The sequence below is a fragment of the Pocillopora damicornis genome, chromosome 9 (genome assembly GCF_964200805.1).
Source record: "Pocillopora damicornis chromosome 9, jaPocDami1.2, whole genome shotgun sequence".
NCBI lineage: Eukaryota > Metazoa > Cnidaria > Anthozoa > Scleractinia > Pocilloporidae > Pocillopora > Pocillopora damicornis.
In genome coordinates, this window is record NC_142678.1 from 1,699,169 (window position 1) to 1,755,218 (window position 56,050).

The 56,050-nt window shown below is 39.6% G+C and overlaps 4 protein-coding genes across 9 annotated transcripts in view; 2 read left to right on the plus strand and 2 right to left on the minus strand.

The window, feature by feature from the left end:
- Positions 1 to 4,880, minus strand: part of LOC113681015 (SCO-spondin) — a 24,976-nt gene extending 20,096 nt beyond the window's left edge. For all 4 annotated transcript variants that reach the window (XM_089181684.1, XM_089181683.1, XM_089181682.1 and 1 more), the window contains exons 1-3: positions 4,656 to 4,880; positions 2,047 to 2,205; positions 977 to 1,320 (exon numbers count right to left, since the gene is read on the minus strand). In XM_089181684.1, coding sequence (XP_089037810.1) covers positions 977 to 1,320; positions 2,047 to 2,205; positions 4,656 to 4,734 — 582 coding nt within the window. In that variant the 5' untranslated portion in view covers positions 4,735 to 4,880. The remainder of the gene's footprint in view (positions 1 to 976; positions 1,321 to 2,046; positions 2,206 to 4,655) is intronic.
- A 4,547-nt stretch (positions 4,881 to 9,427) lies between these two features.
- On the minus strand, positions 9,428 to 44,842 carry LOC113680952 (uncharacterized). Of its 3 annotated transcripts, none has more exons than XR_016179555.1 (71): positions 44,626 to 44,842; positions 43,035 to 43,381; positions 42,228 to 42,468; positions 41,785 to 41,873; positions 41,532 to 41,570; positions 41,097 to 41,150; positions 39,998 to 40,132; positions 39,260 to 39,316; positions 38,551 to 38,595; positions 38,229 to 38,282; positions 37,791 to 37,844; positions 37,608 to 37,661; positions 37,019 to 37,072; positions 36,325 to 36,378; positions 35,589 to 35,633; positions 35,434 to 35,487; positions 35,110 to 35,154; positions 34,291 to 34,488; positions 33,664 to 33,717; positions 33,222 to 33,266; positions 32,786 to 32,839; positions 31,976 to 32,029; positions 31,491 to 31,544; positions 30,998 to 31,051; positions 30,518 to 30,571; positions 30,323 to 30,367; positions 30,076 to 30,129; positions 29,299 to 29,343; positions 29,112 to 29,165; positions 28,901 to 28,954; positions 28,324 to 28,377; positions 27,913 to 27,966; positions 27,744 to 27,797; positions 27,050 to 27,094; positions 26,859 to 26,903; positions 26,392 to 26,445; positions 25,750 to 25,803; positions 25,294 to 25,347; positions 25,141 to 25,194; positions 24,142 to 24,195; positions 23,944 to 24,051; positions 23,382 to 23,435; positions 23,090 to 23,143; positions 22,295 to 22,348; positions 21,984 to 22,037; positions 21,452 to 21,505; positions 20,977 to 21,030; positions 20,506 to 20,559; positions 19,737 to 19,790; positions 19,337 to 19,390; positions 18,780 to 18,833; positions 18,363 to 18,416; positions 17,807 to 17,860; positions 17,618 to 17,725; positions 16,724 to 16,777; positions 16,007 to 16,060; positions 15,705 to 15,758; positions 15,209 to 15,262; positions 14,923 to 14,976; positions 14,446 to 14,481; positions 13,969 to 13,986; positions 13,483 to 13,500; positions 13,322 to 13,357; positions 12,970 to 13,002; positions 12,149 to 12,217; positions 11,503 to 11,550; positions 11,277 to 11,412; positions 11,045 to 11,144; positions 10,736 to 10,798; positions 10,288 to 10,479; positions 9,428 to 9,794 (listed from the first exon to the last, which is right to left on the minus strand). XR_016179555.1 is itself a non-coding variant. In XM_089181678.1 (71 exons), exons 1-71 carry the CDS (start codon positions 44,690 to 44,692, stop codon positions 9,645 to 9,647), a joined length of 4,866 nt encoding a protein of 1,621 aa, XP_089037804.1. In that variant the 5' UTR covers positions 44,693 to 44,842; the 3' UTR covers positions 9,428 to 9,644. The 3 variants fall into 3 exon arrangements, 1 of the variants encoding a protein (XP_089037804.1); XM_089181678.1 differs by having other exon boundaries at positions 11,045 to 11,148; XR_016179556.1 differs by lacking the exons at positions 9,428 to 9,794; positions 10,288 to 10,479; positions 10,736 to 10,798; ... (1 more) ...; positions 11,277 to 11,412; positions 11,503 to 11,550 and having other exon boundaries at positions 12,181 to 12,217; positions 15,196 to 15,262.
- A 1,285-nt stretch (positions 44,843 to 46,127) lies between these two features.
- On the plus strand, positions 46,128 to 48,942 carry LOC113680941 (uncharacterized). Its single transcript, XM_027197997.2, has 3 exons — positions 46,128 to 46,494; positions 47,116 to 47,484; positions 48,189 to 48,942. The coding sequence occupies exons 1-3, from the start codon at positions 46,306 to 46,308 to the stop codon at positions 48,525 to 48,527; spliced, it is 897 nt and encodes a 298-aa protein (XP_027053798.2). The 5' UTR covers positions 46,128 to 46,305; the 3' UTR covers positions 48,528 to 48,942.
- Positions 48,943 to 51,846: 2,904 nt separating this feature from the next.
- On the plus strand, positions 51,847 to 55,078 carry LOC149039573 (E3 ubiquitin-protein ligase MARCHF3-like). Its single transcript, XM_089183138.1, has 4 exons — positions 51,847 to 51,971; positions 53,481 to 53,669; positions 54,203 to 54,400; positions 54,899 to 55,078. Exons 1-4 carry the CDS (start codon positions 51,963 to 51,965, stop codon positions 55,076 to 55,078), a joined length of 576 nt encoding a protein of 191 aa, XP_089039264.1. The 5' UTR covers positions 51,847 to 51,962.
- The last annotated feature ends 972 nt before the right edge of the window (positions 55,079 to 56,050 follow it).

The following is a 56,050-nucleotide window of genomic DNA, read 5'->3' on the forward strand; positions in this document are numbered from 1 at the left end:
CGCCAATAATTCGTAGTTATGTCAACAAGCCCGTTATTAGATTCAAATCATTTTTTAATACCTCGTATACAAATAGGTAAAATTCAGAAAGACTTTCTTTCTTTTGCGCTTTTGAGGAATAAAGGTTTTGTTGCCCTACTCGTCGACTTCATTTCGGCCATTTTATGGCGGTTGGGGCTCGATACAGTGTTTGGTGATTTTCTAGAAAATAAAAACAGCTCTGAACAAAAACATTATACCACGTTTATAGACTTACCCTAAGGTATCTCTGAGCGAAATATGAGGATAGTGATTTTTCCGATCATGTGCCACCTCCCACGCGGTGATAAAAAAAATTCGCTCTTAAAAATTTTAAAGATATAGCACTTGTATGCCGCTGGAAAAACGACCCTTTCTTTTCAAATAACCCAACCGCGCCGGGAAACGTTCAAATAATCCACCCTTCCAGGCACGGACGACAGTCAGGGAAAGAAATATTATAAGAATTGACGGTAAGGTGAATTACGAATGAAATCTTGGAGGGCCGGTTCATTAAACAAACTTTACCCCTTGTTTAACGTTCTAAAATATTTTGAATTTAGGTGAATCTTTTATCTGAACATTTATTTTTGTTACCTGTGTCAAAAGGGCCGAAAGCTAGCAGTGCAAGGACATTTATTTAGTGAAAACATCCCTCTTATAGAGAAGACGTGCGTCCCACTGCTTGCGTAAAACCGCGGTTGGGGTTAAACCTCCTGTAAATGTCCGGCCTTTAGGGTCTAAACCTATTTTAAGGAAGGAAAAATTTCCCCTTTTGGTCATGATTCTCATGACTTTCAATCAACTTTACCTTGATTCTTTCCGGCGACAGCCCTTTAGTGATAAACTTTCATGTTCTCAACTCCGATTACGCTTGGAGCAGTGAAATCCAAATCAAAACCGGTCATTAATTTTTAAGTACAAAAAAACTACCCAGCAGTCCTCTTCCTTTTCTTACCTTTGTAACATTTGGTCTCATTCCACCTTTTACAGAAAACACCTCCGTGTTTGTCAAATGCAGACCCTTATCTATGTAGGTATATCCACGCTGATGGGGAAGCTTACGGGCTTGTCGTTTTAGATTAACTGCATTCAGCTGGACTCCGGTGAAACTATTAAATTTTAACACGACAGACGCTGTACTGCTGTATTCTACTATAGCAACATGGGTTCCTTCTTCTGATATGTCGAAACCATCGATCATCTGCTCGATGAACTCTCTCTGCCTTACGAAGTTCCGTCTACTGATGCTGCCGGAAGTATCAACCACGAAAGCGAAGTCTAAGGGTTCGGGGCAGCCCTCTGCATTGAAATATTGAATCAATCTTTAGCAAAGGGTTTCAGTAAGAACTGAATCATCTGGTGAAATTGGAGACTGACAACAGAATTACTGAAGTTGCCAGTAGCTCAGAGGCAAAGTTGTTAAGGACAATAAACCAAGAAGGCTGTTACGGAAATATGTATTGTTGTTTCCGTGTGATTTTCGGAACAAATTTATTACTTACTTTTCCAATGTTTTAGCCTCTCAAAATTCGTAATTTCTCTCAATCACCAACTAGTGATAATCGCCATTTTTTAGTACAACTGTACATCGGTGCTTTTTTTTCCACTATCCATGTGTCAACGTGCAGGTCATGAAACGCAACTTACTGATAGCTTTTCAATCTTTTTAAAATATTCAATTTAAAGGAGCTCAAACGAATCGCGAGCCTCTTAAATGGAGACAAAGTAAGGAGTATACATGTTCCAAAAAACAAACACGGAAAAATCATTAAATATTTTCGTTATGAGGTCGACAACTGGTCTTCAAAGGTTCTCACAAGAATTGGCCTCACTCCCAACCTGCTCGCACGCTTCGTACAAATACAAGAACACTTCAAATACTGGGCAGACACGAAAATTTATCGGGACGAGCTAAGAAGTGGACCTCGTATTATTTTCTTTTTGATCAGGTGTAGTTTGCTGTATTCCTTAACAATTATACCGACATACAGTCCCCCTAACAATCCGTGTTGGATCTTCACTTACCGAGTTCTCGTGGTTTAATACACCGAAGAGAGCAGCCATAATCTCTAGAAGATGGACAACATTTCAGTCCATTTGAGCAAGCTTCGTCTGACGAGCAGCGATTGTAAACTCTTTTGCAATCGTTGTTTACAATCGAAACTGCAGGGCACGTTGACCTTGCTTCAAGAAAGAAATAAAAGAACACAAGTAAGATAAGACAAAATCACCCATCACGTCAGTTTGACTTACATTAGCCTTGTGCCAAATCACTTCATCAGAATTTTCTTGCCCATCAACCACAGTTACGCTATGGACTAGGAATGCCACCAAACTCCCCAAACAATCACTTAACTCCATAAAAATCGCCAATTGGCGAAGAAGGGTATAAACACGCTACTAAATGAAAGTAAATTTTACCATTGTCTCCCTGAGAATTGGTACTCAAACTACCCTTTTAATTTTTTTTCGAACGACTTCTTATGGTTGCAATCAACGAGAAGAAGGAAAAATAGGAAAAACGAAACTGTCATTGTTACGGAATAGTTCCTTTCTATAAAGGCTCAATCTCATCGTGATCTCTTTTGAAGAAACACAGTGGCTCCGTAGTATCTAAGAATTTAGATTTGACATTTTGTTATTTTAAAGATTCCGATGTTTTTTCAGTGACTTTTTTTGGGGGTCACAGAGCAAACGATAAAACTACTCACAAAAATAATATCCACATGTTTGTTTGTTGTTGTTGTTTTTTGTTCGTTCGTTTGTTTTTGCCGTTTTCTTTACCAAACTTCAACTAAATTGAGTTAGGCCTATCTAATCACCCACATCCGTAAATTTTTTATGTATCGCCTTTCAACCTCTCCAACCGCTCAACATCCGGTGGTCTTCAAAGAAAACCAAATATGCTTTCGCCGTTTGATTTTCAGCTGCATTGCTTTAGATAATCGGTAATACTTTCGATGTGTGGTTGGCGTGTTTGACCGAGCACGCCCCTTGGCTCTCATTGTTATTCCTGAATGTCCCATAATAAACGCGAAGCAGTTTGATATCTTTTTCCTTTAAAAGTTAAATTTGGAGATTAACGACATCGCCTGTTTAAATCAGTGAATTACTTTTGTTTTATTTTATCTTAACAACGAAACTGCATTTAGGGTGAGAACATATCACATGATTCCAATCTGTGATAGTTGTGAGTCACATGATGTAATAGCAATTCTATGAAAAGTAATCAGGTGTAAAGAAAGTTAACAAACCCTTTCGGCAGACGGCATATTTAAGAAACGTTAATGATTAGACTTTTGCAATCAGGTGACCTCTCGCGCGTGATATCACGTAGTGATCTCAAGGTCTCACACAAATGGCAATTCAGAGCTATTTTCGGCTAACTTTCAATCCGCCCCAGAACAAGTTGTTCGAACTATTTCCGCTATTGTGACGATCTGAAAAAGTCTTTAGTTCAAATGTTGAGCGCTGTGCAAGCAAGGCAAAACGTGTGCGCCTTAAGATCCTACAATTGTGTAGCTTCTCATTCGTAGGGGGTCTGGTTACTGCGCGCGTAATGTAAAATTCTCACAGTAAAAGCGGCATATAACTGTCTAGACCCACTAGACATTTATTACTTCTATTTTTACTAACAAAAAAAAATCATGCGGCGGTTTCCTTTTTATAACAAAACAGCACGTACTTTTCCACTTATGAAGCCAAAAAAGGAAATTCACAAATTTTTTTTTGATAGAACGCATTCCAGGGTAAGCACCTCTCCAAATTCGAATGTTTTAAGTCTTTCAAGCCGCGACTTGATTTCTCATCCCGAGTTTGGAATATTTGGTTATCTCCGTATCAAAGTTCTACATTTTTTTGGATAAAATGGTGTTATTTCTAGCCTTATGACTCTAGAAGAGTATTTATCTTAGCACTAAGACATCTTAGCCTTATCATTCGGTCTCTTCTTAAGCGTCTTTCAACTGTTAAGTTCAAACATTCCTCACGTAATACTTCTTCCCCTGCTGGAGAGAAGATTGGCAAGAACTCTGACTCTGGGTGAAGATGATAACAATTTTCTCACTGATGAAATTTGTTCCAAATAAGAATAAAAGAAAAAATGTATAATTGAAGGTTTTCATGTCACTCCAGACTATGGCCTTTACAGAGTCGAATACCCAGGCCACTTAGTTCTAAATTAGCAAAGAAGTTGATCTTCACTTTTAACGTAAATAATGATAACCATGTAGCAACTTTAACATTCAGATGTCCGATTCAACAAACGCCTCACAAATGAATTTCACGGAGTTGGAAGCGTTTTTCTCCAACAACAAAAAAAGAGAAAAAAAAGGAACAAAAAGAACCTGTTAAAAAACTACTCTTATCACAATTACGGGTAAGTCGCCAGCCTCAGGCCTTCGATATTCAGTTTTAGTGTCGGAGGACATGTACAGCATAAACTTCATCAATATTATCAACGTAAATTATGGCACTTTTTTAGAAACAACGGATCAGTATAAACACTGGGTTATAACGTAGGTCTTTTAAGATCTCTTAGTTTGACCTGGCACGTAAACAAGCTACGATTACACGGATATTTTCAAATCTTGTTTCTAAAAAAATTTAAGGTTCAGTCAACCACGGATACTTACAATATCCAACGGTGGCTCGTGCCTCGAGCAAGATAAACAGGACGGAACAAACTCCAAAAATCTCCTTTAAAAGTGCCATGTTTCCCTCTGCTTCGTCGTAGGCCTACCTTTGGCCACGAAAATATTGCTTCCCTGAAGATTAGAAGGTATTATATAGATATCAGCATGCAAGATCGTGAAATGTCAGCATCGACAGTGACGGAAACGCCCACTGAACTTGGTGTTTGTGTAACCGATTAATTAGAAAACAACTTACTTGACTGCGTAAGAGGTCATTTGTCAGCCTCTTTTCGTGATCTTCTCGTTAACTTGTGATTAATTTAATGATCTTATCTTTTTTTGCATTTCTTTGGACAAACGATACTGACGAGTCACCTCCTGAAGCTTTGATCTAAAATAACCCAACTAGAAAGTTCCATTAAAATTAAATGTGAGACCCTTCACCATGATAGAAGGGCATCTTCCCCGTAATGAGATCATCGTGACATGTTGACAACAAAGGCCCTTTTCCTTGGATGAATCGTTTACACTATGCTTAAAATGAATATGTTGTAAGGGATGTATACTTGCGACATATTATTATCAGATCTAATGGTCAGACTCTTTCGAGGTTAGCCAGCCATCAGAGAGACAATCGTAGAGATGTTACCCGCTGTGACTCGACGGTTTTTTTTTATGATATAATCCATATGGACACATCCAGGAGTACTGGCGACTAAATCGATACTTTTCTCTAAAAGTTTACAATCACTTTAGTACTACTAGCAATGGTCATGGTCTACATACGTTTAATAGGAATGTAATTTTGCGTAGCCTGCATGATAAATGCATACGACATGCACTTCAAGGTTTACACAGTGCCGCAAACTCTCCATGATTTTTCTGAGCAAGCAAATATGTACTTGATCGACAGAATCTTCTTTATGATCACAGCCATTTATAATATGATCGATCCAGCCTTGTGTTGTAGTGTGACTCGAGTTTGAATGTTTTTTACTTTTTGGCTCTTTTTTTTGTACCTGTGATGAGCATTTAAAGCGTTTTATGGTTTAACGAGGGCTCTTGAATTTCAAGGGTGCATCCAATAATGTGATCGACTTGCTTATTGACAGATTTATAATGAAAAACATCAAAGAAAATGTAACTTGTAGAAAATTCTGCATACCTGACCTGGGCCTGACGCCAGTCGGAAGTGTGGGTTACCCTCGATGTTACAATCATAACTAAATGGACAATTCTTGGCCAACAGACAAAGGCGGTTTTTGGTGCCTAATTTGTGGTTAGTCACTCTCTGGACCAGAGGCAACAACAAATCCTTAAAAATCTGGGCTGTTACAAGTACGAAAAAGGCTTTTCAAGTCACTGATCACGAAATAACTACGATTTTTATGGAACATCTTTAATTAACCTCCTGAACACATTATTGCGTGCAGCGCCAATTCTGGATCGAGCACATCTTTTTAAGGATTAGAACGAAGCCGACAAACTGTTTCAATTTTGTTGCTGTTGATTGGCTTGGCTCGTTGACGAGGGTCGATTAAGCAGAGTTTCCTAATTACAGATATTAACTTAAATAGTTCCTTACACGCGGGAGACATGGCAATGTGCTTCACGATAAGTCTTTTCAAGAGTCTCCACTAAACTGCACAGGCTCAGTTTCAGTTATCTCACCCAAACCAAGTTAGGATTAAGATATTTTTCACCGAGATCTCAGAAAGTGTGATGGGAAATTTTTTATAAGAAGAGCCTCGTTCTGTTACCCAGACGTAGCTTAAAATCCCCGCCTTATTCATCTCGTAACCAGCAGAAAAATCCCATTACGAACAGAAGACAAATTTCATATGATCACGTCCTAATTTCTTGAACTCTCAGTTAAATCTTACTTCGATCATGAGTCATGTTTGAGCTTACGCACGCCTTCCGCTGGATTTCGCGCCCCGTTCCTTGAAGGAAATCATCAAGGACCCACGTCCTCTATTAAATTGTTTACTTTATCATTTATTTTGCATGACTGAACCATTTGCTCCAGGCTCCGACAAATTTAAATTGGTTTGGGAACAATGCTCTACCTCATATCAAGTGGAGGAAATTGCTTTATCAGCCTATTATTAATTGAAGGACTAACCACGTGTATGATGCACACGCGTTTTCGGCAAAGGGGATACCATGAGTTTTCACAACATCGATCCTTCGCGCGTCAACTATTCTTGGATATTAGATTATCATTCCACCTCAGTGACCTGACTTTGGGAGACCATCGAAATAACTTAACCAAGTATTATATCAAAAGAGTGACCTGCACATTCCCTGTAGCATCTGAATTGACAAAACTATTGTCAACTCATCAGTTGTTCCTAATCTTAATTATTTTCAAGGGCTTTGAGATATTTATTCGTTAAAGCTGTTAACATTTCCTATCACTTAATAGGCTTGTCATTTTACACCTCCCAGACGACAATTGCGTTTTTTGTGAGCAACCATACTGTTCGACTCTATTTTGTTCCATGCAGTGTACTTTCAAAATAGCTGATAAATCAAGCAAAGTGAACAAGGTTACTTCCATTCAAGTCATATTTCATTGACTTCCAACCATCGACCAATGATCTTTCTTGATCTTTGCATATTTTTCATTCTAAAGAAGAAACCAATTAGGCTAACTGACGCCATTTTCCCGACAGTGCGTTCCGTGACCTTACCCAGTTTTACGTTTAAGTAATTTTAAGCTTATATAAAAAAAACAAACGACTGTCAGAATTCTTTATATACATAGATATAAAACTGTTAGTCCTTGTAATCTTTTCATGACAGCGCCCATTCTTTAGCGCTGGAGCTCTACAATTAACTTATCTGGATCCACTTCGTGGCAGAATCGCCAACACACGCGAGGTAACATTCAGGTGAGCTCTCAAAGACGTTCCGGGCTCATTAAAGTACTGTGGAGTATTATCCACCGACCCCGCCATTTCAACATAATATTTTTCTTGGCTGACATAGTATGACCCACCCAAAGGAAGCTCAACTGAGATGCATCTGATCTTAAGCTGCACAAACACCGGAAATATTGTCCAAATTGTAAACTGTTTGTGGTAATCCACTCTTGTCACAGCACGGAAACCATATTCAAGGAAGACTATTTATAAACTTTTGCGAATGAAATACTTAATCAATCCGTTCAGCAAGCGGAAGAGCTCATGTTTTGGAGATTTCAAACGCCGCATATAGCTCACGATGGGCTCATATGTGATGTTTAAAGTCCTTGAAGAGGAAAAACTATCGTAACAGTGTTTCAAGCAGTAAGAGGAATCGAGCAAAAGGCAAGCAAAAACCTTAAGTAAATGTTGGAGAAAGTTTACAGACATGTCAAATTTCCAAAATAATTTGAGCTTCTTTGGGTTAAAACAACACTTACTTTAGATGAGGATTATGAGGGCATCATGGCATTCCACGCCCTCTAATTCTCCCGCTGTCTTCCGTCCGCAAGTTCAGTGACATCATAGGGGCAAACCGTTCATTTCATTCCAGCCATTTTTTGACGTAAAAAGGGGAGTGTAAGACATCCAGGAAATTAAAGCAAAACCCTGAGCACGTTCATAAAATCAATCTTAAAAGGTTCCAAGGGTATATTAACCCTTTTACCCCTAAGAGAGATTAGCACCTAATTTCTCCTTACAATATCATCCCCGAATCACACATTTGGGTAACGAGAATAAATGAAATGATCAGCAGCTTAAGAAGCTCGTGATTGTTAAACAAATTCTCCTTGTCAGCACCCTAAGAAATGTATAGAGCATAGTGTGGAGAGTTTGCATACTGATGTTAGGGTGTAAAGGGTTAATTAGATTGCTGCACCACCATCCTGGCACACTTAGCGCAGAGTAAGATTCAAGTTTGCCAACAAATTTACATTTGATACATTCTCGAAACTTGGCCAGAGCAAGAGTTTTTTGGTCGATAACATATCCTTGAGAACAAATTAATTAATTCTCAGGTCCAACCCTTTACTTCCACGAGTGACAGAAAAGAAACTGCTCTTTCCAATATCAACCCAGCTGCAAATGTGACGATAACGAAAAAAAAGGTAATAATGGCTCAGGGACATATTTTGATTTCACCCAAATAAGGAATGCTTGTCAAAAAATGCAGAGTATGGATGATTAGACCTTGGTAGTGAGACGATTGACATATAAATATGTTTGTCTCAAGATAATTTGGCTTATTGAGCATCCACATCTAGGCAAATATAATCCTTTTGTCCTTTAGAGCGATTCACATAAAGCTGATAAGTTGCGCGCGACTGAGACTACAATAACCATGATTAAAACGTGTCAGGCACGACTATTTCCAGTTTTCACTAACCCATCCTTATCTGTTTTTGTTTGCTTTTACTAGGAATGTATATTATTTATCATCTTAATTACTTTTCACTAAACAAATCTCTATTTTGACAGAAAATAGGGTAGGATGATTTTTCCAAAGGAAAACATGAAAACGAGATCTTCGATGTGACCTTCCTCAAAATCCGCTGAATTCATAGGCTTCAAGTTTAGTAAAGAGGTATGCTCTATAAACCAAAATACTTTTATATCCACCATTAAAAGTAAACATGGAATTTAAGCACAGTTGCTCTTAGTTACTGTAAAAGGCAGCGTGCCATAATTTAAGGGAAACGTCTTAGTGGCGGATATGAAAATAATAAAGTTTATGAGACATACCACTCCTTTGAAATGAGAGAATAAGGGAAGGTTCAGATGAAAGGTAAAGGACTACAAGAGGATTTTTTACTCCACTATAATTTAAATAATAAAGCGTATGATTAGTACAACACAAAGATTTCCGTTAAAAATTCAGTCTTTAGATTACAACGTACTATACTAAGATGATGACATCGAATTAGGAAATGTTTTTAAAAAGCTACTAGGGTGATAGCCCAGCTGTTATGTCTTTGACTTAAGAGAAGTAAAATACTAGAGGGAGTCCAGATCCATAACTTTAATACATAAAACACACGGGTCCAATCTCAAGACGGAAAGGCCCTGTTGATTCACTGACGTAAGTTCGGGCAAAGTCCACTATTGGTAAAGCACCTGTGCGTTTTGTATTGATTTCCATAACTGCTTGACGACCCGAGAGCTCGTTCTCCTAAACAAACAAACGAATAAATAATAATAAATAAATCGAAAAGTATAGGATGTAAGAAAAAAGGAAGGCAAAGGGGACAAAGGCACGAAGAAACAAGGGAATGAAGAAACGAGGTAAAAAGGAACGAATGAACTAAGCACCGGCGCAAAGAAGCACCGAAACATCGAAGGAACGAAGGAACGAAGGAACGAAGGAACGAAGGAACGAAGGAACGAAGGAACGAAGGAACGAAGGAGCGAAAGAACGAAGGAACGAAGGAAGGAAGGAAAAAAGGAACGAGAGAACGAAAGAACGAAGGAACGAAAAACGAAAAAACGACGGAAAGAAGGAGCGAAGGCACAGTGGTACCATGGCACGAAGGAGAGACGAAACGAAGGAATGGAGGGACAAAGGGTCGAAGCTTCGAGGCCACAAACGCACGAAGGCGAGAGAAGACAAATAAACATGGACGAAGAGAAACGAAGGAATGGAAAAACTGATGATTCATCCAAACCTTGGAATCTGTGGAAACAAAGCTGGGCTTAGTTCGCTCTGATGATCTGAATTCCATTTCATTTTCTCCTTGAAGTTCAATGGTGCAGTCGTTATCATTTTCTCTGAAGCACGAATACGTTATGTTCTGATACACTCCTTTGCTCAAGAGTCTTAGAAAATTAATTTGGCCAGTCGTTGCCTTGTATTCAAACTGTGGAGAAAAAAAACAGAATTAACGCAGTTTTAAGAAACCATATCTCCAATCATTCATTTCATTTTCCCACCACCGGTATCCCGACAAAGAAATATTGCAAGCACAGTGTGGTCAGGCAGAGGGGATTTCATATTCCGTACCTTCTCTAGGGAATTCGTTCCTTGCATTGCCTGAAATCAAAACGTACTTATCTAACCTGAGCTGATTCCTCGATGAACCCAGAGTCCTGTTCACATTTGGCAAATCAACTTACCGTTTCTGTTTGAAGGTTGACTTCGCTTATCCACTGATTGGCAGAGAGGGTCGGAATCGTGATCTAAGAGAGAGAAGAAGTGTGATAATTTACAAACCTGAAAACGAGTGTCGATAATACTGAGCATTTCACACATATTGCAAACATTTCAAAGAGCAGTTTCAGTTCTTTCACTCCACCCAAAGATGGGAAGGTGTTTGATCTCGTGCGACATCGTCCATAAAGAGAGTTAGTTGTAACATTTTCATGAAAATAATCTAGAGAGACCAAACAATAAAGAGGCGTTCAAAGTATAGGAAGAGTTCCAACCTTATGGTTTCTGGGCTCTATGCAGTTGACTTGCTCCTCAAAGTCGCAATAAACCTGAACCGCATCATCGATACAACCCTCGTTTGGATCAATCCAGTATCTTCCTAGAATAGAGACATTAGTCAGATCCCAAGCCCTTTCAAAATGTTTCCATTGAGGAAGTTTTGTTGATGACAAAGTTGGACTTGTGTGAGAGAAAACTAAATATGATATCAGGTCAATTTTTACATACCACTTAGATACTCGGGATAATCAAGATGAAGCTCTCGACATGAACGTGCAGGGTATCGCCTGGTGCCGTTTTGTGTTCTGAAATTCTCGACGGCATAGCTAAGAGCAGTCAGGTAGTAATCTATTGCTTGTGACATCTAAAAAAAACTATGATCATTAATTTTGAAAAAAGCATGATTTTAAGTGCAAATATTAAAAGTATAATTTTGGGTAAGAAAGTCACCCACGTCTAACTGCAGTTGATCGTCAGCGGTGTTGGTTTCTTTGTCTCTCCCCTTTACAGAGAAAAACGGGAAAAAAACAGATACAATCATTTCCTTTATGTTAGTCACAATAAGTGCTCGCAAATTATAGGTAACAAATTATCTTTCTTGATAGACTGAACAGAAAGAGGGTAACTAAAAAGTAGGGAGGAAGGGAGGGGGGGAGGGAGGGGGGGAGGTTGAAGTGGTGTGGCACATGTAACCCCTCTTCCCACAACTCATCATCATAGAACAGCCTGACCAGTTATGCCAACGAGATACAAGAGTTGGACTCTCAAGGAAAATTCTAGCTACAATCTTCAATTGCCAAAGTAGCATCTGCTCTGACATGCCTATCGTAAAAGATCAGCTGTTTCATATTATACAAGTCTGGAAGTCGACCAAATTACAGTGGATCTTCCTTGAAGGGGCCATCGATATCCACGGAACTAGAGAAACTCCCCACTGATTAGGTTTTTCCCCCTACGTAAATGTAACGGATACAAAGCTAGCGGGACAACTATTTTGGGTAGAGACTTCTTTTTACCTAATTTTTTTATAGATGTGTCCAAAAAGTTAAGCTCCACTTTATTTGAATCAAGCAAACAAAACAATTGACTTATTAAATTACCTGGTTACTCGAGTAGAGCCGACGATTGGAGAATGGACCCTTCTTGTTCACTCCGGTGGAAATACCAGGCTGGAATATATTGGAAACGAAAGTTTCGAGAAGGGAGGTAAGTCCATATTACGAGATCCAGTTTGACAAATAACCGTAAAATGCGATGATTTTTAAAACGCGGCAGATTTTTTTGCCTCACACGTATTAAATGGCTTTTTGAACCTGACCGTTAATAACGTTCTGGAAGCCCCCATCAATGCCTGCAGCTTCCTTGCTTTTTAGTTTAAATCTGAATGATTTCATAAACGATTCAAAGATTCAAAAGTGAATTTTAACTGTCAGTCATACATCCTTTCTTTTCACCCTTGTAAGACCATCAATGAACACGCGCCACGTTAGATAAAACTAGTTCAATGAAATATCACGTGATGCGGTGTAGGTTTGCACCGCGTGCGGAGTGACGGATACTACAATCCTGATGTGAGCAAATATACCACCGATTTTAAGATAGACTTGCTTTATCTAAGTGAATACTCTCTCGGAAAAGGCTTAATGGAAACAACGAAAAGACCACAATTAGGGGGTTTATCGATTGCATGTTTACACGTTTCTCCATCGTTTCCAATAGCGTTCCTACTTCCATTGCAGTAATTTCGTCCCCTTTCTAAACTCTATAGCTTTCGACTGTAACAGTTCTTGTTCTCTACAAAATTTCGAATAGAAGTTGACCTGCTGGATTCCTGATAGTTTTAAGTTCGATTCGTTACTCAACAAGAAGCGAGCGGCATTACGAGCCAAAACGACGGTTGTGGAAGACAATATTAACATACCGGCTGCGGGTAGATATATTGCCCTGGAGGCCCCTGCGGATTTAGAAGACAAGGTATTAAAACAATGTCACTGTCGTTCATATTTGATAGCATTATCACTATGTGCTGTAGTGTTAACTACCCTACTCTGGTCTGATTCAGTGGATGATAAAATGCCTCCTTGCGAAAACACTCTCGCTGCCTGACAGATAAAACAGGAGGGATGGATGCAGAGAGGGTGACACGGTTGCCGAACGGTTACAGCGCTGAACTGTGGGTAGTGAGGACCAGGTTACTCTCACAACACCTCTTTCCACCCAGGAGTATAAATGAGCACAGACAAACTGTCAATGTGTCAGTACATATTACATACCTTCTCGCCTGGCGGACCAGGAGGGCCTGGGTCACCCTGTGTACGACAATAAGTGATTTCATGAATCAGAGAGAGCGCATAAACAACAACAACAAAAAGACTTAATAGAGTGTAAAGAAAATACCACTTAAAAAAACAATAAATAGTAGAATATAACATACCGGTACTCCGTCATACCCCTAGAAAGTTAGAAAAAGCAAAATGAAAATAATGGTCTTATCGCGTATTACTTGACACGAATAACTTGAAAATATATTTTTATACAAAAAAAAATTAAAAAACATCGAGGGGTGAATAGTTTAAAGAACAAACGACCGATGAGGCGAATTAGTTCAAGAAAGCAAAATAGATCGATTGAAGGGTGGACAGGGAAAGGATGAAGAAACACGTGACAAAAAATGTCAAGTTCAAATGGACACAGTTTTGGATGTATCAATTTTATCAATTTTACAAAACCAAAAGAAAATATTCACTTTCAGTGATAACGTTAACAGCTTAGAATAGAGACCGAAAAAGTAATTGGAAGCAGTAAAAGTCACAATACAAAAGCATGATGTGAAGTCTCAAGACCATCATCATATAGCTATTATCAAAAACGATCAAGGCCTCGATCTCTGCGTCCTATTTATTATGAATGGCGCACTTACGGGAGGTCCTCTTGGTCCCTGAAGAAGAACACAGAAAAGATATGATCACTGTGTTGTATAAACAAATCTACGCAGTTACTAAAACAAAGCATGCTATTCTCTCGATGTTTTTCTTGTTGATTAATGATTAACCTCGAGCCGCGAAGTAGATGTACCCATTGGATGGTAGATACCGTTAGGCATCAACATTGTGCACGAGTTTTACATCGAAGATTCGCCAGATTTTGCATTTTGTGGAAACAAAGTTTGTGGCACTAGATGAGCGAAATTTGTGATGAGAACCATTTTCGTTCTCAATTTTAGGAAAAGCATTTCCTGCTGACCGTTAAATTAAAAAAGGAATAAATGTCACAGTTTGCGGGTTTTAAAGGAAAAAGTTGCGTAGAAATGTGCTGAGTGACAAATGATTCTGATATGGATAATTCAAGTCATTCCGATTCTATGTAAACTGGGTAAAACAACAGTTTAAACACCTACCGGCTCACCATATTCACCCTCAGGCCCAAGTCGCCCCTAGATTTTAATTCACAAAGCATAAGTATGATACAAATTCTGTACAGTAATGTGTTTGAGAAGACTCAGCCTTTAAGATCAGTGCAGTAGTATAACATTATCTAACAAACTGGTTTGTATTGGTGATACAATTGGACTGATTTTATGAGCCTCACTCGAACGAACACGGGCCCGTTCCACGGAAATCCAAGTAACTTCACGCGTCCGAAAACCCTCTTAAAATCCCAATCTAAGGAACAGTGGCTCCAAGATCAATACAGCTTATATCATTTCTTAGTTATTTCATCGCTTGAGTTTCAAATCTCCATCATGTTTATTGCCATGTCCAACAAAAATCAACTTTTTCGAATCGGTCGTTATCAGGAAAATCAGAAAACGAACCCCCCAGCTTCTCCCTGAGGGACAACAGGTGCGATTTAGTATCTGTTATTATCATCTTACCTCCATACCGCCATAACCGGGAGGGCCTGGTGGTCCTTGAGGCCCCATCACGCCCTTAAGTAGAAAGACAGCTATGGATAAGTACGACCTCTTTCCCAAGCGAAATGAGAGAGAGACGAGAACGAAGTTGAGATGAGTGATAACGAAAAGACACAGAAAGAGTGAATATTCCCGAATCCCCACGTCTAATATCGAATGGCAGGGAAATCTTTATACCAGTCTTGTAGGTTTTAAATGTGATTTACTTTGACCAACCAATCAAAAGCCTCTTACCAGCGTCACTCACCTTGGGTCCGGTAGGGCCGGTTGATCCTTGGCTACCAGGCTCCCCTGTCCTCCCCTGTAAAATAGATACTTTTCTTTTTAGAACAAGTTGGTAAACTTTGCATCAATATAAAATTTACATATTAAACCCATGAAGTTATTAAAATAAACGAAATTTCATAACAAAGTTGATTTCCTGCCCTGTGTACTTGGTATTGGAGATGTGAATCGGTTTTTAAGTAATGCTTGGGTTATCAAGGGTTGTAAACCCTTAAAGATTATAGTAAAAAAAATTGATCTGATCACCAATTAGCATGAACATAATCATGGGTGAAGGGTACCGTCAACTTTGTGCATACGTAAAGCAAGTGCAACATGTTTTCTTCGTGAACATAATTCCAAAGTAACATTGCGATATGAATACTAATCACGTACTGCCCCCCTACACTTAAGCACTAAAACATCCACATCCAATATCCCAAAGATAAGTTTTCTACTAGTAGAAAATTAAACATTACCTCTTCTCCAGGTGGACCAGGGATTCCCGGAAGTCCTAATAATCCTGGATCACCCTAGGCATGTAAAACAAAAATTAGACTTGAAAGGTTTTCGATATTGTTAGTTATGCACATAGGAATACAAATCATCATACAAAATTGATATGTAAATCTTAAACGATGACATCTGTTCACAAAAATGTACTAATGTATTAAGAAATAGTACTGGTAATTACAATTATAAACAATAAATGTTAATCGATAAATCAATGAACCAGTTGGGTCCGAAGGCTGACCAACTCAGCACTAAAAAGTAAACTTACTTGCCGACCTGCTCGCCCAGTCTCTCCTTCATCACCTTGTATTCCCATAGGACCCTGAATGCGGGGGAAGGAAAATATTAAGACTGTTCTCAAGCAAAACAGAGGGTACGGTACAGATTTGAAGGTGGTTGTGATAAAAATTGGGTGTGGTTTTTGAAAGTGCCACCTGAGCATATGAACGTATTTATGTGTTGAACCCTAACAAAACAAACAAACACACAAACAAACCGAAAGTAAGCACAATATAACAGAGAGTGGAATTATGGGTGAATTTGACCAAATCCTGACTCCAGTGCTGATGGAACAGACTAGTCACAACTTTCAGAAGCCACAATCGGCGACACGTTTAATTTATATGTGACTTTATTGTGACATGTAGCTCTGAAAAAGGGTTTCGATCTCAGAGACCAGGTCTGATATAGGATCAGAATTTGGTGAAAGGAGGGCTTCACCGCTACTGCATTTCCAAGGAGCACCACTTGAGTTCTCGTGCTCGGGCTGGGCTTTAGCAGAGCCGGCTTATCAAAGGCAAGCCGCGTGACCCGATGAATTGTCCATTTATTAACGCTTTAAAGCCCTTGGTTCCTCAGATTTCTGATACCGGAGCTTTGCAGGCACACGTTGTTTTTTCTAGGAGCCTAGCTTCGCAGTACATTTCATCAGGATGAAAAGATGAGAGGTTACATTCATTTTTTTTAACGAAGCAGGATAACTTACAGGTTGTCCTTTGTGTCCGAATACCCCTTCATCTCCGTCGGAACCCAAATCACCCTTGATGACAAAAAAAAACAAGCAAGAACGAAAATTACTCGCCTGGTATTAGAATCTGGCTAGAATAACACGGCTTTTGGTTAATTAATAATTATGCATTAAGCATAAATCGCGGCAAACGTGTAAGGTCTATAAAAGCGCGAAAGGACAAAAAAAGTGGTGATCAGTAAAGTCCAAATGAACGTCGTATTTGTAAAATTTCTCTCGGAACGTTCAGCTGTAACGCAAGGAAGAATATGAAGATGGTCGCATACACTTAACAACTTTTTCCTCTGCAGTAAAGAGGTTCATAAATGAAATTCTTAGGGTTTTAGCGACCCTTCAACATAAAACCACTTATTCAAGTTAATTAAATAGCAACACTTAAGAGCACGTTTACAAGAATTCTAAACTTGCCTGAAATTTAATGGTTGGAGAGGCAAGAGGAGGTCTTTTTGGATCTTTCAATTGGAGTTTTTTTTCGAGAGGGGCTGCGCACGTGTTCAGCAAGAAACACTTTCTCCAACTAGCTATTTCTCATAACAGTGCGAATCTGCTCAGAAGGTGCCGAAAATATCTCTGCCACATTGTGCAAACACAAATTTATATTATAGCGCAGCTATATCGCATTATGCCAAAAGCTTTAGGGAATTCTATCACCGAGCACAATTCTTCCCTCGAAAATCATATCTTGCGCATGGCATAGCGCTTATCTGTTTCCACATCACACTTCGTACTTCACACGTCACAGCTCAAATTTTACGCTTCACGGTTCGCGCCCCACGTTTCAAACTTCACATGTAACATATCAAATTTCAAGGTTTACTATTCGCACTTCACGATTCATACTAAAGGTCTTACCGGTTCACCTGAGAACCCTGGAATGCCTTTATCCCCAGCTTCCCCCATTCTTCCCATTTCACCGGGAGGTCCTATAGCTCCATCAGTCCCATTGTTTCCGACATCTCCCTGAAAGTAAGCAACAAACTTAACCGTAAATGCTGACTCATTTAAAAATAAGCATTTAAAATAAGTTCGTAAATAAAGTACCCGTTCTCCTAAGGCGCCATTCTCTCCGGGTGTTCCGTCTAAACCAGGTAGACCCTGTAAAAAATTGTAGTAGTAATTAACAATTATTTACCGAAGTGGAGGTAAATAGTGGAGGATATTTACCGAACTGCGAAGCAGCAAGGTAAAATATCCACCACTTTCACCGACACTGAGGTGATTAATTGAAAATAAAAAAGCATAGTTTGTTTCAATATACCAAAAAAAAGTCCGAAATTAAACTCTTGACGCGCGATTTTTCTTCCCCTTGGGCTGTTCGGATGTAAATAGTATCTCGCCCCGTTCAGGACCTGACAAAGATCTGACAAGTAAGGCTTAAACTGGAAGGCGCCCGAATGCAATTCGCCAAGTCACACATGCAGAGTTTTCTCTTTAGGGATATTGTTCAAAGTAGCTTCCACCTGTAACCTTTATGGGGCACAACTAAAAGATTCCCAATCTTCGAAATTAAATTTTCTCCGTCCAACCGATGAACAAGTAAGTCAATAAAACCAACCAAAGAACGAAACAAATGATAAAATTTGAACTACAAACTCACATCTCTCCCTAGGCGGCCGTCTGCTCCTTGATCTCCAGTTTTGCCAGGATATCCCTACAACAGACGAGATAAAAACTTAGAACGTAAGGGCGAGAAAGGTGTAGAATGCGACCCCCGCGACGCCACGAATGAGAGCCGTACACGAAACACGACGAGGTGAGCAGGTTTGGAAAAGTCTTCCGACCATTCGAGATGCAAGCTGAAGGAAGAAAGGAAGAGAGAGAAAAGAAGAAATAGTGCTTATTGATTGAGTTTGGTCGGGCTGGAGGGCAAAGCAATTGGCTCTCGGTCCTCTCTACGCTCGTTCTCTACGTCATGACCTCGAGCCAAATATTTTCCGCTAGGGTCCATTAAAGAAATAAGGACATGGAGGTGAAGCCATAAGAACCAAAAGCATGTTCAAACAGATCAACTCACTGCTAAACCAGGTTCTCCAGGTATACCACCAGCTCCCTTTGGACCTTGATCGCCCTTAAAAATAGGAAAAGATTTCATAAATCAAGCCTTTGTTTACCCGATATGATGGGAGACGCAGTTGCTGGACTCTGGGTCGAGAGGTCCGAATTTGAGACTTAGCCGGGCCACTGTGTCGTGTTCTTGGGCAAAAAACTTTACCTTCATCTCCACCCCGGAATATAAGTAGATACCGGCCATTTGTAAGGGAAGCCTAATGAGATGCTGGGGAGAGGGGGGGAGGGGGTAACTGGATGGACTGGTATCCTATCCTGGGGGGAGTACTAATTCTCCTAATCGCTTCATGCTGAGGAAAGCGGGATAAGTCACGGCTGGATGGGCCACTCGCCTAGAGTACAAACTCTACCTTAACCCGAAATGATCCTGACCGAAACGTAAAATTGGAAGTTTAAAACACCCCCATCTTGAGCTTAAAACACCCTCACTCTTGAAACTCATCAACCATTGAGGATCGTCTAAAGAACACAAACACCCCAACTGAATAAAAAATAACACTCTACCGATTCACCGTCTTCTCCTCGTGCTCCACCTCTTCCTGCAAAACCATTGAAGCCCTATAAAAAGGTTGAGAGTATTAAGTATAATTAGGATAATCCTATGGAAAGTATTAAATATTAAATTTTGGCCTTGTTAGCAGTTATGTTCCAACTTGTATCCACGTTGACGTGGAAACTTTAGCTTTGGAAAATCTTTACGTTGGCTAATTTACATACTCAATTTAAAAAAAACAAAACAAGTTATCATGTACGTCGCGATAAAATTAAGAGTAGTCTTCCTACTGTGGTAATTCCGTATATGTCAGTCGTTGAATAAAGTTAATCTTAACATTTTAAGCGCCAGGGATGGGGCTAGGCATTCTAGGAAGCCATTATGTAAACTTAGGGTTTAAAACGTACGTACATTAAGTCCGACATGTCCTTTGGGACCCATCGGCCCAGTGGGTCCCGGAAAACCCTGAAAAAGACAATTTGAAACTACTTTACGAGCCATTAAGATAATTTTTCCCTTTTTGCTGCCAAAGCGCAAACCCGACAACAGTTTTCTTCGAGCTTCGCTATCGGAATATGTTCGGCGTAGATAATGTCCGCGAACAAATATCCATGTATATTCAGACCTGGTTTGATGCTACTCTAGTTTATAGATTTAATGAATGTAATGGAAGAAGTTACAATTCATAGACCCAACGTTTCGACACTCCTGTCTAGTGCCTTCATCAGGGGTGATCTTTAATATTATTTAATCCATGTATGCTTTTATCTCTAAAGCACGTATGTGGAAAGTGCCCTTCGCACGCGCTGGCTGGCTAGCTCAACGGTTTGTACTAAACTAAACGAGCCAGGGTTAACAAAGTAGAAATAAATAGTTTCCGATAAACGATGACATGGATCTATAGCTCGGCCTTGGTGAAGAACTATTAAATACATATTCGAAATTCAGCTCCAAAAGAGAAATCTACGTTCTCTACTTTGGAATATTACATTTCAGATCTTTGCAACCTTAGGGCTAGAGGAGGGAACTTAAAGGGTTTTTTTTTTTGTTTCAATTTTTTTAGACAAATTATTTTTGTTTCCTCAATTTCCTTAGCTCTTGTTATTTTAATTTTAAATTGAGGTGACGAGCTACAGGAAAGTACAAACGGTTCCTTCCGTCAAAGCTGAAATATACTCACAACTGAGCCGTCTTGTCCGGGGGGGCCGGATATGCCATCTTGACCACTCATTCCCTTCAAGGGAACACAAGAAAATGAAAACAAGATTGCGGGGCTGTCAACAATTTAGAAAGTAAAAGGCTGCAGGGAAATACTGGGCCGCCAGGTTGTAGTGGACGCTATTCAGTTTCGCAAATTACATGCAAAACATTAAATGTGGTAGGCGTTCTGAGCGGAGAATCGGTTTAGACATGCAAACCTGTTACTATAAAAAAAATTATGATTTAATTCCACTTTAAACTGGGAAATGGCTGGGATACTAATATCTTCAATGGTATTTCAATAAATTTATGATGTTTGGGGGCGCTGTTCTTGCCGTAATTTTATAACAATTACATTGTTTCAAAAAAGTGTTTGTGTGAAAGCGAGATCCATCTTTTTACGATATGTGAAATACTAGCGGTATGCATGAATCATGCCGTTACAACTGACCGGAGGACCGGGTAGACCAGGTTTCCCTGATTTTCCATATCTTCCTCGAGCTCCCTGAAAGATTACAAAGTTTCAAACATTTATTCCGCAAGCGTGTTGAATATGAGATGATAGATAGCCAATGAGGCCCTTAGAGAGTGGAGCGCGAGTGGAATAATTGTTTTTATTAAAAACACCCCAAGCTATGGATAAATCTTCCCGACTTTATTTTGTTAGAACAAACGGAATGTTAGAAAGTACAATAGCACTTCTGGTTTAACTCGTTTTCATTCGCGCACGTGTTATAATGACTCATAAGCCATGAAGGCTTAAGTCGATGAAAACTCTTGAATTTCATTATCCGATGATCCAGACTTAGCTTTGACTAATAAAATGAACTCTGGTCGAATATCTAGACCAGGAACCATAACTGAAGAAAATTTAATCATCACTTTAAAAACAAAAGAACAAGGTATCAGTTGTACACGTCACTTACTTTCGTTCCAGGAATTCCAGGATTACCTTCAAGGCCTGTTTCACCTTCTCGACCCTTGAGTGCAGATGACAAAGAAAACGATGAAAAGATCTTAACAACTACCCAGGCTTGTTATCGGGAAGTTAATCCAAATAATAAAAACGGACCTCCGCAACACGTAACATAGTGCTTACGGCCTTCCTAAAGGAAAGGCCCAGAGGGCACAGAAATGCTTACGGTTCAATTACACAAGCATGATACGTACACTGTGGATGAAGATAACCATTCATGTTCGTTAATTAAGTTATAGTTTGATGATTCATTGTCAAACAAGGGTTTGTAGTAAGGGGGCGAGTGAATCCGTAAGGGGTTCGATTGATTTAATATGAAGCACTAGAGTTTGAGCTAGAGAGACGCTTTTACACGAAGTACCTTCAGTGACGTTTTACTGAGAAATCCTTGAAGCAGCACACATACGTATATTGAGAAGAAAAATTGAGTGGTTGCGTAGATTGATAAACTAGAGTAATTATGCAGGGAGTGCCGGACTTACTGTTGCTCCTCGTAATCCTGGCTTTCCCGGCATGCCAGGCGCTCCTCGAAGCCCCTATTTCACAAATGAAACAAGTCAATAGATATTTATACCGCAGAAATTATTTTTTCCCAACTAAAAATATAGATGGAATTTAATAATTGTTTCAGTTTCTTCCCCCTCCATTCCACTAATATATATTATATCTCTAACTCTTTTGATTGTCACAATTGCTTTTTCATGCTCTGGTGAGTTGGTTGTAAAGGTAATTATAACTTGAAACTGATTCATACATAAGTTTATACACGAATTTCAATCAATTTATTACGTACCACACCTCCAGGCTTTCCCAGTTCTCCAGGATCACCCTCGGGACCTTGCGATCCCTGTAAAAAAATTTTTCACTCAATTTAAGCATTGAAAATCCGTAAAATTTTACCGAGCGACAACATAATTTGTTATTTAATTTACTCAAAAGTGATAACTGGGAGTGACAACAATGATTAAGGAAAAAAAAATATTGGAGTTGCAAGAAAATAAACCATCTCTTGGGGGGCTACTTCAATAATAATCCACACCAAGTTTCCCCCACTTAGTTTTTCTCACCCTTACTGTGATGATCACCCAGCTTTACTTCCTAAGTGAACTTTCCTATCAACTTTTTGTTGCTAATCTTTTGTCTCAATTTTCTTCCGACGCAGCACGACAGTTCAGGGAACCATAACCTCTGTTTACATTTTACACATCAGTACGTTTTGATACATTTTTAAATGAAAAACAAGCCGGGAATCTGTGGATAACCGCTGGTCGTTTTCCCTTTCTGTCAGTGTTGCAAATTACATGCTGATAGAGGAAAAGCTGAGCCAGCACGCTTGCGGCAGGTTTCCTACTGACCCCAAGGTTACAGCAAAGTTGACCAAGAATACATGTAAAACACCTTTAGCTTAGCCTTCACACTTGGTACACATCAGAAAGAGCTGAAGTGTTGTAAAGAGTTGAACGCTTTAAATACAACAGCTGAGCCTGACTTTTACTGTTTTCAGGCGCTACTGGGGAATCATCGAGGTGAATCATGAAGATGGCAAAACTTGCGCTTTAAAACAATACCAACAAGCAGATTAACTCACCAGACCACCGCTTTCGCCCTTCGATCCTCGCACACCCACGGGTCCTTTTCTTCCCTAAAAGAAAAAAGAAATACTGGTTGATGTTCAAAAGTTTCTTTAATTTTCACCGCATAGGATGCTTTCCACTTTGCTGCTACAAGCACAACGCCAAATGCAATACTTAAAATCATTCTTTTAATAACATTTCATAACTTCATTTCATAATAACATTTCATATCATTTCATAATTTCATAACATTGTTTTAATAACATTTCTTGGAACTACATTAATAGAATTCAACTTGCCGTTCACCTTCATTCCAGGGGATCCTTTGTTTCCATCTGGTCCGGCTGGTCCAGAAGGTCCCTTGGAGCCAATGAAAAACAAAGTAAGTTCAAGTTTTGAAAAGGTGACAAGGAATGTTGAAGCCTTAACTAATAGATTTGTTCCAATAAAACACGCCGTGTCACTAGCGTCCAAAATCAAAAATCGAACAGTGGCATCCACAATAAAAAATCCGACACGAGTTTCCAAAACTAAAAATTGGACTCTAGTGCCCAAACCGAAAAAAAAAAAAGGAAACTAGTGTTTAAAATCAGAAATCGAAAAACTAGCGGGCAAAATTCAAATATCGCACTCTAGTGTTCAAAACGGAAGATACGTAAAAGAGCCAATTATTACGCCTTCCACCCGAACTTCTTTAGGCACCTTATGGAGGATCGTTTAGTAGAGTCCTCGATATTACAAGGAACTTTTTGCAGGGGACTCTTTAAAGTCGAAAGAACTTCGTAAAATTTTCTAACGTTAAGAACTTCTTCGATATTCTTCGCGGAATCAGGTCAAAATCAAAGTTGAAATACAACTCAGCATTTACCGTCGCTCCTCGAGTTCCAGGCAGACCAGAAGAACCTCTTCGCCCGGTTAGACCCATTTCTCCTTCCTTCCCAGGCTTTCCAGGTGCACCATTTACGCCATCCTTCCCCTGTCAATAGAAAACGCTTAAACATTACAGTTGTCTGTTCTAGAAGTTTCTAAGAAGTTCAAATATCATGTCCATTTCAAAACGTGTCACCTTGGCGCCGCGGGGTCCTGGGTATCCTGGGGTTCCTGGTCTTCCATCCATACCCTAAACAAGAAAAAAAATTCAAAAATGGTTTTTGTTCTATAATGAACGGTGGAAACTCTCTTTTGGGATATGTCCGCTAAAGAGGCAATATACCCACAATCAGCGCGTTCTAATTGTGTGTAGGATAACACTCCTGTTTGTATCACATTCTAAATCATTAACAAGAACCCCTCCCCATTCAATGTTGCCCGTATGTAGCTAAAAAATTCATGGAATCACAATACAACATTGTTTTTTTGTTTTTGTTTGGTTTTTTTTTTTTTTGGGGGGGGGAAGGTCGAAGAGGTTAACTTAATAAGGGCAAAAGAGATAATATTAAAGTAAATGGAAGGGGTTGAAAAAGTCAATGTCTCAACAATTTTGTTGCCGATTACAGGTACATTGCAATGCTTAACATAGTCCTTACTATACCAAATCGCTCGTAGAGCTTTTGCATCAGTTATTTCATTGAAGAGACTCCCGTACTCCGAAAAAACGTTTCATACAAAGGACTCCAATTTCGTTCTCATCTGAAATATCTTTCACAATCTTTGTTGGAAACGTGGCGGCCTAATAGTTGTTACTCTGGACGCCGGAACGAGTGGCGCGGGTTCGAGCCCCGGCCTCGTCATTGTGTTGAGTTCTTGAGCAAAACACTTTACTATCACAGTGCCTCCCTCCACCCAGGAATGTGATTGAGTACCGGCGGATTGTCAGGCAAGCCTAATGCAGTACTGGGGAGGGAGGGGAGTGGGGTAACCCGCGAATAAACGGCATTCGGTCGCGAGAGAAAAGCCACACTTCTTGTCACTGCATACTACAGAAAAAGAGATAAGCTCCAACTGGACAGGCCACGGATAAACTAAATTCTAGAAAAAAACACCCTTTGCTGCTACAAATCCACCTTGTAAAATGGATTTAATAAAGCACAATTCAAGCCATTTACATAATATCAACTTTACTAACCGGCTGACCATCTCGTCCGTTGTTTCCGGGAAGTCCCGGATAGCCATTTTCACCCTAAACCAACATGGTGATAAATATTCAATTAATCATTTTAAGAAAAACATAACCAATTGGTCATGCAAAAGCGAGTCTTGAACTTCATGTAATACTCACTGGCTTTCCTTTCGGCCCTTTCCTTCCGGTTCGTCCGCGCATACCTGGCCATCCCTTAGAAAAAGCGAAAAAAAAGACATTACGGTGGCTTTATTTTATCGATAAATTCATCTCGGTTCTATGAGAAATGTTTATCTAATGCAAACACTGTGATAAGGTAATATCCTGCGTCGCGGAAGTATTTTTTAGGATGTGCCCTGTTTGTGAAACACCCTCCAAATGAAACCCTTATTCGTAAAACTGAAACGAGTTCATTTTCTAAGCTACTAGTTCGCCGGAGAACACAAAATATGATTCTTCACTCTCTGTATGTTTGTCAAATAGTTCTTTGGGTGCTATACAGGCTTACTAAACCCTGACCAGGTAACGCATACTGTGGCAAGGAAGCTGCTGTTTTGCTGTTTTTCATTCTTTTAGTAAACTAAACACAAACACAAAACTGTTTGCTTCACTTACTGGTCTACCATCCGAGCCGCGCATTCCTTTGACCCCCTTCTTTCCTTTAGGACCCTGTTGGAAAAAAGTTTAAGTCGGCAAGAGATCTACTGCAGCCACCAATTAACATAATATCGTACATTTGTTCTGGGTAGTTTCGTGTGAGATCGCGTAAATTGGGCTGATTTTTGACATAATTCTTCGTCACTGTGACCCCATGTAGCCAACACAGCGGTCAAACTTCTGCACATGTGCGAACAAAAGTAGGGGTTAAGTGGCGTACCTTCAGGGATTTCAGGCTGTCAAAACCAAGTTTTCTTATAAACAACCACACAAGCGAGTAACTCACGGTGTTTGAAGACCATATAACTTTTTTGGTACCGCTTAAAACACAATGGAAAATAAGCAGGGAAACCGTAATTACAAAATCTTTGTGTTAGAATAGTCATGAGATTTCCTCTTCCCTACTATTCTGAATTAGAGGATAATACGACAAAGTTAATAATTTCATGCTTTCATGACTTCTAAAATAACCAACGATAGCATAGGAATTTTTTGCGGTATTGTGATGCAATTGAGCGTCCTTTATTTCAGTCAGTTACCCGAAAGAGAAACAGTTCCTACATTTCTACATTTTCAAGTCTTTAAAGAATCCGTACTCACAGGAGCCCCTGACAAGCCATTAAATCCATATTCACCGATGCGTCCCGGCATACCCTTCGGCACAAAACAGAATTGGAATTGAATGAAAATAAGAATAGATTTCAGTTAAATAGTTAAAAATGCCAAACAATTACAAAGACACGAAGAAGCAATAATGCAAAAAGGAAAAATACAGGAGACGAAAGAAAAAAGTAAATAAATCGGAAAAAATACCTATTGAATAAAGAGCAGGACAACATTCCTTACACAATTATATTTACCGAACAAAATCGAAACAAAAACAAATAAAATAACAACAAAAAAACACAAATGAAGAATTTTAGAGGTAACATTATTTAAGACCTGTTGTTTCTAAGCATACAAAACTATGTTTAAAATTTGTACATAGGGCTGGCCGATCCCTAACTAAAAAAAATTGATATTTGTATGTCATGAATCTAGTTTTTGACTGCGCATGCCCTGTTTACCGGAGAACCAGATAGTCCTATTGGTCCAGGAGATCCACGGGGTCCCTAAGGAATAAACGGAAGACGCATTCAGTTGAAAACAACCAAATTCCTGAGTTACCCAAAGAATGAGAAAAGAACAGGTCCTAGGTGGTACAGCTATATAGAATAAGCTAGCAAGCTGAGTTACAAGTGACTCAAACCAAACGAACCATATCTCCGGCCTTTCCATCTTTGCCGTTAGTTCCGCGGATTCCCTTTGGAATAGAAATAGTATAAAGATAATGTTTGAATTATTATCAACATTTTATTTTTATTTGAGAGTAATTAAGTTCTAACCGAGAGGCACTATCAGCTTAAAGTTTGCTGAAACCTTTTGACCCTTAAGAGTGATTAACATCTAATTTCTCCTTATAATATCACCACTGAATCACCTTTTAAGGTCACGAGAATAAAGGAATTGATCCTGAACTAAAGAAGTTCTTGATTGTTGAACAAATTCTCCTTGTCAGCTCCTCAGGACATTGTAGGGAACATGTGGAGAATATGCATACTGATCTTGGGAATAAATGGTTAAAGCCACTGATTTCACTTCTTTCAAAGCGATCTTTGATTTCAAATTTGGACTGCGTTGCACTTTGAAGACCGCATAATTCTGTTTCCTCTTAAAGGCTTTAAGTCTACCACAATGCAGCAAATAGCGCTCAAAAGCTTCGGTTAAAATATCACATCAATGAAGGGTTGCTCAAATGAAATACGGTAAGCATACACGCGTTACTATTTTTTTTTTTTGTTACTTTTACTACTTGTCCAAGTCATATTTTCTTTCACATTTGCAAATAAATCCGCTGCTATCAAGACTGTGAATAAGTATGTTCACAAATTTTCCAAAAAGAAAAACCTCACCTTACGCCCTACGCGGCCGGGATAGCCTGGGGCTCCTTGAGGTCCCGATAGACCCTATAAAAAATCGTATTCACATCATGTATATGACATCCCGCGCACAGTTAAACGCATGCGTAGAAGAGTTTAAAAGTTAGCATTGCAGGGTCCAAACAAGAAGTATGTTAAATACCTTTAATCCAAGACTTCCTCGAAATCCAGGCCCTCCCATCCTACCTCGACGACCCTGTCAAAGAAAACTCAAATTAATTGACGAAATTAAGATACACCCCTTGGAGCACTAAGCAAAGTAATTATTACCTTGTTTTGTTGGTAGGATGCATTTTTTGCCGATTTAAGACTAGGGTGTCTTTGGCCCTTTGTAGAAGATTTTGACCATGTAATATATTTTGGAATTTACCTCAAAATGCAGGAAAATGCGACTGCAAGACCCACCTGCCGTTCTAAACTACACATTTGTACCCATTTTAGGGAAACCACTGACTATCCTTTGACGAGTCCGTCAAGGACACACTCTCTTTCCCAACTCCCCTAAAAGATTTCCAAAGAAAGCCTTTTATACAGATGGTCCTTGTCTACTCACACGCCTTCCAGATCTCCCAGGTCTTCCTGTGGCCCCCTTGCGACCACGGTCACCCTTTAAGATGGCGAAAAGAAGGCATTGAATACCAATAGAATAAAAACACACCCCTTCATCACCCTCTTGAGTTAAAAGCTATCAAATAGATATCCTCCTAGCTTAAAAAATAAACATCTACCTAATGTCTCTTGATACAGACTCCCCAAAATAGTTTCTAACATTATTTCAACGTCCCCTTACGGACGACCTTTTCGCTACAGACTGCTAAGACTGACTAAAAACTCCTCAGTAGACTCTGAGGAAGATTTCCTTTTGCGTATTTGAAACCTCAGGCAACGTCAACGTCAACGTTAACGTCAATAAACCTTTTCGAACTTTCCTCACCCGGACAATTAGAATGAAGGTCAGTTATTAGTTTTGTCACGAGAGTGCAACAGTGCAACAGATAAAAAAAGAAAAAATCTAAGTGCCAAGAGGAATCGAACCCCAGGCCTTCGGATTTCGCGCTCGATCATTATGTAAATATGGTGTTAAATGATATCCAACTTATTTTATTATCACATATCTACAATGTCTGCACCTTTACTCCTCGAGGTCCTGTGCGTCCATTGGCACCAGGGCGTCCATCCACACCCTGTTTACAAATAATATCGTGATATTAAATCGCTTCTGAAATACTGTTCACAAATGTGTAATCACACGACAAATATCCCGTTTGTTACTTTAAAATACATTTCACATAAACTGTTTACATTTTCACAAAAAAATAAACTTAAATTCTCAAGTCCTACCCGCTCTCCTCTTGCACCGTTAAAGCCTCGCATTCCCATCATTCCACGAGAGCCCTGCATAAAACAAAACAACGGACATTGATGCATACCGAACGCAAACGCTACTTTGACTCAAAATCCAACATTTCTGCCGTCGGTAGAAGAACGTAAAATTCTATCGATCCTTTTTCTATTTCATTTTGCTTACTTCTCTTCCAGGTCTTCCCGGACGACCGTCATCGCCAGGCATTCCCTAAATTTCATAGAAAGTCAAAGAGAGTTAAAGCCTTGATACAACCACCCAATACGATGTTTGAAGACTTTCAATACGTCTACAAGCACTGTAAAAGAAGCAAAGTGTACCCAGAACTTTCCTGCGTTAGAAAAAAATAGGGCTTACAAAGGCCACACCTCTTAGCCTTGGAACTCAGAACAGCGTCATGATTTTAATCTTACTGTTAATTCTAACTCGATTTTGTGAGCAATTTATCTTTTCTATCGAGGTGTTAGCCAGTTTGGTCAACTTGCTCAGAAAGAATGTCGGCATTGCTTGCACGGCAGCAAATCAAATGATTGGGACAGAAGGAAGGCTGCACTCGAGCCAGGTGGCCCCATTCTGCCGCAACTCATCCCAGTGTCTGTAGCATGACGTGACTGGGGGTATTGCTACTCCCCTGGGTGGGATGCCAGTTCATCGCGATGTTACCATCGACATGTCGCCAGGATTCCCTAACAGCACGAGAGGATGTCTGTTTTCCAAGACATCCCCATAAAGTTTAATCTTCCGCTTGGTTTTTGAAGATAAATAACAATTCAAAAAAAGGGAAAGGGTCTTTCTTGAGCAAAAGTTCATAAAGAGAATGTCAATCTGTTTGCGAATAAAACTAAACATAATTTAGGAGGAACCGATATATCTCGGCCAACACTCTGACTGCCTGTCGGGTTCCTCCAGTATCACTTGATGGTAGCAAAAAGTACTCCTCACCGGCTTTCCTGATTCTCCATCGCGTCCTGCTTTTCCCCTCGGTCCACGAGCTCCCTGTTTAGGAACAAAGCGCAGCGTCGAAAATGAAATATGCGTTAAGGTAAACAAAGGCCTTAAAAGTCTGCGGAACGGACTGGAAGACACGCACGAAGACAACGATCTTAAAATATCTTACTGAGATAGCAATTTTTTTGCAAAGCTAAAGCAAGCCACCTGTTATTAAGCTATCGTCTATGACGTTACGTACCTGTATTCCCCTTGGTCCTGGCTGCCCAAGATCCCCAGGTTCTCCCTAAATAAAACAAGCAAACAAACAAACAACAATAGAAATGAACCAGAAAATGATTTGACCTATAGTTTAAATTTTCATCACAGTTTCCTGAGTAAAACTGATAAAATACTGATTGTTTAGGGAGGCATGTATTTCGTCTATGATTCTTACCACGTCTCCCTTAACTCCTGGAGTTCCGGGCATTCCTGGAGTACCAGAATCGCCCTGCGATGAGATAAAGAGCATTGTCACTTTGTGATTTTAAAAGTACTAAAAAATTTAAAAGATTCGAGTCAGTTCAGTTGATTTTGCAGTTCCTATAATCTTCGTCAGTCGGTAGTTGTTTTTTTAATAGCCAGAAATTGTGAAAATAACCCTTCAACCCCTTGACTGTATCACCCCTGAAACAAATTTTTACGTAATACCAATATAGGAAAAGATCACCAATGATTGTTCAATAAATATTTCTGGTCAATAACATGGGAGACATGTAAAGAACAGGTTGGAGATTATCCATACTGATGTTGAATTGTAAAGGATTGAGATACGCATGTTCGAGTTTGGACTCGCTCATCGGTAGTACTAATTTTGTAATGTTGAGATTTAAATTTACAAATATGATATTTTAGACCAGAATTCATCACCGCTCACCTTGTTTCCGTTTCTTCCGGCTGCACCTGGGTATCCGACAGCTCCTCTTTTACCCTGAGGAAGATTATGTAACCATTACATAAATCAAGAGACCGACAGAAATAAGACGGATGGACAGAAAGACAAAACTTAACGGCTGCTTTCGCAGTGGCGGATCCAGTGGAAGAGACCGTAGTGTCCGGATCCCTTCCCATCAGACCTGTAGGGGTTTTATTTCGATACCTTTTGTCTCACTCCAAAGCTTTTTCACCGGTCGTAAGTTTCTACACAATGTGAAGGATATAAAAGTTACTTATCTAGCGATATTTCTTGAATTATTTGGGTTCGAAGATTGTCAAAACTGTCGAAACTATAAATTCCTGGATACCATTTTTCTGATCCTTTAGTCAAGTAATTATTTCAGTTCGACAGAGATTTTTAACTGAATATGGTCCTCGGTTTCAGTTTATCCCATTTTATATATTTATAGTCTTACGCGTTTACGAAATCTTACCATTCCCCCAGGCTCCCCAGCTGTTCCAACCGGTCCCGGAGCTCCTTGACTGCCCTGGCAAGAAACAACGCAAACGAATTTGACACGGACTAAACGTTTCAGGAAATTCTTTTCACTAACGGTTTAAAATACAAACTGTCAATTTTAAAAAGGGAAGTCAAACAAGGAAAGAAATTAAGAACTGTTTATTTTTACAACACGAAACTGATGAGAATCTCAATAAGTTGATGGCTTTTACTGCTAACGGTTAATTTACGGCTAACGGTGAATATCTTTCCATTGTCGTCACCAGAAATGTTTTCTATGATTAACATTTTTTACGACTAACAGTTAAGATTTGTCAATTTTCACGCTTAACGACTAATTGTTATGGTTGTTTTACGGTTATCGGTTAACCGCGTGTAGACCCTCTTAGATATCTCAACCCATGCAAAGATATTCTGTGTGGAGCCTATGAGACAGATATTAAAATATACACTACTTACTCGTTTTCCCGCGATACCATGGGGCCCAGGTCTTCCCATCTGTCCTTTCCTACCCTTTGGAAAATAATAATATCAGTTCTTACAATTCAGTTACTTTTATAAAACCACAGTGATGGACAAAAGTGCCAGTTAGTCCAGGGTTGAGGTAAGGAGGTTGAAACAATTTAAAAAGACCCCCCTAGATCCTAATATTGGTCATCATTAGTAAGGATTACCGAGATCTGGGGTGGGTTTAGAGAGGGTAATGTTTTCCACTTCTCTCTAGAACCTTATCGACCCCGCTCCCTTCCATCTTGACCCCATCTTTCGAAGGGGTAAGGTGTGATCACCCGAAGAATCTTTGTTCCTATGGACGTTTTACTTTCCCTTGTTCGCATATATTTTTGTGCCATTTTCCAAAAGCGAGAACGAATGATGCTCATTCTGATGTTATATTCCCAACGAAAAAGTCGTCTTGAACAAAGATAGTATTTTACTCGAACAAAAAGTAAAACAGATAGTATTAAAAGCGAATTCAGGCCACCACCCTCACTGACCAATAGCAATACGATCGTAAAGCCGACAGGACACTTTCGGTCCCATACTGAGCGGCTAAAGAAACTGTAGGCATGCATATGAAAGTGGTAAATTCCGACAGAGTTGCCCTGAACACCAACGTGGCATCCAATCAAAGGTTTGGTCACTGCTGAGATTGGCCTCCGTGATGTCATGCGAAAACGATCTACTCGTCAGGGATGACATGGAATATTAGGATTTGAATAGGTAACTTCTATTAACAAAATGAAAATACATATTCACGCAAATTCCCACCTGACCACCTTTTGATCCAGTTGCTCCTCTTAAGCCAGGAAATCCAGATTTACCCTGATTGGAAACACGACAATAAAATGATGGAAGACCCCGTCATTTACAGAGTGCATTTTGATTGCCTGCTCAAGATTAAGGCCAAGGTTATCGCAACGGCCAATCTGAACCATAGAAAAATATCACAAGGAATCACTAAGAATTAAATCCAAGTAAAAAGTATGCGAACAGCATTTGGCGCGACAGAAAATGAGTGACTACATAGTAATTGGTTACAATTTTGCATCTGATTGGTTGTTGGAGCGGCTCGCATTTTTTAGTCGATCATCGAGCCACGTAAATCAAAACCAATGCAATTCTGGATAAAATTCGACATTCAATTGGAAATTGCACAATCATAGCAATATTGATGCTTAAAAATGCAAGTGCGATAGATACTTACCCTGTCCCCAGGCTCACCATCATGCCCTGGCTGCCCAGGTATACCCTTGAATAAAAGGAAAGTAGATACCAAATATTTTAGACGGTAAAATAAAGCAATGTTCAAGTAACTAACTTGATCTCTTCTCCTCATTAGACGTAAAACTTCCGTCAAGGGAGTTTTGCATCTTGAACACACAACCTTCTCTTTCTATCCAATTTTTCCTTATAGCAAGTACACTTATTTTGGATCGTTAAGACCCAGTTTGAACCCTGGGATTGGTTCACATGAGTAGAAATAAACTTCATTTGATCTTCTTTTTGTCAGTTGCTGCTGGCGCGTTGAGAAATTTGGAGGAAAAAGAACATCGTTTATCCATGGATCTAAGCAGCACGCAGATGTCACCAAATTAACGTTCTGATTTCTGAGCAACTTGAAGATTTAACAAAGGTATTTTACTTACATCTATTCCTGGAGAGCCTTGTGTCCCTTGAGGCCCCATCAGGCCCATTGAGCCCTAGAAAAAAGGGGCAGAGATTGTTAGGCCCTTTTGGTAACCCTCAGTTAAGCACACAAGCTTAACAGGTCTCCTCCAAAAGGTGTGATAGAATATCACTGTTACTAACTAATAAACTGCACAAGAACTTTATACCAACACACAAATTGGCAAACAGTGTGTCACCTCTTCAGTACAATTTTGGACAGGATTGCATATAACTGACAATTTTCTCTTAATTTTTCTTGATCTCAACATCTATTTTTACGACATCTATATAATCACATCTGTTCAACTTAAAGATACATCCTTTACGAGTAGGGTTCACGTGCACTGTGAAAGTTTAGATTGATAAAATAGCGTGTTTCATCTAAATGAGGGAATTATCAAGATAGGGGCTTTGGTTGAACGATTTCTGTGTTCAAACCCCCCCTCCCCTCACCCCTGCTTCAAAACTTTCTAGATCCGTTAAAGATATACAACTTTCACGATTCCTTCGCTCCAAAATACTTCACACAAGATATAAGATTCTCATAAGAAAATCTAGAGTTAAATTCGTCCTTAAGAACAGGGCCTTACTAACGAATCACCTACCATGTTACCCTTGGGCCCAGGTTCTCCCTCCTCACCTGGGAGGCCGGGGTTCCCTGGATCTCCGACTCGTCCTTCCTCTCCGTCTGGACCAGGCTCTCCGTTGGTACCTCTAGATCCTGGACGCCCCTGAGGTCCATTATTCCCTTTAGGCCCGGGAACCCCTCCTAAGCCTGGTTCACCCATCTCCCCAGGTGCACCCTGCAGCAATAAAAGCACGTTTACACTTTACTCCTAAATGGAGGTAGATACACTATCTTTTCTTCCAGCCTAATTGGCCCTCTTCCCCTCGTTTCAAGCTGAAATTTCTTGGTCGCGATCAAGGCAAAAAGGTTTAATCATCGGTAAATAAGGAAATATATAAACATTCATTTGGAGTTAGTTCCACATGTATAAGCTAAGAACATTTTAACTGGCCTTAACTAAAAGCCTAAAGCCAACTTCTTTGAACATTAATTTAACATTCATCATAAAAACCCTTTTTTAGCGACACGACACCGTATTAGCCTCCATAGCTGCATAGCACTGTGTGCGCCTTTACGTTAGGACCAGCGAAGTTGTAGGATATATATCGCTATCTTTCGTCCCAAGCCTCCGCGGCTTCGCCGTTCGTTTTCACAGTTTTTATTTTCCCTCGCCTGACGCTTCAAAGCGCAAATAAAACTGCCAGCTAAAAAGCCTACACAACACAACTATTGATGATTCCCTCCTGCTTTACCCTGACGTTCAGCCTCGATTGTCTACTCTTTAATAACAAGCAAACAAACACAAAGGACAAACAGCTAGCAAATTATTTCATCATTATTTTCATTTATTTCATACCGGAGAACCCTCTCGACCAGACTTCCCACGAGAACCGACTTTGCCCTATGATAAAAAAAAAACAAACAAACACGCATCAAGCTTGAATGGGAACTTTATGGTATAGGCAAAAAATCAGCAACTTCAAAAAGAAAGATAATAGGCTGCATGAGAAATATAACAGACTGGATATCAAAATTATTTACCTACATTACAACAAACAAACATGTACAGTAAAGATAACTGCAGGTCCATTGATTGTCTAAACTGTAGCATGAGTAAATAATAATTTATTTCGTTTACACAGCCGAATCTTCCATTTTTCCCTAATTTTATTTGGCTTACCTGTCGGCCCACTGCTCCTGGGATGCCAGGCCTTCCTTGTGGACCTTGCATACCCTGGACACAAAGACACCCAATGAATTTAGAGAAACGTAAACTTGACATCACATGTAAGAGGGAACACGTTTTCTACATAATACAGCCTGTATATAACTTACGGATCTTCCATCACGACCAGAACTTCCTGGTTTGCCTGTGTCTCCCTAAAAACACAGAGCGAAGAAATTCAAGGAAAAAATATACACAATGGCACAGCTATGTCCATTTATAATATACTGCGTAAAACGCAGAAAAAGACTAAGTGTATTTTTAAACGCAAGAGGTACATCTGCCGTAACTGATGCATTCTTCCGACAAAGGAGATGAGTTGACAATCGCACATTGTTGTGATTATAAATTGTTCAATATGTCAAACAAGTTAGTTAATTCAGTTACAAGTTAAGCAAAGTGTTGCGGTTTTCTTTGCTAGAAAAACCACAAGAATTAACAAGTTGACACGGAGTACATTTGGAAATAAAAGACAACGATGCAAGGACTGACAACATGGAAAAGACACTTGCAAACGCTCTGCAACATATAACACGAAGGACTAAAAGTAGTCGGAATTGAAGCGTCAGCGGTGTCGAACTTGAGAAGCTTAAAACACGAAAGACGAAATCAACGGTCGACTTCTACAAATTGTCCAAGAGAAAGCAAAATTATGCGGGAAAATCTGACATAATATGAATTGCGGTTAGCGAAAAGAATGCGAAAGCAATAGATAAGAATGGACCACAATCGCAACAAAGAACGCAGGACAAATAACTAGCTGGAATGCGGCGACAACACAAATACCTTCGTTTAGTTGCCAGCGGAAGTAGCTCATCCACGCACACTGTTGAAACATTATCATACCTGTGCACCCTGCCTTCCTTGGCCTCCTGGTTCTCCTGCAGGTCCTTGTTCTCCCTAAGAGTTATCACCTCAATTTAGTTTTTCTTTTCTTTTTATTAAAGATAAACCTTGATTTTCATCGTACACACAATCACGAAAGACACAATAGCTTTGAGTTTAGAGCGCAGAATTCCGCAATGAAATGTCCAGGTTCTTGCCCTAACTGGTTCATTTGTGAGGCTATCGAGTACACCCTCTACCCTCACAGAGCCTCTCTTAACTCGAGGTTACACAGCGGTCTTAGCAAACTTTTAGGGAGGGAAAGTAGGGTGGGGGTTGGGGTTGGTACTTAGAATGGACTACCAAAAGGAAAAGCAATGCTTACGATACCATTCGCTCGAAGAAGCCTGAGTAAGCTCTGATTTCAACTGCTCTATCAGTCGAGAAAGAGTTTCATGGTTAAGAGCTGTTCGACGTGATATAATATTTTAGGAGACCAATGTCGGAGAAACTAGCGATAACCAGTGAGGAACACTTTATCACATCAAGATTGCAATATGCCAATGTCTACCATTTCTCTCAAAAAACTTAAGTATTAAATAAGGGGGAAAACAGGAGGTGTAATTATTTTGGCCGTTTTTCCTTGAACATGTTAATAATGTTTAACCACGATGTGTTGACGAACACTTTTCTACAACACAACACAACTGCATACCCTATCTCCCTTGACACCTTGCAATCCTGGCAGACCAGACGCTCCACGAGGACCCTAAAGAAAAAAAGTAAACTTTTCAAGACCAGTCACCATGACTGATGCTCAGCCAAAAAATCCTTACATGGAAAAATAAATGAGCACTAAAATACTATGAAGACAAAAACTGCGCGTTTTGGCCACCGCGCAGCGTTTCGCATTTCCACAAAATTAGATTGGTTTGGTTAGACAGAAAAACCAAAAAGACGCGATAATAAAGAACCAAGGCCCTATAACAGTAAAAAAAGGAAAGGATTACAGCAGGTTGCAAAACAACAAACCCTCCGTATGCACAAACCTTCACCTGTTTATTTAAACCCTCACAGTGTTACCTTTTCCTCTTTCGGCTCTTACAGCAAAGTAAATCCCAAGAAAAACAGAAAAACCTAGTGTAAACCCTGTGAAATCCGGAGTTCCAGCCATCAGGTTTACCTTTCCTCAATCGTGACATCGGTGAGCACGCTATTACCTCGATACCAGTTGTCTTGTTATCGTGCGCATCATTTAACCCCAAAGTTAGAATTACAGTCACACGTGACAAAGAACAACTCACCGATGCGCCTGACGGACCTGGCTCTCCAACATCCCCAGGGCGACCTGGACTTCCCTTAAAAGAAGACGATAAACTTCAATTTCAGTTACCGTTGAGGCCAAGAGCACTAACGAGAATTCCTCTAGATTAGGAAGTAGGGAGCAAAAAGGTTAGAAAATAACCAAAACGAATAAAGGACCATACGTCTTCTCCATGGCGTCCTCTTTGACCAGGGGGACCGTTAAGTCCAGGTGGTCCCTACGGGTGATAAAGATAAAATTTATATCAATTTATGTCACTGATTATCAATTAGACTAGATGTGGATATAACAACGCGGCCAGCTCTGTTCATTCATTAATTCATTCATTTTCCATACCTAGACACACAGAGTGGGTGAGTGACTTACCGACTGACTGACTGAATGATAGACCGACCAACCGACCGACCAACTGACTGACCGACTGTTAGACTGACTGACCGACTGACCGACCGACTGACTAACTAACTAACAGACCAACCGACTGACCGACTGACCATTGACTGACTGACTGATTGACCAACCGGCTGACTGACTGACGGACCGTTTGACTAACTTACTAGTTTACTTGTTTGTTTTTTAAGCGAATAACAGATATACCTACCGGTGTGCCTGGGCTTCCATCTAAGCCCGGTGGCCCCGGTTTTCCGTGTTCCCCCTAAAAGAGATCTTCAGATGATAAATCTGAACAAAAAATCTAATCTGCTAAGTAAAACTAAATAATTTTTTTATTTATTTTGCCAGGCATATGTTAGTCTTCCTCACAGGCTTTTATTTTTTTGGTAGTTTCTCTTAAACAACAAAAGAATGCATCGAGATAAAATTGCTGCTACCAAAGGAGACTATAATAATGTTCACATTTTGAACTAAATGCACAAACATGAACTTAAAAAATCAGATAAAGAAGCTAAAAAGCTTGCACATACATCAACCCCTCTCCTTCCAGGAACGCCCATTGAGCCAGCGTCACCCTAAAAATTATATAATTTATATAATTTATATAATTGTTAACAGAAAGAAACATGTTAATATTTAAAAATCAAATAAACTACGTTACGAGGCTACTTAGTCATTTCTACGAGCATGGCAGAGCGTAACTTTTGGTGCAATTTCAAAATGAGTATCGAAAGAAATGGGGCATTAAATTGGTTTTGCATTGCTTCGCTCTATGATTGGTCAGTAAGGCTCGTGCCACCATCTCAACCAATCAAATGCAAAACTAAAACCACTCGCAACTAGGACTTCCGCGCTTTCCCGCGCTTCAAGTCTTTCTCATGTCTTGGAGATCTCAATGGCCTCTTGTAATATTCTCCTCTGTTTTGATTGGCCACCAACTCAGTTTTATCCAATAGGCCATTTTACAGTTGTGTACTTAGTTGCCAAGCCTTTGAATTGGAGTGAGGCTGAAGGTGACCTTGTTGTGATAGAGACCAGTATCTAGTTAGCATGATAACAAAGTAATTTGCATTTGAAAAGCAGAAAGGTTTGTATCATAACAAGGTCACCCTTAGCCTCATTCCTGTTTAAAGGCTTGGCAACCGAGCACACAACTGTAAAATAGACTATTCGGTTACAAATACTCTGAACAGCAAGAAAACTCAAAATAACAGCGACGATTTGTGACATTAGACATACCGGGTCACCACGGTTCCCTCTAACTTCCCTATACCCAACACTTGGTCCTTTGCTGCCCTACAAGATAACAGAACAAGGTCACAAAATTCCATTTCAATAAAATAACAATTAATTAGGGTAACATTGATCTAAAGGCTTGAATGAAATTGAGCGAGGCGTTTGAACAGTTTGATTTGTCACAAGCCTGGAACAAACGTAGAGAAATGGACTCCATCCATGGGGAAAGTTTTTGGTAGGATCAGATGCCAAAATCGAGACCCAGCTTTTTTGTGGAATGACCTCAACAAACTGTGAAAAGATTTCACCGGAAACGAAGTGTCCTTGGATCTCTTCTATAACACACAAATAAGCCTATTGCCCTCGCTTTTGAGGGAAATTTATACTGTTTTCATTGTACAAATTGTGGTGTTTCACAAGGATTAACAGCTCTGAGAAGAGCCGTAACTGCACACGCGTAAAATTCGCGATGACTTTTACGTGTCTTTGATATAACCAGTCATCTGCTGACACTCTGCCCTTCTGCATAATGAATGGCAAAGCGTTCACCATTCTCAATCCAAAATCCCATTTTCTTGTCAATAAAGGCCTACAGTGTTCATGCACTAAACAAAATAATACGTGGTTGCGTGTAGATAAGGAATTTATATTCTCAAGACCAAACAGAGGCCACGATTACGGAGGTTACACAACAACAGACGTGACTGAAAGGAAAAGAAGGCATTTGATTAGTTACTTAACTATAAATATCGGTGGTAGTTGCTCTACGGGTCCACCGTTCGTGATATTGTTAATAATCGGCCCTGGAAGGCCAGGAGGACCGGGAGGGCCTTGAGATCCAGGAGGCCCCTCAGGTCCTTGCGGTCCGGGTATTCCCTAGAGAAACAGAAACACTAATTAGTGGTAACAAGAATTAATGAATTTGGGGTCAGTTTTTTTTCTCCAGAATGAAAAACCCACCGGAAAATAGAGAAGTAAATAAACAATTTATCTTTGCGGGTGAGCTGCAATAAAAGAGATCGCAGAGAAGAATCCTGACTTCTCGTCAACGCCATTATCTTTTCAGGCCTCTTTTCTGCAATTGCTTTACTTGCAGTTGACCTGCTCGAATCGTTCATCCATTCGTAGTTTTCTTTTCTGAGAAAACATTTATTTGTAACTGAGCGTAAATCTTGAACACCGAGATAGATTGGAATAGTGCAAGTTGAAACGTTTCGCATTTGTTTCGTATCGGCATATGGACCACTAACAATGGAGTTTACGCCTAAAAATACCCTTAGCTAACCATTTTACCGCCCGTAATAACTAGATATAGATGAGGGACAGTTAAAAAATGATGACCACTGTTATGAGCAATTGTTGTAAATAAAAGCTTTTAGAAATCTCCAGATTGTTGAGTCATGCTGACTTGCACAACATAGAACTTTCCAGAACATTTCATCAAGTCACGCATTTATTATGTAATACTTCTAAAACAGTTCTTATGTAAGCTTATGGAATGTTCCAGAACACCTTGTGAATATATATATACGTAGAGACTTAGAGTTGTTATTGTCGGAGCAACGACCGTTTTTAAAGCTATACCGAGAGAGAGTTACTGCGGATAATAGCTCATTTCAAGGAACTTTGGAGACAGCAGTGAGATTGTGTCAGTGTTGAGCTAGGATATAGACTGTCGTGGACTTAATTAAGTTGATTAACGTATTGTACTGTTTTTAGGGGGGCTACTCCTTGTTAAGAACATTACTCGCTGTTTAATCAAGTAGATGAGTTCGTGGTATTGTAGAGTTTTTCTGTTGGTTAGATTATACCGTAACACCACGAGCCAATTGATTCTCACCTGAGAACCTCGAAAGCCTTGAGGTCCGGAGGGCCCGGGCGGACCCTGATCTCCCTGGAAAAACAAATATAAAAGATGGTTTAGAACCAACAAATAGGGAATTTATGACTAAAAAAAATTTCAATTGAGGGCCGGAATTAATGCAGTTTTGCGTTACCCTAGGTTTTCAACAATATCAGGCTGGATATGTAAAAAATAGTTTCACCCTCTCGTGTCTTCGTCTGGTCGAATGCTATGATTATGAGTGATAAAAATCCTGGCATGTAGTTGGTGTAGGGCCCTCACCCTCCCCCCCCCCCACTCACCCTCTCCCCCTTCGCGTCCATTGGTGATCAAAAAAATTTACTTCTGAATCTCAAGGAAAAAAGAATGTGTTGCAAATCTTTTAAAGAGGCGATCGTGACCGAGAAGCTCCTATATGACAAAGACACACACCTTGTCTCCTTTTTCTCCTGGATCACCGGGCGGGCCGACCTACACAAAGGAAATCATTTCGAAAATTGTTAAAACATTTATCAAGAAAACTTCGAGATAAGAATGTCTCGAAGCATTCACAATGGTAATTGAACTGATTGGAGTGTAATTTGGTCTGAAATCACACTCCCTCAAAAAAAAAAAAAAAAAAAAAAAACACCAGTAGCGAAATTCATACTTTATCTGAATTTCCCAACAACTCGAGATCACTTACTCGTCGTGGTGGGAGAATCTGTTGTAGCTGAGGGACAGGAGGGGCAGGAGTCACCAGAGGAGTCGTTGTCGGCAGCGAAGTCGTTGACACTGTTTGTTCATGATAAAGATAAAATTCTTAAATCGACTGTGTCTGGTCTAACGTGGCCTAACTTAGATTTACTTGACTTATTGCATTCCTCTCTACGAACAGTCACCTTTACTCTTTGACTACTAAGACTGACCAGCATCTAATTTCTCCTCAAATGACACCCCTAGTCACACATTAAGTTCACAAGAGTAAAAGATAGGATCACCTTATCATCACCTTAGGAAATGTAAGAAAAACAGTATCAAGAATGTGCATACTGATGTTAGGGTAATTTCACGCCAGGCTTCCAAATAATAAGATCGTTCCATGACATCAGCCTGATTTTAGATTCCTAAGGGAATATCAAAACTTACAAGGGCAAAGAGTTTCACTGACTTCCTTCACTTTGGAATCTAGCTGAGAGAAATCGTCCACTTGAAGTACTTCTTGGGCGTTTGAAGCATAATTCCACGGCTCTATAACATCGACTTGGCCAATACCCAATACAATGACGTAGACGCCCCTGTCCTTTAAATCTGTCGACGCGTCAATGGGACCAGCCTCATCTGGCGAAGTTATTGCGGTTTGTTTTCCGTTTGTGATGAGAAGTACCACCTGAAGAGGCAAGATACATACAGTTGTATTTTCATGTTTGGCCGATTTTAAAAAGCGACTTTCTGAACTCGAGCCAACTGGCCCATCCAGCCAGAGCATATCCCAGTTTCCTTAGCATGAAGCGACCAGGAGTATAACTAACCCCCTGTCCCCTCCCCTGGGTGGGATACATCACAAGGTAACCTCCCAGCATTCATCAGGCTTCCCTGACAATTCGCCGGTACCCATTTATACTCCTGGGTAGAGAGAGGCACTGTGAGATTAAAGTGACTTGCCCAAGAACACAGCACAATGACACAGCCAGGTCTCGAACCAGGACCTCTCGACCCAGACTCGACCCAGAGCTCAGTGCACTCTGCATCTCCATAACATGTTTAGGATGGGGCACCAAAGACCCTCCTACCCCTCCCCTCCCCCTTTACTATCTATCACATGAAAAGTCTTCAAAATATTCAAATAACAAATGCAAATACGAACATTCTAGCTTAGGGGATTATATTTGAATTCTTCACAGTTCCTGGCTATTGCCGTGACAAAAAACCTAATAAAAGTTCGCAGCAACCTACCTTTTTAACATCCGGCCTCATTCCAAATTCTTCCTGGAAGACTTGTTCATTAACTTCACGAAGTCCTCTGTTGATGAACCTAGGTGCGCCAGAGGGCGGCTTTCCTATCGACGTAATCTTTCCAAAGACGTTATCTTCTTTGAAAGTTGCAGGATCAAACTCTTCAAAATCGAGAACTTTTTCACCTTGGTCTCCAAATTTGACCAAAGCAATGTGGGAGCCTTCAGGACCGACGTTGATGTTCTTTGACACATCGACAACGAATTTAAGCAGAGTGCCCCAGTCGTCACCAACACTTCCTGAGGCATCTGCCACAAAAGCCAAGTCAATTTTACAGTTCGGGTCCTCTGTGGAAATTTGAAGGAAAAAGAGAACGTTATATGGTTTGCATCGCCAGTGTCTCACTGGAGAGCATTAGTTTGGTAAGGTCGAGGAAAGCCTGGAGCTTAGAGGCGGAAGAATTTGCAAAGAAGCATACTTTTTCATGCAAAAGCACCTTGAGGTATGTCTCGATTATAACGATCCACCGTGACGACATCAAAACCTGATCGGAATCCTGAGCACTCGCTCGCCAGAAAAAAAAATACTATCAAAGCCGTCACAGTTGATCCTTTATTTATTCTTGTTTTTCCGAATATTTCGCGTACTTTTCCCCAGGTTTTCCAGTCTTCCACCCCTTTACAAAAATTAACCATCCAAATCGCAATTTACTTGGAACAGCGGACGAAAATGCCCCCTTCTCTAATATCTTGTGCTAAATATGATTCAATACATAATTGTTCGTCTTTTCCCCTTGCATTCGATTTCCGACAGGTCTAGTTTACGATTTTGGATTGAAATGTTCTTAACTAGAACGTTTGTTAATTGATTTTTGTTTATTGTGAGCGTCTAAGCAGTAAGCCGAGTCAAAGTGCTCTTTTCTGGGATGTCGCGTAACAATTGCGTGACATTTTAACGAAAGTCAAAGCTTTTAGAAAATGCGTGACCATTTCGCAACATGTCATGTTGTCACTGAGTATAGAAACAGATTTACAGGAAAGTCCTTAGTTTAGTTCAAGAACGTGAATGCTGCTTTGAAGTGGAGACGAACAACTGCTATTCTTTCCGTGCTTTATAAAATATTACAATTTCCCCGCTTCGTTGTTTCAACTCCCTCAGAGTCAGATGAAAGGAGCTTTGTGAAAAGAAAGCAACTGTTTAAAGGCAAGAGCGTTCAAGATCCACTGGGCTAATGTAAAATAAAAATAAAAAACAATATAAGCGTTTCAAAGACAAGGAAAGGGTATGTTTGAAAACTGTGAATTAAGCTACAGGAAGTGGTCTCAGATCGAACAATTTTTCCTTGAGATTTCATGACATTAAACCGCAGAAATTATTTCGTGTAATATTAGGTATCAGTTTTGATCAAACGATTTCATTGCTACGTGTTCAGTAAACCAATGGATTTTCTTCCAATATTCGCGATGAAACCATCAAATCGTTCGACGCGAAACAGGGACAACAAGTCATAATACTTTTATGATCACGCAACGATCACTGTTAATGATAATAAACAAAACCAGGCACTGTGTTCTATGCTGAATGTACTCACGCGCTGGAATCCTCGTCCCTTGCAACAAAAGAAAAAGAACAACACTCCAAATTAAGTTCGTCTGCATATTGATGAGTGTTAACTCAACTTGGAAGGGAAGCTATGATAAAGCCAGATCTTACAGATCACTCGAAAGGCCAGCCATTTTGCGAGGATCTGAAGCACGCATGGAGGCTTCAGATAACGTCAATAGGTCTTTGTGGAAAGGAAGTCATGTAACTCGAAACCGTCTACTCACAACAGACACATTCTTTATTCATTCATTATCAGCGATCCATTCAACACTCATTCGTAATATTTACACTGTGGGTCTTTAGCTTTTGAACTAAGCTCTCCGTTCTCACTTATAAAAACAGATTGATGAGACAGTGAAATTTAATCTATTGGATATGGATCCAAGAAAATCAAATCTTCCAAAGGATGGTTTCAATGCCCTTCTAAGGTGTAAATTTCTTTAGTCACAACAAGAAGCTGACACATCAAGTATTTTTAAAAACACTTCTTCTTTGATGTCCTTCTAGTGATTTCCCTAAAATTTCATTAATTCAGCCATATGAAGCTTCATTTCTCTTCACCTAAACTTTTCCCACCGATATTTGTGGTTGGTTAACTACAACACGAGCAAAGAAATTATGAACACCATGACGTGACCAAGATATCGGGTCACCGCTGACCTTCTATGACATCATGGGGAGCAGGAGGTAGATTCATTTTCTCATTGAGGTCTTTTTGGCTTTTTTTTTTTTCTTTTTTTTTTCCATTTGATTTTTTACTTAAACATTCTTTATTCATTTTAGCTTTTTTTTTAATTTGTGGGTTAATCACGAGAAAGATGTACTGACAACAATCAAATTCTCAAATCAGAAAATATTAATTGGTCTTCGTGTAGAAACTTCTCGAAAAATGATTTCATACATCAAACAACATTCTTCCTTGAGAAGACAAAGAACTCTGGAAAACAGATTAGGTAAGTTTTCGAACGGGCACACAGACGCTGCAAAAAAAAATTCACGATTTAAAAAGAGAGAATTATTTGACATTCAGATCAGCCGAGCAAATTCAGAAATGAAAGTGAACTGAGGAAGACATTATATTGCACATTAAAGGGTAGAAATACACGACAACATTACTTAAATCATAAAATTGTAATATTCTTTGGGTATATTGGTTCATCTCCAATGGATCCATTTTCTACCAATTGGATAAGTTAAAGATTTCTGCAGAGATAAGAAGAACAGGAGGCGAACTCAAAATGTAGACTGTATTTCTGACCCAAAAGAAAAAGCTATCAAATTTTCTTCTTGATTTCGATCGGCTCGGTTTGAAAATGAACGAAGAATGGACAACTTATTGTCTGAGTAAAGCATGTAAAGTCTGAGTGAATCATGTAAATTCTGGCCACAAGGGGAATTTAATTGCTGTAAAAATTTAACTATCACCACATTCTACGTCAATTCGTTGGATAAATAATTTATTTCACGAGGCTTGCGCGGTGATAATTTTTTTTTTTTAAGTCTGATAATTCCATCATTTTTGCATGGAGCAATTGCATTCAAGCTATATTGAAACAGCGGGAGAAACTAGTTCGCTTCTCGGAAGAATTTTCCGTTTGATTTCATCTAAGGATTTCACCAGCATTAATTAATCGGTTTGAAGTTCTGGTGAAGTAATATTTATCGAATGGATTCACATAAAACGGAGTCAAGTTGTTCATTATCAACTGAAATGGAACGTAAATCATCAGCCGAAGAACCAGTTTGTGACGAAGGAGTACAATTAGAACGTTTTGACTCAGTGGATAGTTTTCGCACAAGAGCATCGACAGAAAGCCGGACTGTATCAATGGCTTCCACTGAAAGCTACGAAACAGTAAGGTTTTTTTTTGTTTGTTTTGGTTAGAAATCACCTGCCAGCTTTTATATCTTGAGTGTATTTAATAACTCATCACATTTTGGTTTCTGTTGTCTAAACTGAGCTTATCGTAGATGGAGCGTAAGATTTTAAAATGCCTTTTTCCAATGCGGTAGAAGCGAAGTCTAATGGCCTCTCGAAAAATTTTTTTTCAAAGCATAAGTAAACTGAGAAGCCTTAATTGCAAAAGAACTATTATCGCATTGAATTTTATTATAAAGATAAACTACGAGGCTATTTTAAGTCAAAGTTCCACAATTAGTACTTTTTTAGGTTAATTAACACCGTTATCTAACAGTCCAAAGGCTGTTGATTAACAGCAAAAAGTACTGACCGAGTAATGATCTATTTACCTCATAATTTTCCACCGGGTATAAACACTCTAAAAATAAAAATAAAAAATATGAGAAGCTGTGATTTCTAAACAACATGCATAAGTCGGCATTTTCGAGGGGCTTTGCGACATTTGGCTGAAAGCTTAGTCTTCCCTAAAGCACTTGCTTGTTGGGGGGAATAATAAGGTATCAGTGTATTTCTGGAACCGTTTGTCTTTTTCTCTCCTTTTTTATCTTTTGTCAGGCTTCCTCATCTTTCCCAAGCTGGGATAGAAACAGCTGCCAAGGGAACAGAAGATCCTGTTTATTGGGATGGATAAATTCGCTGGAGGAAACTACCAGACGAACACTTTTCATTCATCATCTGCCAGTAGAAATATGCGATCCCGTCAAAGACATGTCGTTGTTTAGTTGTGAAGCGGAGTTTTGTCGTATTTGTCATTGCGGTAAAGAGGATGAAGAGTTAATTGCACCATGCAGATGCTCTGGAAGTGCTAAGTTTGCGCATCAAAGTTGCTTGCTGTCTTGGTTTGAACTGAAAAAGGACAAGACATGCGAACTGTGCCTTTACGAAATTTCTGTCAAAAAGATGGGCTTCAAACCATTCTCACAGGTATTGAAAGCACTATTCAAAGCTTCTTTTCATCGTGGCCATTAACTAAAAGTTTGTGAACGTTTCTCAGCTGTTTGTTGATTTTTTTGCTAACAGTTAGATGCATAACTATTTGTTTGTTTGTTTGTTTGTTTGTGTCTCACACTGAATTGTTGGCCTAGGTTCTTTAAAATGATATTTTTTCAATCAATTTTTAACTTACTACTGATATAAATTAGGGCGAATGAAAAGGGGAAGTGGAAAAAGTATATTAAAAGCATTTTTATACACTATGTCTATCTGTTTGTCTGGCTATCAGTCTATCTATCTGTCTGACCGTCTGTACAGTATTCAACTGTCTGTCTGTCTGTTTGTCTGCCGTCTCCTTATCCAGTACAGTTGTATCATGCTACTGACTCCTTCGTAAATTTGTCTAACTGGCTGTCTGTTGCCCTTCACTCTAACTGTCTATCGGTCTGTCCACCCATCTGTCTATCTACCCATCTGTCTACGTATTTGTCTTACTGTCTGTAAAGTGAAGATCCCTGTGGAATTTTTTTATTATCATTATAAAATCTGTATTATGTATTTTTCACTCTGGTAACCCGTCTAATTGCTTGTTTGTCTGTCTAACAGTCTGTCTGTTGCCTGTCTGCCGGTCTAATTTAACATTTCACTCCTTTACGATTTTTAATTCACGTTCTCTTTGTTTTTTCACCCTTAAGTGGAGACTACCATGGCGTTCGTGCGACATTGTGGCGTACCTTTTCTTGTTCTACTGTCTGGTTCTGGTAGTATTTATAGCCATGGTACTGTGGATCGCCTCTAAGCGTTGCCTCTCTCCCATTTGCATTGTTCTGTACTTCGCGTGCGGTTTGGCAGTGTGTTACTTCACCTATTGCTGCGGTTGCATAGAACATATTCGCTTCTACTGGAGAGCATGGATCGATGTGAACCGTCAGTGGCTCATATTAACTCACAAAGACAGTGTACAGGTTCTCAATAATGCTATAGAAAAGATGAGCAACAACGGATGTGGCAAAGCAAGGGAGGAATTTGTCTAGGTGCTTTGAAACTACCGCTATGTAATTATAACAACAGACCAATATCGAAAGGAAATATAAGGAAAGAAAACAAGGAGAGAATAACATACTCATCTTTATAAAAACAAAAAATATTATGTAGGAGACGTGGTAGTCTGATGGTAAGTGCGTAGGGCTTCGGGTCAAGAGGGCTGGGTTCGGAGCCTAGCCGAGTCATTGCGTTAAATCAGTTTTATTAGTATAGATGCACTCATATAGCGAGCCTGGGCTTCTTGTGAACAACCTTGTAGGCCTTCATATTCCTACAAGACGTAGGTGTTAAACCTCGTGCTGAAATACGGCATTCTCAAGTATTCAACGTAAATTACTTATTAAACAACAGTACAAAAGTGGAGAGCTGAACTATACAATAAATGAACTGTTTGTAAAGAAAAAAGTTTGTTTGGTTTTTAATATTTAACATACAGTTGTTCATGCGATTTGCTAACGGGCAATATACGTAATACTGAGGATTGTTGTTTGCCATACACAGCACGGACAGAAGGGAGAGATTGGTCATTATTCATCAGGGGGGGGTCGATAAAATTTCCTTGTTTCCCCTCCCCCCCCCCCCAATACAGTTGTGTAATTTTCTTGTGAAACCCTCCTAATTGGCAGTTAATTGACCGTCAATCCTCTAATAGTCCCCCCTCAGTATACTTTGTTGGGGACGACTGACTCTCTTCCGTACCCATTGAAAACTATGTGGCTCCCTTTGAAAATTGATCAAACCCCCCCCCCCCTTCCCCCTCCTTCCCTTATAAGAGATGAACTAAGGGACCGGTCATTATTTATCGCCTGGGGGGGGGGGGGTCGGAGTATTTTTGTTGTCACATCGGAGCATTTACCTGATCCCCCCCGTCGAGTATCTAGTTTTTTAGAGATCCCCCCTTATCGGTAGTGGAAAGTTTCATGATCCCCCCCCCCCTTTTCTCCCAGCCACCGCCAAATAACTTTTTGAATATGCAAGTGATATTTTAATAGTGGTACTTACGTCTCATGGACCTTGAACCACAACGGTAAATATTTGCTCGTCAGATACGAACTGAATTGTCGAGGACGTGCCAATCTCAGGCTGTTCATCCAAATCCACGAAAACATAGTCATCGTCGCTCTCTGCCTCTCCACTTTCGGATTCTTCATCCTCGGATTCCACGTCATCTTCATCACTCGACAGTTCTTCTGTTATCACAGTCTCTTTATTCTGTCGGTAATAGTGACATCGAATGGCCTTCACTTTGTCAAGTTTCCGACCCACAGTCGTCAAACCATGCTTGTTGAGATACAGGTCTAGTTCTCTTACCCGCAACTTTTCAACTTTGCCACCCTCGATGAGGTTATCCCATTGAAAGCCCTTGTACGTTCGTTCGGCCTCTTGCCTTCTTCGCTCCTGAGCTGCTCTTGTTCTGATGTCCTTTCGGATCTCAATATCCTTCAAATGATTAACATATGCAATGACGTGCTTCTCTTCCACATTATATTTTGAGCAGAAGCTCTTCATGGTATCCTGATCGTTTCTGATACTGTCAGAATGTTCCTCGTACAGATCTTTAATACATTTTCTTGGAAGGTAATCATCTGGTGTCCTGCCCGTCGATTCCGTCTGATAGATATCCATGCAATCACCCGGGGTCCCGGCGCGACCTAAAATTCCTTTTTTTTTGGTCTGATCCCCCCCATTATACTTGTCAATTACGGCTGATCCCCCCTAAAGGTCTTCAAAAAACCATGTGATCCCCCCCTAAATACTCCGACCCCCCCCAGGCGATAAATAATGACCGGTCCCTAAGGACCGTTTGAAGAAAATTAGCTCCAAATTATTGCTCAAAGGTTTGTCTACCGAACACTCCGGAGTGAAGTAGCTTAGCCGCGCAAAAACGTGTGGTCTCTTTAAGTCAATCTTCAGTCCAAATGGACAAAGGTTAATCTGTCCCTTGTTTAAAACATCTGCCGGGTGCAAAAGTGTAATCATACAATTTGTCCTCAAAAATACACATGGCTGAATATAAAACTACAAGATTAAGTAATTTTAAGCCCATCAGTTTCCCTACTGATATCATTATTGCTCAGTGGGTTGCATTTTCAGCGTAAGGTTTTACGGAGAAGAAAAATTAGTCATAATTTGAAGCTGTTTTTCGCTTTTGTCGAGTGAAATATCGTAGCCAATACAAACGAAAAGCAAATTGTATTTTCTGTCCGTGATGCTTTTTTTCCCCTTTTTTTTCATTTTTAAATATTTTACAAGTTATTTATCAAAAGTAATTACGATACAAAGAGAAAACCACAGAACCTATTTCATTTTTCTATCAAGCTAAGTTGATATCAAAAGCTATCTCGTGTTTTTAGCTTTGCCATCATCAGTTATCGGTTGGCCGGGAAAATTGCAAATTGTCAACTTGTCTGGATCAACGACGGTCTTCAGTGAGAATATTTATGAATGATTGTTAACGTTTTAACAATCTTTTCAACGCCCAGATTAGATCAGAATATCGAAAAAAAGGCATCAAGTAAATCACTGTTCTAAACTTAAATTACCACACAATTTGTCCTCAAGTCAAATTTATGTTTTATCAGTGACATCTGTCATTAAATTCCGGTCATTTTCCAGTGAATTCATACAGCGTTGATTTAGAGACGTTGAACGGAAACATCCGTTTTAAAGAAAGTGTCTGATCAAGGTCGCAAAAATACACTTGCGTTTACACCTGCTATATCAAAACAGCATTTATTTTCTCTCGAAATTTAACTCTGGAGTGTTGCCGACGGCCAAAATCACAGTTTGAGTTGACAGGAGATATCACACTCCGCAAACGCCCTTAACATCTGTCGCGTGTTCGCCAGTAGGACATATTTGCTACCATTAAAAGTCAGGTTGCTATGTAATCTTTTGCCAAAAAAAGGAAAAATCGCAAAGGAACAAGAAATTGAAAAAACTCAACAAGGAAACGTACTGTTCACTCTTCTCCTTTCATATTTGAGGGTAGCTATGAACTGACAGCCAATAGGTTTTTATTTCGATGCATTGCATTTTGAATAACCTATTACCACACAACGTGTTATCCATACGAAAAACTGCATTTGATCAAAATAACCTAAGCTTTAGAACCTTACCTGTTTTTGAGACAAAAAGCTTTATTTTCAGCAAACGTCACTTGATAATTCCTACATGTAATTGGTTGAAAATAAGGAAGTGTGTTTCAAAGGGTTTACCGGCGCAGAAAGAGAAACTAAACAGCCTTGAACGCAATTTACTTCGCGTCTAATCTTTTGCGTAAAAATTGCGATCTTTCTGGTTACAATTAGCCGTTAGCTGTCACTATTCCAGGTTGGAAAAATTATTGGAAACTTTATCTTCACGCTTGAAGTAATTTTTTTTACCGTCAAGACCACTTTCGATTTGGTTTACAAGAACAGATCATGACACAGGTAGGATTTTGCCGTGATGTCCATTCCAAAATTGTTTCAATGTGGTAAAAAACATAACATTTAAAAACGATTCAATTTTTTCTAGTATGTTGAAGAAATGTCTGTTCTCTCGATGTAAAACCACTTTAAATCAGTCCTTCCTCTTAAGAACCTCGCAAATGGAACATAAACAAAATATTGTGTCATAATTAGAGTAAGATTTTTAATAATCTGATCTCTCCTTCGATACTTCTCTTTCCTCTAAAAAGAAATCGTAGCGCAAATTCAAGTTAGCCGTATCGTCTGGATCTTTACGCCATGGTAACTGAAAAAAAAAAATGAGATGTGGGTTATGAACATTTCGGGTGAGTTTTAAGAGAGCAGTCGCCCTTTAAGGCCGCTGGCTATGTATAGAAATAAATTTTAAATAAACGGTAATTTGCGGTAAATATAGCTGCCAGATGGTTTAAACTGGATTCGTCACCGATTATAAATCGGGCTATTTGGAAATAACTTGATACATAAAGCGACCATAAGCAAACTCCTCAATCTTGATTGGCTTACAGGTAATGTTATATCTGACCAAAAATTCATGGTCCACAAATATGTTATGATTACATGTCATGGTTCAGCACCATTTGTTGCAGAGCTTAAGATTGTTTTATGGTTTTTTGATAAAAACAAACAGAAAAATTTTCCACTTGTGTAAAATAAAAATAAGAGAGAGCCAGCTTAGATCTAACGCGTGTAAAATATCAGTTAGAGTTAAATTATTAAATTTAAGCTTGCAGTCCCAAAACAAAGTAATTAAATTAAAGAGATTAAGATTTACAAATAAGGCAAACGGTAAAAATTTATTTTCTTGTCGCCTACTGTCGGCCATTTTTACATTAAATTCAGAATATTTGCGGTGACCGTTGACAAGAGACTTTTGAAATTTTCAAAAAAAGGGCTAACGCTCGAGACGTCAGTTCTAGAACCTCTTTAAGATACCAAATTTACATTATCGACTCAGTTGATAGAGACAAATTATATTATGTTGACCCGAGGACTATAAAGATGGGAAGTGAATAGAGAGTTGACTATGCCGTTGCCGGAAATTTCCTGTTTAAACTCAGATCAACAGCGGGACGAACAAGGTTCAAGCATACGAGGGAGAATTTGGTTTGATCACCTTCAGATTTTTCGTTTGCCATTCGAGAAAATTTTCTCCATCCTTTCTCATTCCTACTCCTTTTTACTTATTCTTTCAATTTCCATGTTTTTCTGAGTCATACTACAGCAGGTTTTTCCTACGCTTCCGTAACCTCCAACGTTGTTTTGCGATTTTATTAAAAAAAAAAAACCCTGTTAATTTACCCCACGTAACTCAGTCCTTCCAGTTCCATTTTCCTTGCAGCCGGAATCAGCAAATCTGATTCTTTGTAAAGTGTTACTTATTCTTCTTACAGTTGTTATAAACGTCAATTGAATTTCTTGGTTACTTCCGCTGATAATTTGGTTACATTAGTATTTTTTTACCTCACACAGGTTTATCCGCTTCCTGAGATCGACCCACGCCTACACCCTCCGCAAGATGCCATCAGTGGTCTACGAGGTGCGAACGCAGTTGGATCCGTTATAAATTGTCATGGAAACCCAGCCTTTGTTGTGGAGCTCTTTTCGAGAGAAAACTCAGAAGTGTGTACCATGCAGCCCGGACAGGAACTCCAGATAATGGTTTGTTTTTTGTTGTTGTTGTTTTCTTAGACACTCTGTCTAAGAGTTTTTTGACACTCTGCTTTCTGATTCAATTGCTATGGACTCGTGAGAGTAAAAGTTTTAAAAAATTAAATTCTAACGAAGCATTTATTAATTCATTTGATTATTCATTGATTTCTTCACCCACATTCTTGCTTCTTCATTCAGTCGTTTCTACATACCGACACTCATTCATTTATCTCATTCATTCATTTATTCATACAGGCATTGGCCAATCACTCGCTCACGGTCACTCGCTCTCTCACCCATTCATTCATTCATTCATTCATTCATTCATTTAAAAACTCATCCAGTTACTTACTCATCCACTCACATATTCGTTCATTTATTCATTCCTCCATCTATTCAGCCAACATACCGTTGGCTACAAAGGTTAGGTATAACTCTGTTAAACTCGTATAAAATGCCTTCAAGTACTTGCCAAGTTAATAAACCAATTATGGAAATAAATAAGATGTTGACCTTTTAACTTATGAATTTATCCACCGAAGGATGAAGATATCTGCCGAATTTGTCACGATACCAAAGAAAAAGAAGAACTTGTACGAGTTTGCCGATGTGATGGATCTGCGCGGTTCGCCCATAGGAGTTGTGTCCTACGTTGGTTTCAATTTTCCTTCCGTCAGGAATGTGAACTGTGTCATTACAAAATGAAAATCAAGAAAAATGGCTTTAAACCCCTAAAGGAGGTGGGAAATTTAACTTTTTTCCCTCAGTCTATTCAGACACGAACGATCCAGCCTGACATATAAGTAAGCCTCTCTGCAAGTTTATTTAAAAGCTTACTCATTCATAAATACCAAAAGACGTTGGTGAAGAACATGGTCCCCTTCTTTCCTTTGTGTTGTGTTCTTGGGAAAGATACGTCTCTCTTACAGCGCTTTTCTCCACCCAGGAGTACAAATGGGTAGGGGCCGGTTGTAAGAGAGATCTAACGATTAACTGAGTGGGAGAGAAGGAGGAGGGGGCGGGGGGGTCTTCGATGGAATGGTGTCCCATCAAGGGAGAGTAGCAACTCTCCCAGTCTTTTTATGCTACAGAAATCGAGATCAGTCCCGGCTCCAGTTGGATGATAGGCCGCTTAGGTTGAATGCAGAATTATAGAAACCGAGATAAGCTCGAGATCTAAGCCACTAAGCTCGAGAATAGACTCTCTATTTAACCATTCTGTGGGTGTCTCTTTGCAGTGGTCCAATCCATGCCAGTTCATGTCATCAGTGGATTTCTTTATCATGCTGATTGTCAACATCTTACATGGAGCCGTGTTTTCGATGATTGTGATGGTGGCGGTAACGAACAACTGCTTTAGTCTGACCTGTATCTCTCTCATCTTGTTATGCTTTGCAAGTATGCAAATACTTTCATAGCCCTTTGACCCTTAGGAGTGACCAGCATCTAATTTCTCCTCACAGTATCAACCCTGAATCAAATATTAAGATCACGAAACTAAAGGAAAAGGTTACCAAATAGAGAAGCTTTTGATTGTTAAACAAATTCTCAACAAAATGGCAGAACCTTAGGGAACATATAGAAAACATTATGGAGAATATGCATAAATATGTTAGGGTGTAAAGAATTATGTCATCTGTACCTCTGTCCTTCAATAGATCATAAGTAGGAACCCATCAAAATACGCCTATTATTCAGCTTATCATAGAAAACAGCGCATAATCATTACGTACAATCCTCTTGTTTATCTCCACTCATTTGTTACAATTTTTTATCTTGACTCACTTTTAGTCGCTCTTTTGATGTTCTACTGCTGCGATGGATGTAAATACTTGAATTCCTGCAAAGTACAATGGGTAGTAAACAACAGCAGATGGAGTATCTCCAGTTATGACGAAGAATCATCCTATCAATGACAGAACCCGCAGTCCATCACGTGACATTCGATAAAGAAGGGCATGAAAAGGTTAGATATGGAAGCTGGAATTGCCAATTTTCCTACTGGAAATGGGATTTGGGCTAAGAAATGTAATTTATTCCCTAAGGGAGACATGCAGCCTGGTTGATAGGAGAGCCTGAAGGAACCGATCGTCGAAATAGCCCTTCCGTAAGCTAAAACTAGCGTATTGGCAGATCTAATGAGACAGAACCTAGACTTGGACGGAAATTCTCAAGGAAAATATGTTGGATTTTTTTAAATACCGATAGAACTTTTAGTTTAACGACGCCAACCTGTCGAGATCCCATCTACATCCCAGTGGGATTCTGGAAAAATCCTAGCAGGTTAACAGCAAGTTCCCACCAGGATCTCGGAAAGACCCCGTGGGATTCCGCCAAGACCACAGCACGGCCTCGGGAAGAACCAGACAAGATCTCAACGGTTCTCCGGT

What these genes read in the sequence shown, in the direction of transcription:
- LOC113680952 (XM_089181678.1), bottom strand. Translation starts at nt 44,692, where the DNA reads ATGCAGACGAACTTAATTTGGAGTGTTGTTCTTTTTCTTTTGTTGCAA. An exon ending in ACGGTGCAAGAGGAGAGCGG is followed by an intron (nt 28,955 to 29,111) that starts GTAGGACTTGAG and finishes ATTTGTAAACAG; the next exon opens with GGTGTGGATGGACGCCCTGG. An exon ending in ATGGCGCCTTAGGAGAACGG is followed by an intron (nt 17,726 to 17,806) that starts GTACTTTATTTA and finishes GCTTACTTTCAG; the next exon opens with GGAGATGTCGGAAACAATGG.
- LOC113680941 (XM_027197997.2), top strand. Translation starts at nt 46,306, where the DNA reads ATGGATTCACATAAAACGGAGTCAAGTTGTTCATTATCAACTGAAATG. An exon ending in CCACTGAAAGCTACGAAACA is followed by an intron (nt 46,495 to 47,115) that starts GTAAGGTTTTTT and finishes ATCTTTTGTCAG; the next exon opens with GCTTCCTCATCTTTCCCAAG. An exon ending in GCTTCAAACCATTCTCACAG is followed by an intron (nt 47,485 to 48,188) that starts GTATTGAAAGCA and finishes TTCACCCTTAAG; the next exon opens with TGGAGACTACCATGGCGTTC.
- LOC149039573 (XM_089183138.1), top strand. An exon ending in GACAGGAACTCCAGATAATG is followed by an intron (nt 53,670 to 54,202) that starts GTTTGTTTTTTG and finishes TATCCACCGAAG; the next exon opens with GATGAAGATATCTGCCGAAT. An exon ending in GCTTTAAACCCCTAAAGGAG is followed by an intron (nt 54,401 to 54,898) that starts GTGGGAAATTTA and finishes GTCTCTTTGCAG; the next exon opens with TGGTCCAATCCATGCCAGTT.